At 34.7% G+C, this 72,089-nt stretch overlaps 1 protein-coding gene across 1 annotated transcript; it reads left to right on the top strand.

Moving 5' to 3' along the window:
* The first annotated feature begins 15,398 nt into the window (after positions 1–15,398).
* LOC119633534 (integrator complex subunit 12) lies at positions 15,399–67,869 on the top strand. Its single transcript, XM_038027137.1, has 5 exons — positions 15,399–15,765; positions 61,980–62,408; positions 62,476–62,676; positions 63,467–64,190; positions 64,272–67,869. Exons 1-5 carry the CDS (start codon positions 15,727–15,729, stop codon positions 64,766–64,768), a joined length of 1,890 nt encoding a protein of 629 aa, XP_037883065.1. The 5' UTR covers positions 15,399–15,726; the 3' UTR covers positions 64,769–67,869.
* Positions 67,870–72,089: the final 4,220 nt, after the last annotated feature.

Here is a 72,089-nt window from a genome sequence, read left to right as displayed (position 1 = left end):
TAAATATTTTCTTGGCTGCAAAAATGAAGCTACCAGTTATAGACTAGGCAGAAACATTGGAAGTTCTTGCTTGCAGGTTGATATTGAAAATGGGTCAAATCGGTTGAAGGAAACGGCCATAGCACCACAAAAACTGCGGACATCTCCGTTTTTCAAAAGGAATAAAAAACTAGTTTTTTGATCCTTACTCGAAAACTAAAGCAGACAAATGCACAAAAAAAGTCGACGGGCGATGCTCCAGTACTTGTACAAAAACGGAAGGAATCTGTCACGCCTACCCAATATTATATATTAAAAATTATTTATTTTTTCAATACCTTTATAACGCGCAGAAATCTGCTTTAAAAACTCCATCAAGTATATAAATTCTTCGCCAGCTTCAAATTTGTAATGTACCTAAACATATCCGTCTGCTCATATGTCTGCAGACATGCAACTGTGTAGTATTTGTAGTAAACATTCTCCCGTTACCGACAATGAAGATGTCGCCTACAAGTTTGCAAAAGAATTTGAAAGTGACGCAAACTTTGGCAAAGGCACGCCTACAAAGACTACGAATCTATGCATCAAAAACTTTTATTTTGAGACTAGAAAAAATCTGCCGCGCCCACTTCATCTTATAGAGCATGGAAATTTAATTCTTTTACTTTATTTCGTTTCCATTGTCCTGGTGATGGGTACAAAAGATTCGATCACCACCGCATATAATTTTCTTTCTTGTTCAATTTTACAAGCGACAAACTCGTTGTTTTTTGTGCTTTTAAATTTCACTTATTTCTATAAATTTAGGATATATTTTATTATAGGGCAACTTCTCGATCGGGAAATTTGTAACTAGTTTTGACAGATAGATGGATAAGTTCGACGCTAAAATAAATTTGCTCGAGATTTTACTGTGGTTTCTGCTATCTTTAATTTTCGTATCAGATGGAGTTTTCAGTTTACGGGAGAAAAAGGCTAGATCGTCGATACGACTCGAATTTTGCAGGCCATTGTTAAAACACTGTTGCAAAAGTGCAAAATAAAAATTACGCGATTAGGGCGGTGAGTGCGTTTAGTAATTGTAGACATCATTACAGGTTTACGTGATTTGTATTTAATTAGACAATCGGCGAACGATTTTCATAGCATTGAAGGCACGCTTCGTTTAGTAAGTAAAATATTCTTAAAAATAAAATTTTTAATAAAATTCCGTCAAACTTTAATGGATTTTTCGGTTTATTTAAATGCAATTAGAGGCAAACCTGGGTCAATACGACACCCATTCAATTTGTCCTAGGTTAAGTATATCAATAATCATCAACGCTATATAACTTTATATACATACAAATGTTTAGGCGGGTGTGTACATCAAATGTTGATTTACTTTTCGCCATGCTTTCACTGTACTCCAATGTTAATATTGTAATAATAATACGACACTCTAATGCTTTCGAATATTTTACATACAATTAAAAAATATTTGTATATACATATACCAAAGGTTTGCTTGTAATATTGCATAGATATACTATATATATATTTAAAAAACAGAAATGATATTAAATAACAAATAGAAATATTACAAAATATATATAAATAAAATTTATATAAAATAGAATATTTTTTATGAAACTTTTTTCTGTTCCGTTCATTTAGAGTCGCTAGCAAAAACCATGCAATCCCTCTGGTAAACTAAGCAAAAAAAAAAAAAAAAAAAAAAGAAATGAACAGCATATAGCGTTATTTATATATAACGAAATACATAGAATCGCTCTATGTATACACACAAGGTGTAGGCAAAAGTTTATATATATATGATGCAGTCTGTGCATGTATATGCATTTTTTAAGTTTCCGTAAAAACATCAAATGACCAACTAATGCATAAAATAACAAAATTTTCAAATATAATAAAAACCAGCAATTGACGGGGCTTGGTATTGGTATGGCCATGAAATGCTGTACATCGGAAAGTGCAATGGGTTTTCAAAAAACTGTACAAACACATACGCGCAAGCATTATCATGTGTGACTACAGCGAAAACAAAAAAAAACACAGCACGAATTTTAAAGGGAACGAGTGACATATACGCAAACTTTCACAAACACATCTACTCAACTGCATTTTCATGTAAATGCAACAGAAAGGAAAAAAGCGACGAGCTACACCACTAAGCACATTTAAAAATATTGGGGAGGCCAAAATCAAAAAAAATAAATATATAAATAAAAAAAAGGCAAGGTATACCAGGCCGAGAATAACTTCTCAAGTGAATACGAAATGTAATTGCTTTTCATTAAGACTCCATCGCTTCTGCTGGTGAAAATTTGCTAATACTTCTGGAAGAACGTGCATATACGCTTTTAGAGAAATATTACAAAAATGCTCAACTTGAGTTGCATTGGCTTTGACGTCTTTTACATTATGCGGTAATGTTTAGTTATAAATTATTAAAATGTCGTTTTCTTTCCGTCTATTAGTCAGCGATCACGAATATTTTCGCTTAGACTAAAAGCTTACTCTACCTTATTATTATTATCGGTTCAGTTATGATAATCATCTCACTACAGTTTTGCCACATTTTGGGCATCTTGACTCAAAATCGTCCCGGTCTTGCCTTCAAGCAGGGATTAGTACTAGCCGCATCCAGCAGGAAACCATTTTGTGGAGGTACTTTTGAAATTTGGGATGATATGTTTAAACTCTCAGGGTCACTCATGAAATTCTTTTCTACTACCAATATTATTCTCTTTACAAACACCACTGCGGTCTTCTTGCTGTCTTACATTTCGCTATTTTCTCCACTGCGGATTACTGCAAGCTCACTAGGGTCCTCCCCGTCTGCATGTCCCCTGCAATCGCTAAACCATCTTTTAAAAAACCAACTAGTTTTCCCTTCTGCCTAATGCCGGAAAGAAACTCAGTTACTATGGCGCCAATAGGCCTATGGATGTGGTCGTTCAGTGCAAACTCCATATTCAGAAGAATTCTACTCAAGCTTTAAGCAATGCTTGCATTCGTTAACTTCGCTCCCATCGATGTCAAGCTGCCACTAATCCCCTCCACGTGATCGTTAGCGCACTTAAAATATCTAACATTGTTGTTGTTTTTTCGCATAGAAAAACTTTTTCGAAATCTTTTTCATATGTTAAGCAGATTGTTAATGTGCTGGATTTGACTTCGGCGAAGCCGTTCCACTTCTCTTCTCGGAAGTTGCCATGTTCTGAGGGAAAGAAATTACGGGGGATTTTGGATGATCTTTTGGTGAAAACAATCATTAGGCCGAGCAATTCGGAATAGGCTTTCCCAATAATATTTGCGAAGCAAAAGACAGAGGTGTCCATCCCATTATACATCTCGAGATTATAATATAATAATTATATTGGTTGAGTTTAGTTTTCCCGAAAATATATCGAGAAAATTGCACACAACATGAAAACAATCTGAGAAAAATAGCTAAACTATAATGGCTTCTAATCGAATAATAAAAATCAACTGCACATAATTGATTTAAATAAATAAATAATTAGTAGCTTTGCAGTTAATTTTTTTTTAACTTTATGTTAGTTAGTAGGCAGAAATAAGAGAAGAGAATATGAAATTTTTGAATGGTATTTTGGAACGATAAACGATTTTAATTGTATAATCAATTCGATCAAAGTCGATGACGTTGAATATTCCCAAAGTTATAATGGCGAGCTCCGTGCTGATCGCCAATGAATGCCATGCCATATGTATAGCGGAGTAAGAGGCGAGTTTTTAATAATAAGTTTTCAATATGGTTTCTAAATTTCCCAGAGAAAATGTTGATTGGTCACAAATGATTTAGGAATATATGCATAACTTTTGTAGCTTAATGTTTATTATAAAAAGATAGCTGTACTCACAGCGAAATAGAGCAAAAAGTGAGAACAGCGAGAACAATCGCATTCCAAAATCCACGAAATGCACTTATATATATATATATATATTTATGTATATATACATAAGCAAATATATAAACTAAAACATGCATATATATGCATATATGCATGTGTTTATGCAGTCATGTATGACATACAATGGATGGTGCATCAAAACAGGTTGCATTAGGGTGGTCTTTGCCATGATGTTCGTGTTTTTTATAAACGGTTATGGTTTAATGTTAGAAATGCATATAAAATATACCCACATACATCTCTCATAAACCCGTACACACAAAATACAATATGTACATATCTGCATATATATATGCACATATATGTATACGGTATTGTGGGCTTTCATGTCCGTTACCATCGCCACGACCACCACCAGCGACGTCAAACTCCATATATCCTTTGCTTTGGTTGCTTTTAAATTTCCCCCCACTTTTTTTTGTAGCGCAATTTTGTTTTTAAAGTTTTCCTTTTTTTTTTGCGTGTTGTTGTTATTGCGATGGCATTTTACATTTCACCATCAAAACTAAATCAAAAAATGCATATGCATGGTGCATGGTGGTTGCATCAGTAACAACAAATAGCGTTAACTAAAACTATTAAAACTGCAGCAATAGTGAAATGCAGTTTTTTGCGATTCCAAGTTGTATAAATATGTGTTCATATATATATATATGTATATGCACATTGAGTACCCATATGCGTAGTAAGTAAATGTAACACCTACATGGGTATACATGCAGTGATGCATTCGCTAGACCCAGTGTACCCCAAAAAACGCTACATTTGATATTTAGTAACCATTTTTTTATTACATACACATTTACACAGACACACATAAAACAAATAGGCGACTATCCAACAGCTCCCAAACGGCAACTACCCAGTCTGTTTCCTTTGCTGTGGATGCTTCGTGTTTATTATAAATAATAAAATACAAATAGGCGGGTACCAGGCACCTAAAACTTGCATACATACATACATACATACATACATACACATACATATAGGCAATTGAGTACATACATAAGCACACCTAAATACATATACACACCTCTATGCACTATGCACTATTGCACACATGCACATATACATATCCATTTACCAGTCATTTTGTATCATTTTTTGCTACATATAAACTTTCTAGTTCTTTTTTTGTTGTTAGCATTTTCTGGTTGATCGAAAAATTGCATACTTATGGTATAGTTGTTATTGCACTATAGTTGCGTTTTTTCCTATGTTTAAAAAAAAAAAAAAAGACACGACACACACGCACATACACACACGCAGATATACATGCATCAGCGGAGACACACTCTTATCTATAACAAAGACCCCCAAAAATACACACATCGTTTGTTTTATAAATAAAGGCCTATGCTTACATATTTTACCCAGCGACAAAGCATAAAAAATAAGTTAATAGAATGCAATACAAATGCACAAAATTGTGGATTAGTTTAAATACAAATATATACCCGTCATCTTTTCTGTTTACATATAAACAGAGAAACACAACAAACACACATGTTGTACACAAACTTATACATCCAAACAAACGCACACAAGCATACTCATAAAAGCATACACACACACACACACACACCTTACAGTTATACCGAAGGGAAATTATATTAAAGTAAATTCTAGTTTAATGTGCATTGACGCTAATGCAGCTTTGTGTGTTTGGGTAAATCGTTGATTTAAATCGTAAAATCATTCAATTTTTATGGAGAACAATAATCATAGCTTGAAAATTTAAATAATTATAAGGAGAATATCTTTATTAAGGCTGCATTACAAAGAAATTAACCGAATTATAAACGTTGGCGCATAATTATTCTAATTGATTTGTGTAACACTACCGTCGGCACATGGCATTAAATTCATATTTTGATAATTTAGTCGATACAGTATATATTTTAATTGATATTTTATAAGATTTTTAGTGCTTGTGAGTTTAAAGTAATTTTATTATAAAGAGGGCGCCGCAGCTCTGCTGAAGGTCGCTGGTATTTTCGTGCTCGATTCCGTTTGCTAATTTGCGAAAAACAATAGCTTCATAGGCTTCAAATATGTTGAGAATACTCCAATATGCACGCCATAGTTTGAGCGTCTTACGATGCGTGATTGCATTGTGTCAAATGCATTTTTTGCCTAAATATACCTCAAGATCGATAAAGTGTTTTGCGCCACTTGTACATTCATTTTCATAAAAAAGCGTAAAATTGACTTGAATTTCGTTTTTGTACCCATCACCATCGGAAAAAAGCTTCAGTGACCCTACAAGGTATATGTCGGCTTAACCATGTCCATCGGTCCGTTTATGTGATGTTTGTTGTAAGCATTCTCCTGGTCGCAAAAATGAAGCTATCGACTTCAAATTTGGCAAATATATTGAAAGTTTTTGAACGCAGATTGGTATTCAAAATAGAAGAATTCAGATAAAGGATATGGCGGCAGTTCAAGAATGGCCCTCCTCCTACAACGCCCACAGGACTGATATTTTGGACAAGCCTATGCGATCGTTGCAACAGGTTATAGAAGCACTCGGTTCCATTTGGACAGAAATTCTCGTATCTTTGTAAAACATTCCTTGAGACATTTGTTAACAATTTTTCTTGTTGTTTAAATGATTCTAATATTACTTGTGATATATATACATCACCTACATGGTGCGAACCAAAAATTAGAAGCAGCCGTAAAACAACTATAGGCCAATAAGTTTGAGCTGCCATTCAAAACATCTTCGCAAATAAATATATATATATATATATATATATATATATATATATCTCCAGCATTGGTGAGCATTTCGCTATATAGTCAGGATGTTCCACACACTGCTCTTGATCTAACACAGTCTGTACTGTTCGGGTCGTAAACAGGTTTGAATATAATACATGTTTACCTCAGTAATAACCTTGAAAGAGGTTTTATATAATAGAGTTACTTGATTTCTCAATCACGAGGCACTTTTCATATCCACTTTCAATATTTTTTCATTTGCATCAGGTACTCCACCAAGTATATATAAGCATCAAATTCTAAATCGATTTAAGCATGTGCGTCTGTCCCTCGGCGTGTCCGTGCATCTGTTCGTCTGAATAAGATCCGTTGCAAACATTCTCTTGGCCGCAAAAGTGAAGCCATCGGTTTCAAACTAGGCAGAGATGGGCTAAATCGGTCGAAGGACACACCAACAGCACCACGTCAGCTGAGAACATCTTTGCTTTCCAAAAAAAAAAATAAATTTCGTTTTTACTCATTACTCATAGCCTATAGTAGATAATTGTACGAGAATAGCGATACATATTTTCCGGGCGACGCTGCAGGACCTATAAAAAAAAAAGAAACCATTGACTGCGCCTGCCCTGTATTGTAGTGTATCAAAATTTATTTATTTTTTCAATGTCTTTATAAGGCTTAGAAAAACTTCGTAAATCCTTTAAAGTATATAACTTCTTCGCCAGTTCCAAATTTGAAATGCATCTAAACATATCCGTCTGTTCGTCTGTCCGACTATCTAACTGTGTAGTATCTGTGAAAATATTCTCTCGTTGGCGGGTGTGAAGATATCGCCTACAAGTTTGCAAACGAATTTGCAAGCGAAGCAAAATTTTCCAAGTGCGTGCCTGCAACGGTCACACGCCTATGCGACAAAAACTTTAATTTTTTGAAAACTAGAAAAAATCTAATGCGCCACCTCCGTACTATAGATCATGAAAATTCAGTTCTTTTACTTTTTTTGATTGTTTTAGGATAACGGTGATGGGTATAAAAGATTCGGTCGGCGTCAATTATATTATTTTCTTACTTGCTTCACCTTAGCAGCGAGATAAGCATAAATATATTTGGACGACATGTTGTTAAGAATTTCTCCCCTTGTTTTGCCTTCGTTTTCGGAATATCAGAGAGCAGTTGTTGTTTCACCAAATGCACTCCAATTATTTCTTTAAGATACTTAATCAGACACAACCGGATATTTATCGAAATTCAGGAATCCGATAACTGATATTTTTATTTCTACGCAGTACAGTGTTATTGATTCGCTCAATTATAGAAGACGAAGGAGAACTAATACTTATTGGCTTCAAACTTGAACTAAGTGCCCCGTTGGAGTTTGGAAAACAAAATACACATTTATATAACCGTACAGTGCAAGTATGAAGTGTTGTGTGAGCATATGAAAAAAGTCCACACAATTGCAATACGTGTTTATAAGCTATCCTGTACTAGCTTTATATCTGGCTTTTAATCCGTCCGTTGCCCACACTGTGGTAATTGCAACTTGAGACAGAAAGTGATAACTAGCTGACATATCCTTAATTAAAATCCTGTATCTATATCTACACAGCTATAGGCCCGGTTAAAAAACACTTATATGTCCTACATGCGACCGTAAGGCTTCATATTTTGGTGCATATAATATATTATGTAATGGGACAAGTGCGTGGATACCACTTAAGATTCGCGTAAGTTTGGCAATATTGAGCTTCTCAAGACCAAGTGATGAGTGATGATAAGCCAAAGATCATTAAAAGAGAAACATTACGACATGTGTTCATTCAGTTGGAAGTTATGTGTGAACAATGAGCCAACATTTTGAAAACGTGCTGTCTCCAAATAGACTTCTGCCAAGGCTTCTGAAATAATTCTTGCTTTTTGTTGTGAAGAGGCTTTGTTCAAACAAACACTAAATAGTTCGCTTCCCTTCCTGCTGAAAATTTCGAACTTAAAAACGAGCAGCCCTTTGATCGATCAGCCATTGATAAAGTCCATGAACTTCTTTATATAGCAAAGGAAAACCGAATCATTTCATTTTGTGATACCGTTGCGGAACTAAATATTGAGCAGAAAATCATTTTGGATACGAAAACAATCTCGATATTTGGGCAATTGAGGCAATAAAAACGGTGTCTGCTGAAAGGTGCACAAACTACTGCAAGTCGACCTGACCCAACGTAAGATAATGCTTTGCGTTTATTGGTGATTACAATAGGCAAAGGAATTGATCAGTAAGACAAGCGTTAGTTTCCATGGTAACAACGCCAAGCCACACACATCTTTAAGGCCTCGCTGAACGTTGAGAGTGTTTAGTTAGCAAGTTCTAATGCAGCCAAAGCGGGACCCTACCCCGCCCGCCTATCGTTGCTTTTGCTCTCTGCAGAACTGTCTTCACGGTGTATAGGAGATCTGTATCACTTGGTTCAATTATCCACCCAGAAATCGCAAAAGTTTTATAGTGACAGCGTAATGGTTTTACCGGAGAAAAGACAGACAGTTATCGATCGGGATTATGTATTTGAATTTTAGCGAACAAATTCCATCAAGTTATGTAAACCGTTCAGATAATTGCAAAATCGGCAAGACCAGGCCTCGGCCGCCCTCTCTTTTTATCTCTACACTTCTTTCTGATCATTATCCCGTCACTTGTATAGGAGAAACTCGTCGTGTTATAGGTCATAAAAAAACAAAATACAATAACTGAGTTTGTGTATGGTGTTGTGAAGTTGTGGAGTTAAAAAAACTATTGACTTGGGTTGAAAAAATTACTAAGGAAATATTGATGACCAAGTCTATCCAATTTCGATGGATGTAACTAATTTCTGATGGATATGAGAAATTAAAAATCTGCCCCCATCTTTTAAATAATATTTTATTAACCCTTTTAATTTCGTCTTATAAGCATGCAGTTGGGAGCGTATACGACACGTAGCTAGACATTGGAACGAACCTTTAACCTCTCAAGCCGATATGTAAGCATTACAAGAATTTTGTTATCTTTGAGCTTGAGCTTGAGCTTAATATTGTATTGCTTCACATATTGCGGGCGTATAGAGTCTGTGTTAACCGTTTAGCCTTTTTAATTACTGAAATTTCCTTATCCCTCAGTCCTCATCAGTGTTTGAACCAATGAGTATTCGAATGCGTATTTCTTTTAAATTAGGATTTGTGATTTTGGTCTCATCGACAACAGTTTCTCTTATTTATAGAAACTTAAACGGCGGCCATCAACTTAACGCGTTTGCATTGATCTTTTATTGAGCGAGAATATATTATAAGCAAGCCTTCCTTGTGATAGCTGGTCTAAAAATCAATGATTTACGTAAAATGAAGGAAGTATAGATTTGAATGGAATTTGTTGTGATGATCCAATGTTCACTAACCTGTGAGTAACGAAAAATGTAAATTTAAACTATTAATTCCTTCGCTTGAAATGCTTTGGGTATTCTTTTTCTCTTATTATCTACCATTTACTAACAAAGATGTGTAATGTAACGTTGAATGTGTACTACATTTACTTAGTACTACCTTCAACAACTTTATTATTCAATGAACGCAAATTTCGCAAGCACTGTTGACTGAAGACATTAAACGCTCTCTTAACGGGCAACACTTCGCCATAGATATGTAAAACGTGTACTTTCGATAGATAGAAAGAGACGCGAGGAAACAAGAAGAAATCTTTGTTAAGTTTTTCCCAAGTCCTACCACCACCTATCATGACCTATGACGACGCGAGATGAATTTTCAATCAACTGAGCCCTAAAATTATGCAAAAACCGCGACTGACAACAGACTTTCTTAGTACGCAAAATGTTAATTTGTCCTTTTTTATCTCATCTTTCGTATGCAGTTTTAAGAGAACTAACTATTGTTTATTGCTTTCTTTGTTCCACTACACAAGGGCTACGTACTTTTCCGTTTTTATTGCTGCAGATTTAATGCAATAAGCTAAACCTTACATATACCTAAATTTCAAATAAAATCCAATGACTAGAAACATATTTTGCTATTATGGTTCACGAGAAATGAACGAGATACGTTTATGGAACATCCTCACAGTAATAGAAGAGAAATTGTCAACATACCGAAAATAAGTGATCAGTAGTTTTTTTTTTACCAGCACTGTCACAAATCGGACGGAAGATGAAAGACAAAAAGTGGTGAATGAGAAAACCACGAATTTATCATTTAAAAAATGAGCATAACATGTGTGAGGGCATTTAGCTAATTGCATTGGACCGAGTTGTTAAGACGAAAGTTGCTGTTTCTGAAAATTTTACTTTTCATTCTTATATGAGATTATTCTTCTTAATCATTTTTGTATGAAAACACGGTCTTATGCTTTGATATATAGGATTATATATAGTTTGAACGGGTTCTTATGTTTTGCTGATCTTCAAGAAGTGATGAAGCGCTAAGTATATCAAATAGATGCTATTCAAAAGAGCACAATGTAGGAGATATGAGTATTCTAATAAAATGGACTCACGACAAGAACGTGCTCGCGAAGCCCGTTTGTAACGTTTTCATCGATGCTTTGCGAAATGTACCGTCGCGCTGCAGTTTGCGGCGAAGCTCGATTTTATTCTTCGATTACTACAGACGACTTGCAGTGGATTTTTACTCTACGCTAATTAATATACTAAGTTGACCGTATCGCCGGTATAGATATTTTGAGTAAATTGCAAAAGCAAAGCTTGCCTATATTATTGAACAAAGCAATCGAATCTTTAAGTCCTGCACTGAAAATTTTCCGCACTTGAGATGTGAACCTACGGCTATTGTGTTCTGATGTCAATAAAATTTATTTTTCAATTTGGAAAATCTGCTATTGCTCGTAACAAAAGTGATTCCCAAACTTCACAAAAATTGAAACATCGAAGTAGGCTTAAATAAATTTTGGAACATAAATCTGAGGAAGAGATTGAAACTGATCGCTTCAATGATATTGACTATGTATACGTAAAAGAAATAAACTCCATGCCTTTCTGTCGTTAGCCGGAACTTTTTCAATCTTTCGCTCAGCGTGTCAACTCCTTGTCAAAGAAACAGCTCACCTTATGATATCACTTTATTTATGTTGTCATAAGAATAGACGCGTTGCTAAGGCAGACCAGAATTTCATTATTACATTATTAGGTCAAATGTAATAACCGGATGTGACAGGATATCGTAATTGACGTTGCCACTGCTCGGTCGATTTGCATTACGGAACCGACCGTTTTCTTGTTGAGAAGTCTGATCATAGTATCTTTTTGCTTATTATACAGATTCCCCCCATAAGATTCAAGGCGATAGCATCGCTTGTTGATGGGAGCATTCCGCAATGATGTTATTATCACAGCTTTCTGCAGCTAATCCCTGTAAGTTAAGGTATAAAGAATGTAGGGCTTTGTTGTCGATCTAAAAGTTCCACTACTCCTTTTTCGGTTGTTGGCGTTTTTGCGCGATCCTTCTGGTTGAAAACAGGCGATAGGAAAAATGACGTGGCAACCTTATGATACCCAGGCAAGGGACGAGCTAATTGCTATCCACCATTAACGGTAATGGTCTTCGTTCTATATGCGATAAATATTTCTCCTGTGGTGGCTACTAGAGAATTATGTGTCGAAAGGTGGAATGGAAGGAGAATATAGAGGAAACTAAATGGACTCTTACAACCCGTTTTGGTGAAGCATTTACAGAAGAAATGAAAAAAGAGATACGAATTCAATTTTTTACCTGTACTTATCGATAGTCCTAAGAAAATTAGAGTCCACTTTTCTTATTATATAATTTCTACGTTTCACTTTTAAGAAGCCTGCTGTGTTGGTCAAGTTTTTTAATTACATTGCATTATCTGTATTGAGTATTTTCATTCATCTGCAAAAGGAGAAATCCTTTTCAGTTGCTTACGGTATGAGTAGCTGAAGAGATAACAATCGCGTCCACCAAATCAATGTTCGCGGTTTCAGGACTCGGTGCAGCAGAGCACAGATGGTCGAAGGGACAGTGAACGCTCAATGGGTCAAAGGATAATTCTTACCGAATGGATATGCATCCACTAGCCTGCAGCCATTCCATATCCCTGCCCCTGTTACATGTATAGGGGACATCCTCCGAGTGATTGCTCATGTTAAAAAAAAACAAAAAATTTTCACTCCTTTTGTTGCGGCGGAATGATTTATTTTAAACGTAAAGGTTTTAAAAGGGCTTGAGAGACCAGTTTAGTTTTCGTCTTACACTGCGGTTAGCTGAAGTATGCTTTTTGCTGCATTATTTTTGCCATTCTTCATTATTGTTAAATCTAATAAATCACAAGCCAAACTGGTATTTTAGGCAAAACTTTGAGACATCGGCCGCAATGCATTAAGCGTTACATGCATCGCTTTTTTCATTTTGTCTTGTTTTTAGAATCCCTTGAAATATATTTTGGTGCAGGGTCGGGGTACCGATCTTTAAACACTTAATTAAGTCCTAAAAATTTGGTTCTTTATAGGAAACGATTTTCAATCGCTCAGGCCGTGCGGCAAAAGCAATGTTTTGTACAATGCAACGATAACAGGCAAACGCATAAATACTTATTCGCACAGTCATATACAAGAAGTGCAATTACACATATTTGTATGTGCGTGTGTATATGTGCGTGTGTGTGCATAATCACTGGAAATATACCATGAGGTTGTGTGTTATTTTTTTTTTTTTTTGTTTTTTTTTTTGATATTAACCTAACTTTAAAACACATAACTGCTTACAGATATTTAAATCCGGTTTTCAATCGTACGTAGTTGACCGTTACCCATGCCGCACGTAGTCTTGCATACATACATGAAAGCATAAAGTTTAGTCCGCTGATATATTTCTATTTTTTTGTTTTCGGTAAAAACACAGAAAATGTTTTTTATGCTTTCCAGCATTAACAACAACAATAAGCAAACTATACGCTACTCCACGTTATTTTTCTATCATTTATCACTCATTCTACAACTAATATGACGACGTTTTGCACACAAATGCACCCTTACACACCGCCAATGTTTTGTTGTCCACGGGAGTACATATTTGCTAACTTACATACACAACGGTACATGTACATAAATTAATGCAAGTAGCCGAAGTACCAGACCTTTTTTGAAAAAATTTCAATCTACCGCGTGCTTTTCAAATTTTGTATCCCTCAACCTTTTTTCTAGCTACCGTTACGTCCTTTTTTGTTCTTCCTTTTATGGTCGGTCTTATGCTGTTAATAGCGGTAGTGGTGGTGATGGTGGTGGTGGTGGTGCTGGTGGTGGTGGTGGTGCTGGTGATGGGTGTCTGCTTACACATGTGTGTGTGCGTGCGAATGTGTTTTAATTTTCTCTTTTTCGTTGCTTAAGTCCGAAACGCCGACACCGACACCGACCGGTCTTTTTGTTTGCTCTCTTCTCTCTCTCATTCCCTATTACGGTACACTCAAACCAGCTTACATATTTCCATCATTACTGCCTCCTCCACATTGCTCTGAAACCTACAATGCGTTAAACAGTTGTTTTATTCATGCGATTTTTTTCTTTTTTTTCTTCTGTTTTGTTACGCGCGCTCTCTTACCTACATATCACTGGAATGTGTGCTAACTTTTACAATAACGTTGCCTATGCTTCGTTCGGGCCTGTAGAAAGTACCAAACCACCACCATCACCATCACCAGCATACAACCATAGATTTTCCACCCCAATCAAGCATGTGTTTTTGTCATGCCGCGTTCTCTTCCTTGGCATACTCACTACGTCATTACAGCTGTTTGACGAATACGCACGTCAGTCGTGCAGTTCGGCGAATGTGATAAGAAATGACTAACATTTTGACATTTCGCCGCTTATTGCCGTTTCTCTGTTTTTGTACTCGTGTACTTTCCTCTATATGCAGCCAAATCAACAGCGAACTCTCACACTATGTTGTGTTAATTTGCGAGTGCTCTACAATATATGCTCACATGATTTTTGTGAATTCTACTCTACTCTACTTACTCCACCATTCATCATCATCATAATCATCATCAACGGTATGTTATTGTTTGTTTTTGTTTTTCTATCTAAAAAAAAAAAAAAATATAAAAACAAAAAAATGTGTGTTTTTCTTACTTCTTCGCAGTTGCTAATCATCTATCATGTTTTAGTCATTGTTATTGTTGTTGTTTTTATGCAATTTCTGCTTTCATATGCACTTTTATCGGTGCTTTTCCTTTAGTTTTTAAACTAATCGACGAAAACGTCCCACATGTTGTTTATCATACCGTTATTTGGCGCCCACTCTAAGCGCATGCTCGTCACAGAAATTCACGCACACATCGCCATCAAATATTAATAATACCAATACAAGCAGCCAGCCAGCTAGCTAGCCAGCCAGCCAGCAAGTGTCATCTCTCTCTCATGTTTATAGGATTTTTGTTATTTTTTGTTGTTTTTTTGTTGTTGTTCTTCTTCCTTTCTTTTCACTTTTTGTTGCTGCCATCACTGTTGCCACATAAAATTAAAATTCATTGGCATGTTTCTGTTTTGATCAGTTCGCTAAGAATTGTCGTGTAGATAGCTTGCCTGTGCGCTCTCTCTCCGCTCAGCATTGCCCCAACAATAGAAAATCAAATTTGAAAATTTCAAATATAACAGTATTTTCAAATACAACAAACATGAAATGAAAAAATAGATTCTAAAAAAAAAAAAAAAAAGAAAAAAAAAAAAGAAAATTAAAATATTACAAAAATACGAGAAGGAAGAATTGATAGAGAACGGATGATCCAAGGAAAAGGAAAAAAACGGATTCGATCAAAACATAAAAAATAAAAATAAAAAACATTTTCAAAACATAATCGTTGTGCATTTATGTGGCGTGTGTAATAAGGGATTATTTACAATTTATAAGATAAATAATTTGTTGTGTTACTCTCTTATTCCAAGAAATCTATATATCGTCTGACCAGTTTTCAAAAAAATTATTCAAAATTCCGAAAAATCCGAGAAAAACCCCTAAACAATCGACACGTACAGCGTCGTCAACTGGTGGCGGAGGTGGATCAACTAAAATGGCTTCAAAACGTAAGGCCTCGGTGCTGTTGCATAAGGTAAGAAATAACCATAGCAGAGTATTTTCTAAAAGTTGGAAAAATCTTAAAAATTATAAGGGGAGACTGATTTGCGGATATGATAGTAATTATTACTCAAAATTCTATATTAATTTAGTCTTAATCTGTTTAATTAATTCCTGTTTTGCTTATCGATTCATACAAATCCCAAATTGAGGATAGCCTAATATAGAGACTGATGATATATTTTATAGGTACGTTATGTCAGTACTAACTAAGAATTATAGGAAAATGAACATTGGAATATATCGCCCCAAGAGCGGGATAGTAAACTAGATTCCTTGAAATAGTTAACTGGGCTTTAACTGAGCACTGAGCCATGTTTACTGCAGTTGTGGAGAAAAATCGAACGAAGGTTTTCTTTCCACTCAATTAAAGAGCTTCGGCCAAGCACTTTATTAGATTTCTTATCGCAGACATAAATTGACAAATTTGAAAAGTTTAATTCGGCGTTAAATTCTTATCAGCATACAGGCTGTCGGAGAAACGAGATGTTTTGAACCCCACTCACTTTTTTTATTATTATTGTTTTTTTTTTTTTTTTTTTTTTTTTTTTTTAGCAACCACTAACTGCTTAATTGGTTTGAAGAAAAGACATAAACGAGACATTTCGTATCTGAAAGGAAAAAAAAAAAAAAAAATATTAAAAATTTTGAATAACACAACGTCGAGACCAGCTTGACATAGAAGTTGATGTAAGAAATACGATGACGACACTTAGTCAACGTAGGAGTGGAAAGAGTTAATAGGGTATCATATTAATTATTCAGAGTTACTGAGGACAATTTAATGTAAGCTTTTAAATATTGCAAGAGTTGCTCAGCTTTTTAAACGGGACAACGTGAGCAGAATTACCGCTAAAGTTAGTTTTCCAATAGGAAAGAACCGTATATTTAAAAACTTTTCCTCACCAACGACCGATTATGTCATGTTAGAATTTGAAACTATTACTTACCAGTTGTGTGACACTACTACTTTATGCTTAGCTTTAATAATTGACAGTATTTGGTCAGTTGGCTTTACGTTAGTTATGAAACTCTTAGCTCTTGAAGTAACCTTCAAGGGTTTGATCATAAAACAAAAACAACGCTTTAAGAATGATGAGAGCAACTTCCATCGTGAGGGGTAAAAAAGAAGACGGAAAAAGGAATCAAGTCCTGCTTTAGCGTTTCTCCCAACTATTATAAAATATCCGATTTATTTCAGGAGAGATAAGATTAACATTAAATTTTTCATCGATATTAGGTGCTTTTCGGTGTAGGAGATAGACACGTGAACTTTGCTGATAATGGTCCATTAACTGAAATTAGTTAATGAGCTTACCATGGCAAGAGAGCGTAGGTGGTAGTAACAATTGTTGAAATAGCTTTTGTCTTGAACTGATAAAAACACGAACTGCAGAGAAATACAATTACTTCACTTTCTATTTCTTCGTTTTCTTTTCTTTTTTTTTTTTGCTTCTTTGTCATTGTTTCAACCTGTTCATATTGACTCTGCATATTTATTTATAGAAATTTTCCAATAGGATCGTTAAAATTTTACATATTATGTTGTGTTATATTATTTGAAGGTATATTCAAGAATTGCTTCCTCTACGAACTATTATTATGTCCGTAGACTTACATTTGCGAAGAAATGCACGTATTTGTATACATAAGTAATGATATACGTACACGTATATATATATATATATATACATGTGTATGTATATGTTTACTATGATTGGGTGTCTGTAGATAAATGTTTAGAAAAAATTTTCCTCTACTGAAGCAAAAAATTTCCTTCTGTAACTTTGGCATTATCAAGAAAACAACAACTATTGTATAAGTAAATTGCTCTTGTTGTTGTTTCTGTTGCCGTTGCTGTTGGTATTGCTGTTGCTGTAGGAATAGAGTAAAGCCTCAGCAAAGTTAAGAAGAGAATAAGAAAGGAAAAAAAAAAAATCATATCATTGATAGAGTCTGGGGATATTGGGAACGTAAAGTTTGAGTTAAATTAGAGAATGTATGCTGCCTGTGACGTTGTGTGCACTGTGCCTTGCTGTGTCTTAAGCATTCTAAGCAAACATCTACATACATTGGTCTATATATATACATATATATATATATACATGGAAGTATAATGGATATGAAAAGACACACCAGGCACAAGTATTGCTCATAAGGAAAAATGAAAATATGGAGCACAAAAGCGTAGGGTTGGTGAATAAAGGCAAGGCTAGAGGGAAGATATATAAGTTTATATCAATTGCTTTCTACTTAACTCTGCCAACAAACTATAGATTCTCCTTCATCTGTATATTGAACAAACTGTACAACTTTCTTAAGCTTGAGACAAACAACAAAATAAGTTTAGTTATTGGTATAGGTAGGAAAAAAGGGGCAAAATTTCATTTAGTAAAATATAAATTGATGTAGTATGAAAATGTACTTAGGTATGTAAGTAAATGTGCGTGTGTATATGCGCGCGTGTGCGGTTGTTTTTGTGTGCGCTCCTCTACGAAGGGAAGAGTAATAATGCCAGAAATTGTTGTCTGCGTTCACTTTACCCACATCACTCCCATGCTTGCCTTTTTCATTATAGTCTTAACTGTTTTGCTTGACCAACTTACTTGGTGTTAATAGCAGAGTAAGGGCAGAGGTGCAGAAGAGCAGAGGGGCAGAAGGATAATGTTATGAAAACAGCAAAAAAAAAAAAAAGAAAAAAAACTTCTAAAACTCTAACATGACTGCACCTTAAAAATCTAGCAGCTAAGACTCTTTTAGACTCTAAGGGTTACAATAACGAACACCCATGCATTGACTAACAGAAAGACATATGAGGAGCATATGAAAAGGAGTGCCGTGTATGCATATTTACACAAGAGCACACGCAACTACAAAGATTTTCAGAATATGTAGTAAACCAAGAAAATACATTAAAGTCTCAAACAAAATGACCCACCCACCACTCACACAAACACCTCCATCTCCACATCCATCCAAAATAATGTGCTCGCTTATTTAGTCTTTTAGTCTGCAATATAGAAGTGAAGTGAGTTGTTGTCAAATACCCGATACCCCCATCAACATAACGTACATCTAAACGTATACTGAAACGGTTTTCTACATATCATGCATGAAACTTTAGTTGTTAAATATATACATATATGAATTGTTCGTATGTGTTGATGAGCACATGTTTACGTATATATATATATATGTAAGAAATGTTTGTACCCCTCGTATTTGGTTGTGTGATTGTTACTTTGTGTGTAGCCGCCCAAGAAGCTTTTCTTCTTTTGTTGCGTTTGATGAATTACCGTGAGCCCTTTTAGAGAAGTTGTTTTCTCGACCACCCACCCATACTTGTAAAATCGCACTCACTCCAATAGATAGCACATGTGTAAGTATAAACAGACTTCCACTTACACACATGTTTCTAATTCTACATACATTCAGTCAGCTATTCAGTCAATGCGCGAGACTACAACGTCAACTAAAACCACCCATGCGAACACAAAAACGTTGGCTTGTCAGACTCATATTAGTAGCTTTAAACCACCTCCTTTATCGTTCTCTTTAGCGAAACGTAAACTCATTCAATGTGTAATTCAGGCACAAACATATACACAATCGTATACACACACACACACACACACATTCACAAACACAAATACACCCTTTCTCGGTCTTTCCCTAATACACATTTATATAATAAGAAAGTATACGTTGTGACGACGACCGTGTCTGAGGTTTAAGTATGCGGAGGACTTTCTGATAACACACAAATGTACATAGTTACCAACATACACACACGCATGAATATCTGTGACTGACTGCACGTATGAATGTTTGTTCAAATTGTCTTGGCATGACTTCTTATTGTGCACAAAACATATCTCCTATGTACTGCATATACATACAAGTATATATATATATATATATGTATATATATATATATATATATATATATGAGGATGTATGTATGAGGGTATATTAGGAGTATATATGCCTTTTCAAGTTATATTCCTTCAAAAATTGTTGTTGTCTAATCAACATTAGTGATTCATTTTTTGTGTGTGCATATGTATGTATACTTTCGTTTATTTCGCACAAATTAAAGATTGTCCATTTTTATCTTGTGTACTTATTCTTTTGTGCTTATTTAGTATCCATATCAAAGTACTCTGAGTTATGTACACATCTTTAATTTTATTTTCAGTTTGTAGGCAGGCAATGACGCTTGCTTAACAATGTGTATGCAAAACTAAAGAGGACAAAAGTAAAGGTTAAAAGGATCAGAACACCCATCACAAATTTTGTCACGCGTTATGACGATAGCCCTAAAAAAATTCAAGAATTTAACATCGCAATACTATTTCTGTTTGCAACACGTTTGGTAGTCCATACCAAAAAAAAAATGGAAGAAGAAGAATGTAGAGCAAAAAAATCAAAATAAATGATTGCTTCTTAAATAAGTACATGTTAACAACAATTAATAGTAAAATTCAAAGCTCTTTCGCCTTTCAGCTAATCGCACTTACAAACGTAGTCATGCCCACAGTTAATTTTTATAACGTATACCTCCTTAATTTCGAATTCTCAGAGTTGTAATAGTATGTTGAACTTTGGCGCACATATCCTTGACTCGATTCCACTGACTTTAATGTGGAATTTTAATGTGGAAGTAAATCGTTCTTCAAATCGTTTCAATAACAGCAATGGAAAAGAGCGCCAAGTACTTTAAAAGAAAACATAAAGCCCTTTGGTACAAATACCTCGTACGTCAACATTCATGTTCGTTGTGAACATTCATTACACACGCGACTTGATATTTGAAGATTTTGAAATTCTCTGAAGTAATTCTCTGAGCGTAAATTTCACCTTATTTTTACAGTTTTCGATTATTATCGCTAGTCATGGAGCGAGATGATTATTCCAATAGCCCTTCTTTGCTCAATTGCATTTATCTTGCATATTTTCTGTAAGTGTTCTGAGCGCCATATCGACTGGATAGATGTCAGAGTCTAGAAGTATTCCCCCTCATACCAGATATGACAGATTATGACGCTTCGAAGATTATTTTACATTAAGATGCCATAAGATATAGCAACTTGAACGATTATCTCACATATCATTAGTTCTTCAATTTTTTCATTCGTCCTTATGTGGACATTTGAAAATATCGAAATTGTGGACTCTCGGTTGATTCTTTTTTGTTATAGGAACCTCGACACTCCTCTTCCTTCATTTTTATTTAGCTCCTAAGGACAACACCATGCCTGTAAAGTCTTTGTTATTGAAAAGCATGAAATTCAACGTCAAATTCCCGCTAGCCATACGTGCATCCAAAATTGACTTTAAATTGAGTTCTAATCCGTTCAAAGGCAGATTTTTAAAACTGCCAAAAAACGAATATTTTAAAATATTGTGTTGTGTCCTTTAAAACCATAAGCTCTGTTTAAAAATTTCCTTGGCCACAATTGGGGAACAGCCTTTCACATATTTACTTGTGGTTCAAGATTGACGTCAGGCAAAGCAAGTTTTATTTTTCCCTTCCGAACGAAGTGCTATGGCAGTTACGGCAATAGCGTTTCTAGGAGAATTAACAAAGGCCATCGTTCTCGGGCTAACGTTAGTTTAATGTATACAAATTGTCGCCGATAGTCCTTACAGTCTTTGAGAAGTGTTGACAGACAAACCGAGAAAAGGAGGAACTGGAGAACTGGTCCAAGTTATGCAATCGAAAACGCGATGACTGGACTGCCACACTTGTTCGCTTCCTAAATAAGCTGGTAAAGGCAGCTTTCTTTTCCCTACCTTCAGCTATTGTTAAAGGGTTTCCGCTGCAATAATAGTATTATTGGCTGAAATCTGCCAACCAGCACTGCTGTCAAAGCAATTCGATACTCGTGTGTCACTGGAATGTCTAGTTCAGATTTTGTTAGTTGCCACACTAACGCAGGAGCGGCGTTCCGCTCGGAGATTATATTTGGTTTTAGGTTTTGCTGACACAATTGCTTTTAAACTAAGCTTCATATACTAATTTTTTTTATTCCTTTACAAAATATATTTCAATCTTTATTTTTTAGTTCATTCTTATGTCCATTTTAGCAAAGATCACTTTCACGTGCTTTGCGCTGGGTTGTCATCATTTCCTATTATTTCTTTTGGCACGAGCGAAGACATAGCTCGGTGTAGCACACAAACGACTATGTAACGCGTTTATAGGTAATAGATGTTATTTCCTGCTTATCTTACATATCTTTTGGTTGATATCAATCAATTTCTCTCGCTTCGGCCCTCTCTCCGTATACATCCGGCCAACCTGCCACCACCCTTACTGTTTCTATATCTTTTCTTCAGCTCAGACTTTCCTTAATTATAACATTTGACGAAAGTTTTAGGAAACTGGGGGACTGTACGTATGGTCGGTTCTTCATAGAATCTGTCTGTTCGCGTTTGTTTTCCATTATAAGTATCATGAGTATTATCAGTATTTAGCGCGAACAAGTGGACGAGATGGACAAAAATGTCTTATCAGAGAAAAGCCGTATAAAAATTAAACTAAAAAAAATTAACTTTTAAGAGAAAAGAAGTAAAAGCTTCTGAATCCTTGAATAATCATTAAGGACACAAATTGGACAAAATAATGAAAGAAAATCAAGGAAAAAATGAAATGATGGCTCAAAACACTTGGCTTAAGTTTTTTACTTCTATTTTGAAAAGCACAGCTGGAGCAAAGCCATGCTGCCTTAGGGTGGTGTAGGTTGGTAAGCTTAGATATCTACACTCAGCTATAGTAAGATAATAAAGAACCTGCAAAGGATTTATATTTGCCGAAAGATACACGTTTACTGAGAATTATTTTTTTGTTCTTTTTCTTTCGTTTTTGATTTCAAATCGACAAAGAAATATTCAGCATTTGCAAAATGGGTATGAGTACGAGGGGGTGTGCTGGTGCTTACACTTGAGTTTTTCCAAGAAGACCTTGTTTCAGCTGCGAATTGTTGCTGTGTAAAGCTACCAATTGCTTATTTGTTTTTATTTTTCATTTTTCATTTTTTTTTTTTTTCATAGGTATATGTGTGCATGTATTTATTTTCATATATTTAACTTGTGTGCCAACTGTTCTGCAAGACTTTTGTTTCTAAGGTTTATAATCCTAACGAAGAAAGTTTTATTTTACTCTATTCATTTTCGTTCCTGTTTCTTGTTTCTTGTGATCTCTCTGCGTAACACAGATGGAGGGGTGGTGGTGCCGCTTGAATACATTTCGTTGGAGAGATTCGATTTTTATGGAATTTCTAACTGCTCTGCCAAGATGTCCATAAAATGAAAGTTTAAGTAAAGGAGATTGTTAAAACGGAACAGGGAATGTTGTTTGCAAAAAAAAAAAAAAAAGGCTTCAGCATAATGGCAAGCCAAGAACCCTCGTCTCTTAGGTTTACTTATTCCAAAGCAAGACAGTACATGTTTTTTTTTTTTTCTTTTTTGCTCCAAGATGGCATTGTATGATTAAGTGTATTGATGGGATAAAACGGGGCGGGGGAAAATAGAAGGAAGAGAAATAAAAGGTTTTTCGTTACGATAAGAAATAACTATTTTGTTGTAACTTGTCTTGATTTGGGATAGACAGCAGTAGCAGTAGCGACAGCAGAATAAAGAAAATGACTAGAAGTGTATGCCCCGCTGTGCTCTGCTTTCTGTTACTTTTTTGCGTTTCCTCTTCTCTACTTATTTTAGACAAGATGTGTCAGTGTAAAAATTCCATGAAGTTGAATAACTGTAAGAAAATGCTTCGAAAAGGGATATGGGGGTTTGGAGCACGAGCAAAAGTAAAAGACAGAGTCCAGTTGCCAATGCCAGCTAAGTTTTGTCGGATGCTATACTTCAAACATACATAGGCAAAAACAAACAAAAAGAAAAAAGAATACTTTTCTATTCTATCTACTCCTCTAGCATACTTTTGGGTGCTTATCATCCTTCTACCCCTATTATGTCTGCTACTATTGCTGGGGATTATTATTACAAACGTTTTTATGATGGTCTTCATTTTCATTGAAACGTCAGTTACTTCGAGAGCAACATTCATCTTACCTCATACTTGGTGCAGAGCGCACATCACCACTATAACTCCTACCCCTGCTCCACTTCGCCCAACAAACACAGCCCTATGTTATCCTCTTCGATAAATTTCTTTAATTTTTTTTTTTTTTTCCGTTTTTTTGTCTTCCTCTACCGAAAAACACGCTATAAGAATAGAGGAAAGAAATAAGGCACAAACAACATAGAATGAAAATAAGAACTGTAACAAGTTGTTGATGTTGATGAGTTTGTATAGCTTGTCTGGGATAGTCGGGCAAAATGTCGTGGAAGTAGAGATGGGTGGATGAAGCTAGCCCAACGGATACCAATCCAACTAATATTAAATTCTACCGTAATATAGCAAAGCATAACATAACGTAGAATACCAGTGATAGACACATACAAGCCAAGCACGTAATACAAGGGTGAACGTAAGAAGTAAAACGGAGAAGTCGTTACTGCAGGCTGACTGGCGGCAAGTACCAATTCATTTGTAATTTTTCGATTTCTCATATTTTGCTACAGTATATTCTGTTCCTCTTTTGTCAAATCCTGATTACCATCCGAGCTCACTCCAGACGATCCATTTAAAGTTCTTTGGTTTCTTAGACACACTGAAACAAGCAAAGTATTAAAATTTACTTATGCTCCATAGTATACTATGCCAATGCAAAAGTTGGCTTACGTTCCCCCTTTTGACATAAGAAAGCACGTTTAAATTTTAGATCGCTCTTAACTACACCACACATTTTTCCATATTAAGTTTACAAGAACTAACTCGCACATGATGACGGTGATGATGAATTTTCCTAAAAGTCAACGCCGTGCATAGAACTTCGCTGAATGAGTTTAAATAGGAACACAACAGTTTTAAAAAGTAATAAAATTGCTTGCAAAGCTTGCGGTATCCAAAATTCCCTGTAAAACAACGCACACATAAGCAATAAAGAAATAGTCAAAATCAGCTCACCCCAGAGGAGCACAGCCTTACAGCAACGTGAGCTCTTCGTATTAATTCATATGTGAGGTATCCTTTTCTTGAAAGTCATACCCTTCCCCATCGTAACTGTTCCTTTAGTCTGTTATATAACTACAAAATACGGATATTTCTTCTCTCCCTAGCTTTAAATTCGTATCGTGCAAAAATTTAACCTAAAAAAAAAATTACACACACACACACATACACACACAGACACGCAGATACATCACACATGTCTGGTTGTAACTTTACTTTGAAACGAGCAAGGAACCTTAATGTTCATTACAGCCAAATTTGTTGCTCTTGCCACTTCGTTCACCATTACTACCACATGTGTGTTCTTTGGAAGGGTAAGAAGATAACCCAAATGCTTATTCAAGCCTAAGCTTTGTTTTCGTCGTTTTCTTGCTGCTTTTCAAGTTATCTTGTCACCCGCTGCCTCCTCTCCTTCTTTTAGATTCTAACTATTTCTTACCAAGTGATTGATAATGTTTAGAAGCCCCAAAAAGAACAAAAAACAAAAAAAAAAATAAAAAAATAAAAAAAAATATAAGACAAGAAAAGAAGGTCTGACAACACTGAAATACGGTGAAAGGAATTTAACTACCAATGCCGTCATTGGCACGAAACGTTGTGTACTTAAAGCTTACAAAGGCCGGCAGAGGAGTGGGGTAGAAAGTTCTTAGTACTGAGTTTAGTATACATTTCTTAATGTTGGCTTCAAAAACTTTGATTAGTTTATGGTTGTGGCATTAGTGTTGAGGCGGTTGGTTTCGTGGGTGTTGTACTATGTCTTGCTATATGTGAGTGTTGGTATTATTTTGCTAATAAAATCTAAAACAACTCCATGTGTATATATATTTATATGTTTGTGTTGAATACATCCCGTGAGAAGATGTGCGAAGGTACCGGTGTGCATAAAACTTTTACATTCTACTACAGAAAAAAGAATGAGGATGTGTTGCAACGGTACGTATGCTTTTCTATAGACCTTCAAAACTTCAAGACGATATCTTAAGTGATGTGTATTAAAGTAAAAGATTCATACCTTTTGGTTCGTTTTCCTCTTCTAGCAAGTTGTATTTAAAAGATCTGACGAGCTTTCAAAATTTCAATATATAAATGTATATAAATATTTAAATGTAGTAATAGAATCATTAAAAGCGAATTAAATTAAAAAAAATTCATTAAAAGTATTCTTTAGACGTTAGCTTTAATTAAAGAGGAAAGCAGATAATAACAACAAAAATTTGCCAGCAGACGTTATGTAGATCTTCGTCTGAATTTTGGTTACTAATTATTTTAACGGCATGGATACATGTTCAGGTAGATACAGCCCTTATGTGGTCCAATTTTGTCTTCAAAAGCACCTTATCCTATCTTAAAATTCTTTTTTATTTTTATACCCATCACCGAGGGATGAGGAGTGTACTCATTTTGTCGAAACGTTTACAACGCCCAGAAAGAAGCATTTGAGACCCAACAAAGTGTATATATAGTGGATTAGCCTCAAATTCTGAATTGATTTAAACATGTTCGTCTGTCCATCTGACTATCTGATCGTCTGTCTGTGTAATGACTGTTGCACACATTCTCGTGGGTGCAAAAGTAAAGCTATTCACTTCAAATTGGGCTAAAAAATTGGAAGCTCTTGCGCGCAGGTTGTTATCGAAAATGGGTCTAATCGGTCGAAGGACACCACAGATGGAGAACACCTCTGCTTTTCAAGAGGAATAAAAAACTAATTTTTTGCTTATTACTCATAAACTATGGCAGGTAAATGCACATTATTCAAGTTAATATTCTATAGGCGACAAAAATAGAAAAAATTGATGATGTCTACCCAATAGTATAGTGTATCAAAACTACATTTTTTTTCCAATATATTTATAAGGTGTAGAAATAACCCCGCAAAGTATATACATTTTAGAACAGTTTTAAACTTCGAATGTACCTAAGTATGTCCGTCTGTCCACCTGCCTATCTGCACGACTGCGTAGTGTACGTGACTGGAAGTGACTGAAGCTTGTCCAAGGATACGCCTATAACACTCGTAAGTCTATGCGATGTAAACTTTTATTTTGAAAATGGAAAAAATCATCCGCGTGCACTCCACGTTATAAGGTATGAAAATTTAGTTCTTTCATTTTATTTTTTTTTAGGACAACGTTGACGGGTGTAGAAGATTCGGTCACGACCGAACATAATTTTATTACTTGTTTCGCTAAATCTGGTATTATTTCAACATTAGCACCTTATGTTTTTTGTGAATTAATAACATTTGCAATTCATTGCTCCGAATCAAAGATATCTTCATGAAGTAATTTGAAGGTGTTAAATCGCAAGACTATTGCGGCTACTTGATATCGGAATGTATCGAAATTATTGCATCATCAAATCTGTCGTGTAATCATTCGATAGCTTAAAGCGATAGGAGGCACGTTGCCTGATCTTGTTAAAAGGACATGTGATTGAGTTCAAATCATTCCAACTTAGGTCAATAAAAATTTCGGCAACAAAACTAGCGATAAATAAAACCATCACCTCAAAAAACACAGTAACGGAAATATTCGACGCATAATTTGTAGATAGGTTTCACAGGAAAGGGAACAAATTGGTTCTTCACTATACCACTGAAAGAAAAATTATCTTCATTTGACAAGCGGATTTTCCTGGAAAGTCACCATCAATTTCAAGTCGTCGTAACGTTTACGATGATCCAATATTTTTTACTCTATACAGCAAATAATTTTATAAAGATCTAGACTTAAGCTGATCTACAAGATTCGTAAAATTGAACTCACATTCAATCGCAATTGTTGAGACCGGCTTAGAGTCCACATAAAAGGCAGCGATGTTTCCCTTACTTCACGCGTTTATTTGTCTTTTATGTACATGGAATACTTGAAAAGGGAAAGCCCGCTCGATATTACCAGCCGGCTTATATAACAAGCACAATGAAACGTTTACGAAATCTTGATACACGAAATGTTACAATATCGAAACAACTATTTCGGTAAAAAAGATGCAATCGTTGATTGCATCGTTGATTGAGGCGTATGCCAGTTCCTAATAAAATTACATACCTTACTGAAGGCAACTAAAGAGGGCAAAGGAATTTTGGTATTAAAGATGTGGCCACAATGCCTAGTGCATATCATATCAACTCTATTGGGAATCTATCTTATTGAAAATTAATATCTGTTACTCAACTCACTAGCTCTTATTGGGGTGCTCGCGGGCAGTTGAAGCTATTTTCATGTCTTCTCGTCTATTAAAACCTGGGCGTAAAATCTTCAGCAGCAGTGCTAATAATAATGCGGCTGCCGTTAGTGCTATGTTCCCCTATTAGGTGTATAAATATGAAGTTCGTGTGTTTGTACTGAAAATACAGGTTCAGGTTTTGTCTAAATTGTATAAGTACTTTATTGCCCAGCGCTAGGTATACATATCTCCCATCTGTCTGACAATTTTTCTATTCATCGAGCCGTGTTCTTCACATCGTCCCATCGATACAAACAAGAAATGATCGGAAGGATTAGAGTTGGTGAGTAAGCCGGATGGACTAATACTTTTCACTTGATTGGTTCCAACATACAGGCTGGATATATCGATGTATAGGCGGCCGAAGGGATGTCATGGAAAAAAAAGTGAGCTCGTGCTGCTTTTCAAACGTCCTAAATCGATTACTTGTTGTTGGCAGCGCTGGGTAGATTATTATGGCAGATTATTATTTTCAGATATCCAAGCTGTACAGAAAAACACAACTTTACACATTTAGGTTCTTTACACGTGGTATAACGGCCATCTATGGGAAGATTCCGGTTTGATATTTACACCTACGTATATTACAATCGGTGTAATAAATTCATTTCATTTCATTCGAGACGTGCGTAAATTTGTCCCTAAGCTTTAATTTTCTCATGAAATTTTTGTAGGGATTAAAACATTCTACCAAATCTATAGTTACACCTTCTAGCTAACTACATTAAAGCGTTACATGACGAAACACCATATTTACTTACTCTTAAAGAGACATTTGGTCTTGGCTCACTATCTGTTTTGTTTTTTAAGCTAATTCAACAAAATTGGAAAAGGACATCGGCTTTAAAAAAAAATTTAAGAATTCAAGCCAAGCTAAGATAAACACTAGCAAAAAGAAAAAAAGAAAAAAAAAATTAACGGCCTGAAAGAGAATAATTTTTTATCTTTTGAAAAAAAAAAAAAAAAAAAAAAAAAAAAAAATTACAAACATACACTAAATCTATGAGAAAAGCAAACACAATGAATGAATAAGTGGACGAAACAGCAGTACTGGTGGGAGGCGATCATTGGGACGCGAAAAGTGGTAATAGCGGTGGTGGAGGAAATAGTAATAAGCGCACACACACATATACCAATATAAACGAGGCCACTATCATCTGCATCTGCATAGAATAGAGATGAATGCATGGAGACTCGCTAACGATTATCGTCGACAACATCAATGTCGTTGTGGTCGGTCACTTCAAAGACGGTTATAATGTTGTTGAGTAACTAAACGAAAGGCACATAGAAAACATAGGTACGTATAAAGAGTTGAAAACGGCTTTCAATCTACAGAGTAGTATATAATGAACGATGCGAGACGAGGGAAAATTTATATCTTTACAAACGTGTATCTGTGCATACGGTAGTCGTACATATATCTATACAATATATATATACATATATATATAACGACTAGGATAACTTTTTCCCATTACTATAAACGCGGTTGATAACAAGTATTTCGGGGGATAGTTAAGGGTATAGGAGACGAATATTCACATCTATATATGTATAGATATGTATGTATAATATATGATATATATATATACTTTTTTTTTGGTTTTCCATTTTATATTCTAGAAATGAAATTTTGTCTTATATAAAAAAAAAGAGAGAAATTTCGAAGGAAAACTGTATAAAAACAGGATTTTGTAGCTATCGCAAGGGTAACCGAATAGAGCGCTTATTATTACAATGTAGTTTTAGCTGTTTCTGTTGTTTTTGTTGCTGCTGAGACGGTGTTCTCTGACATTTGTGCTATTACAACCGCACGGGTTTTTCATTTTTTTTTTTTTTTTTTTTTTTTTTTTGTTATGACCCTCTAAGTAAACCCAGAATGAAAAACATACAGAAGTTTGGCACAATCATCAACAGTCAGCAAATGCCAGAGAGGTACATTCACATATATGTGTATGTGGAGTCCGTTGTCTGTGTTTATGTATGTATACGTATATTTATATATATACATTTATATATATATATATATATATATATATATATATGTATAAACCAAGGAATAACCCATAAGCACAATGTTCTTATTCAGGACACCATTACCATCATCATCGTCAGCACACAACGATTGCCACAAATACAGCCAACACTCTCATCTTCTTCGTCATCATCGCAGCTATCACTAGGAACCTTAGCAAGGGTAGAAGCATTAGCAACAGTACTACTATCAAATCGTTGAGCTTTGCGAAAAAACAAAAAAAATAGAAATAATATTCAACTCATACAAATTCAAACATAAACTGAAGAGACTGCCTGCCTTAGCATGTGCTTGAGTGTGGGTGTGAGATTGTTTTCAGAAAATCAAATGTGTGAGGCTTGGAAAATGTGAAGGAGTACGTAGAAGAGTAACACAACTCAAGAAAAACTTTTTGCAATTCTGCTCAACGGCAGACATAAGCGTAGAACCCCCAGAAATTAACCAGCGCTAACATTTCAAAAACAAGGGAAAATGTATAAAAATCTAAATTAAGGGGATTTGTTATTTCCAGCACCACCGCCACCGCTACCGCCACCGCCACCCCCCCCCCCCCCCCCACCACCACCACCATCAACGCCATCACTCCAGCACTCACTATATCACAACGAAAACATTTGGCAACGTCTAAGAAGTGTACCTTCATGGTAAACGAACGTACATATATATGTATATATATATATACCTATATATATATATATAAAATTTGCGAATGTGTTATCTTAGCATCAGCAATACTGCCAACCAATTTTAGTTTAAATTTCATTCTTCATCATATTAGATAACTGCACGTTTCCAAACGTATCTGTTATGTACATGAGTTGATGGGGCGACCTTTTCCTTTAAAAAATTTATGAACAAAAAAAAAAAAAAAACATATAAATACTTATTGAAAAATACGGTTGCTTAAGTAACTGATTCGTTCGCTATTCTTCACTTCATTGTGTTCATCGAAAACTGCCAAAACCAAAAAAAAAAAAATAAAAATAAAAAAATAAAAAAATAGAAAAATATTTAACAACTGTCACTAAAATTGATGAATATATTACATTTCCAATGCAATGGAATCCTTCTCTACTTTTCATTTTTATTTCTACTCTTCTTATCTATTATCGTATTATAAATCTTACATAATAACACAATATCTAAGAACATTAATTTCGTTCTACATTCAACATATAAGTAGCACTTAGCTTTGCATTGATCTCGACTGCACCGCTTGACCAATCGAATAGTTTCCAGAAATTTGGAATAGTTGAAGAGAACTTAATGATTTTTCAATTTTCATTAATTTAATTAAAATTAATTGAAGAAATTCGAAATGTTTTTTATTTTTATAAGTCGCCTACATACTTACGCTTGAAAATCGCTTTACTCTCAAATGTTTTTGAAACGTATCTTCATTTGTATATGTATTTTTTACAAATAGTTGTTGCAACCTTTTAAATAGAAACAAAAAGAATAATGAAAACCGTACTGCTCGAATCGAATTAATTCAAAGAATCATTTCCGTCATGTCTCAACTTCTCAAAATAAATTCAATTTTTTAACTTTTTATTAGATGCAAGACTTCTTTCATCATTCGAGGGTTTATCTTAAAGAAGTCGGTAGACATATACTACTCAATGTATTGCTTGATGCTGGCGACTACTTCTGCCATCTTTTAGAAAGAATAAGCATTCCGTGCGGAAAAAATAATTTGGCTTTTAAGGGCTTGTACAAAATAGATCATATTTGGGTATTGCCATCAAGAATGGAAGCATCAAGCGTTCAAATACATAATGTGCCATCCACTGAAACATGTGTTAATCGGAAGGAACAGTTTGTGCTAATAAGAGGGACGAGAGTGAGATATTCAAGTTTAGAGCGGATTTTGCTATACGCAACCACATTTCTTCATACTGAGAATTGATGATATCATGGTCTTTAGCATATTATCCCCTCTTTTTGTCGCAATTGTAACAATTATTATTGATGGCAATCCTCATCGATAGTCTTAGATCCGCCGTGGATATTCAGCTTAGTCATCGATGCTAATGGTTCGCCTATTCTCCATTTCAAATGATGAAGTCATGGTTTTATTCAGCTCCTCACGGTACTACTTCCACTGTCTCTTAAAAAATGCACGCGACTCATATTCATAGTCTTAAAACTATCGTGCGGACCTATTTAATAGTTTAGACGATTAAAATAAACTAAGACACAAGATGGCTTGCTCTTTCCTTGAATTCGATCAAGAATAAGTTTTGACATGTCTGCTGTGTTTGTAGAATTCGATTAGTGTCAACATCATTTTCAAGTGATGAATACCACTTCTCTTCGCCTTACATTTTAAAAATCCCAAATATTGACTTTGATTTAGTTTATGGCAGATGCTGGCTTCGTATGTATAAGTGTGAAAATAACTCAACTGCATCACACATATGCAGATATTAATCAAGCATTTCTATAATATTAGGTTAATTGAGAAATCTGCTGGAATGTGCTTGTAAATTATTAAAGAAATTTTAAATTATATGCATTTTAAATCTACATCATTAATATGAAAAGACGACACAACCTGAAAGTAGGCAAGTAAGTTTTGTTTTTAAAAGAACAGTATTGAAACTCAAAAGAGGGACGAAAGAACTTCACATTGAACCCGTTAGTTTAGCGAAAGGATCTAGAGCTTCGAAAATTGAGTTTGAATGATGAGAGTTCTTGTGGGCAATTGATTTTATATTATAAATGACTAGATTGCCTATAGCAGGTAATCGACTTTGAGTGAATTTGTTCGAGCAGGGACATCACGTGATCAAAGCATATCTTTTTATTTTTTTTTTTTAAAGGAACTTTTACAAGATTCCCTATGGTCAGCACATTTCATGAATCAAAAACAAATAAAAACAGTATAGTGGGACAGAACTCAGCTTTAAGTACTTTCCACCGCTTCGCTTAGTGCTTGATAAATGATGCAGCGACTTTTCAACATTGCATTTTATTTAGAAAGTGCTCCGATACGAACCATTGTTGAACAGTGCTCGCCTATAAACGAAACCATGTGTCGATTCCATGGAAATATCTCAAAAGTTGTGGCCTATAAGTTGCACACAATAATTCAAAACAGAGAGACGGGCAGATAAGTTTTGGTATAATAAAATGCCGGCATATCTCAAGTTCTTTTGGGTGTTGCGTACATTCGCGCAAATTTTTGTATACCATTTGTACCACAAGTGCTGCGGGATGTAACAATTTCTCAGCAGTTGTAAATAAATGCTTGGAACACTTTCTTGGAAAGCAACTATTTTGATGCCATAAATTGACTTGGCTCCTTGGAAGAATGTGATGAGGAGTCGCTATTTCAATTGTAGCCCTCTTTAAGTACTTTCGATCACAAAATTTTAAATTTAATCCGACAGATATACATACATCGTGGCACTTGAAAAATAACTTAGAGGCATCAAATACTTGCAAATACACAATTGATTTTAATACTTGATTGCGATTTATTCCAATTTTTACATTGTTGACCGGGTTCACCAAGAACTAAAAAAAGATAACTTTTTGCTGATAAAAAATGTTTCAATCCCCTATGTATTCCTTGGACGAAAATTATTTTGAAAATAATGTAAAAAATTCGATAAATGAAAATTACACAAGTTCTTCCTCGGGCCGTGAGAAGGTCAACGTAATAAAAGTTCCGTGCATCGTATGCTATAAAATAATGTTTGAAGAATCTAATTTTTTTTCTTCTGTACTGACCTAAATGATTTCATGAAAAGTCATAAATGGCATAAAAAGATAATTGAAGGCGTGGAAAAATTAGATTTTCTGAAAAATTGACTCAGATATTTTACCCCTTCATGGAAGAATTTTTGTGTTTAACAATAAAATTGAAATTATTTTTAAAGCAAAACAGGAAACAAGCATTTTGCAGACATTTATCAAAATTAAAGAAAAGTTTACTCGTTGAGGGTTGTGATAATAAAAAAAAAAAGAAGAATAAGAACTTAAGCGATGATATTTGCTCATATTTGATTTTTGTAACGATGACGTGTATGTTGTATGAGATGTTTTGCAGAGAAATATTCTTGTATAGCATTTTTTTTTTTTCAATTGATATTTCGCTTTGCACGCAGCCTTCTGACGGTATGATAAGCAGGCACCCACGCCAACATCCGTTGTTGTACTATATGGGTACGAAGGCAAGCACACTCGTTTTTGTTTTAGATTCTCTTGAAATTTTACGCAAAATATTCCATTACTCCAAGGCGCTAATGTGCTACGTCGTGGCCTTTTCTTTTCCACTTGTTTTTTTTGCATCCAATACCGAAAGATGCGAATATGTTCATTTTGCTAAAACGTTTGCAACATAGAAAAACTTAGACTCATAAAGTATATACATATTTGGATCTAGACATATCCGCTTCTCCGTATACGCGTAATGTTTATAAGAAAGTTTCTCCCGATTAGGATTTTGTTGCAAAATTCACAAAAACATTTTACATACCTTTTGGCAGATTGATAATGGAAATGATCCAAATTGGTCAAAGGACATGCCTGCAGTGCAAGAGAAAATGCAACTGAATAAATAAATAAATAAATAAATAAATAATAAAATAATAAAATAATTGCATAAGTTAATGAAAATTTCCAAGCACCTCCTGGCACATCCTGATCCAAAAATGGAAAAATATTGATCACGCCCATTCAATATTATAGAATATCAAAATTTCGTTTTTTTCCCCCTTTTTTAAGCTTTTTTCAGGTAAAAGTTATGGGCACAAAAGATTCGGTCACAGTCGAATATAATTTTTTTTACTTCGTTCTTTCATTCAAGTAAGTAAAAATACTCTCACCATTTATTCCAGCCATATAACCCTATTCCCATTTCAACCTATACAATATGAGTTGTCCTTAGGCAATGCTTAGCAGATGAGAAAAGTGCGCTCAACTTTTGCTTTTACCGTGAAAGTGAAACGAGCGTTTATCCTATGATAAAATTTGTAAAATGATAGAAGTCTTCGAAAACTGCAAAAGCTCTTATCACTTATCGTTACGTGTAGTGAAAAGCGATTTAAACTTCAGGGAAACCTTTTCAAATTGAAAGCTTGAAACATTCTTTGGTTCCAGATCAATTTTTTGATAATGATTCGTGCACTACTTAACAAAAACATTATAGACTTCGAATTAAAAGCAATTTGGCCTAATCTACGGAATCAGATTCAATATTCAATTTCAAGATTTGTAAAACAATTATTGTATTCTTTAATTTGTATGGTGGGTAGGTTCTTCAGATAACAATGTTTAGAAAGTCCATGTTACCATTTGAAACGCAAGCTCTCTCTTCAACATCCCTTCAATGTTCGCATTTGACAGTTAGCGAGACACATTCTTAAGTCCTGCAGAAAAAAACCTTTAATGCCTCTATTAAGCCTGTGATCCTACATACACGGTCTCCAAAATATGAGTAATCTCTTCCTGGACTTACCAAATAACATTGCCGAGATTGCCAAAGAGAATAAACGATAATGATAACTCTTTGTAGTACATCGGATGAATAGGTGGATATGGGATTTCTTATATATATTGTGATGAATTTCACTCTTCTATGATAGATCGTTGACTAAAAGACCCTTTTTTATTTACAATCAATTTGTTTTAGGGTAGAACTATTTAGATTTTACTTTGGCCGTATCCTCGACTTCTCAATTCTAATATTCTTTTTCGACTCAGATTTTCTTCTCCGACTGACTCTGCCTTCCGCGAGTACATTTTTGCAAGCATATCACTATGACCTAAGTTGATGGCTTCATTTTTAATTCGTTAACCTGCTCTTCCGCTACTCGTTTTTCTCGGCCGCTAGCTGCATACTCTAGGGAATTTGTTATTTGGAAAAATGAATTAGCCGGAATGAATCGGATTTGGGATTTCCGTAACAATATAATAATTATTTTCCAAGAAACTTTCTGCCTCTGCAGAAGCACCTTTGCAAAACACTCGAGAACGTAATATTGAAGAGTAGAATTGAAGAGTTTAGTAGTGAAGGGCGTTGTCGGGTATAAGATAACTATGAAATATGACGTTATATTGCCCATTATTCAGTGGCTTGTTTTCTTCGAGGAAAAAAGAAAGCAATTAAATGCCGAAGCATTTTGAAACAATGCAACCATTACGTTTTTAAAAATATTAAATGTGAATTTGTGTTTGCATAAACAAGAATTGGGAAAAAAGTACAAAAAATATTGACAGCCAGCGAGAGAGCAAAAAAAAAAAAAAAAACTCGTCAAACAAAACAACAAACCAACATGCAAATACGTATGTCTATGCATGATTGTGTATGTACGTAACTGCATAACAAAATTGCCTTTATTGATGCATAATAGTTAAGCCAACGGCAATGCAGGACTAACTACCACACGAAAGTGTAATCAAAGGTATGAAGTTATTGCTGTCTAAACTGACGCTGTTGCTGATGTTGCTCGCAATGCAATGCTCTCTAAATAATAATAATACTTATAAAAAAGAAAATAAATGCACGAATAACAGCTACAATAAGAATGAAACCAATGGGGTTTACGCTACAAACGCTTAACAAATACTACAAAATATTCACTATGTCTGCCATTCCCTCGTATGTTATATTAATGTTATCCCTTATCATACAATATTCATGAATATAGTTCCAACAATTGGATAAATGAAACCAAGACATGATCGGTTTATATCTTCCTTTCTCTTTCTCTTTCATTTTTTTTTTTTTTTTTTGATTGCATTAAATTTCTAATCTATATAACCCATTCCAAGTTCTCACTCAAATATTAAGCTGATACGTCTTAGTATCCAGTGCTCATCCCAGAGTTATAAGTGTAATGATACTAAAAATGCGAAAGATTTGCTCAGACCCCTATTGCGAGGAAATCTTTTAACGTGCACGTGGATGCAGCGTGTGAGGTGTTTGGAAACGGTGTGCAATCCAATAGTGGTTCGCTATAGATAGTTAAAAAAATTTGCAGTATACTTCAGGCTTATTTAAATGTCATTCATACGCCACGTTACTTGTACATACTATAAAAAAATAATAAGTGAATTGAATATTTCTGACAAATATTCTGGGCGTAGCCGATGGGTGCCTATAAGATTGATCCTGAAGCAAACTCACCTCCTCTATCCATTTATTTATTTATGCCATTTAATAAAAGTGTTTTTTGCTTTTCTTTTCTATTATATATAAATAAATATTTTTTTATTTGTATGTAAACATTTTATGACTATATCCCAGAAAACAACAGGAAAGCTATTACTAAAAAAATTCTTTTCAGAGGATTGCTAATGAGCAAAAAAATGAATGATTTGTTGAGCTTTAAATCCACACAATAAAATACGCATCAGTCAGAATGTAAGTAAGAGAGATTTAGTCAAAGTCTGTCCTGAAAAATTATTTTCCATCCATAAGACTTCTACGTTAGCGCATATTACTGATAATAAACAGTTCATTGGAGGTATAGGGAAAAATGATTAATTTAATAGGGAAAACAATTTTCTCGCTGGGCTCGTTTAGCCTTTCCACTCCAGCGCAACCCTGGCTTTCTTTGGATTGAATAACAGTACATCGTCGTTGCCACGGCCCAGGCTACTTCCATGCTTATGATCGTAAGAAATTTATTTCAAACCAAAAAAAATCTGTTCTTGAGCTATTTGTGTCAATTCCTCAAAAGAAGAGAAATAGTAAAGTCCCTCAGATCTTATAAACGGCTTTGTTCTGTTTCAATAATATGATCGATCTCGACATTGTGCAGTGTGGCAAAATTCCTTATCTAATAACATTAACCGTTCCGACTATTTTCCCATATTTCGAATAAACTGACTTTTCATACTACTGATGGCTGATAGGGTTACTTTACTCAAAAAACGAACTCGCTTGGAAGTTATCCATTAAATATCGGATTGACTTATATAGTCAACACTCGTTTGCCTAAAATTGTTTTAAATATCTTCCTTGCTGTTCAAGTCGCTCAATCTTATGTGAACTTTTTATTCTGCGACAGATGAACGGGAGGATAAACAGATATATTCATCTTTTTAGTGTTGTGAAACCGTAATGGAATTAATCTGTCGATGGAAAGGCCAATTAATTTTTTCATCGTGGAATTGAACTTGTTGACCTTTGCATACCCATCTTTCTTCGTTCACATAATTTCCGATCGTCACCGACCAATATCTGAAGCATTTTGCGCCAGTAACTTATTTTCCCCATTTGTTGTTGTTTTGAAAGCCTATCACCACTTCGTTCGTATTTGACGGCATAAATGTGTCTATCCAGCAGACAATAATTTCGCAACATTTTTGTGTTTCGTAGTTTACAATTTTGCCAGAAAAACAAAGTTGCATGATTTTTATAATTAGTTAGTTAGTTAATTTGCACGCTTTTACACGCAACTGTTGGCATATGTTATTTGTTGATCATGGGACTAAAAAAAGAGGTGAACTAAATTCTCTGCTGGTGGGTGGAGCCATACATGCTATATATCTTCAACTCATGATAGCGTTGGACAAATTTTATGGTGCTACAATTTCAATGTGAATCCTTTAGAAATATGCGATTGGAGACAAAGCATATGGTTAGTCAAAGACTCAGTTAAAATTTCCCCAAGCATCGTTCTGAAGCATCTATCAGTGAATGTACACTTTATGGAAATTTTATTATGTTTCGGTTGGGATGGCAGCGACGTATTTTTTTCAGACCTTCTTCAATGTAATAGTCGCGGAGTCGCGTAGATAAGAGTCGTCACTACTAGGTTGTTACGAAACTTGGTCGTAGCTATAGTGAGCGCTCAATGGGTGAAGGCATGAAAGTTACCGCTTAGTCTCACATCAACTACGCTGCGCTCACTTCCTATCTTTTCTTATTTCTTCAGTTCTTTTTGGCCCACGTACGTGGCACACATATAGGGGATATATAAAAAAATAAAAATTGTCGTGCACTAAAACAAAAAATTAAAACATGTGTGAACATTTAAGGTGGGCAAAAGCGACCATTAGATACTCTATAACATTTCATTCAGCTCTCATTCTCTTCATTCAAACTCTTCCTTTATTTTCATGATAAAATACAAAAAATTGCTTTCACCTAAAATCAAAATTTTCAAGGGAGCTTTTGTATGGAAAAGGGTCTGAGACCTAGAGGCCGACTTAGCTTATATTTATTTATATTGATTTTCTTGTCAAAGATTTTATTATAATTCGCCTATTTTCGTGACAAAGTGCTAAGACTGAGACTTTGTTGTCAGCTAAGCTTTCTCCAATGCCTTTACACGCGATGCGATCCGAAAAATAAACTTGCGTAGTACATACATAGTCAGTCCAACTACTATTATGAACCAATTTTTTATTATAAACGCTTACCTTTTATCAGCACCATTGGACAGAGTGGGATGCAGAGAATAGACCTACTTGATACAAACATGAGACAGTTGCTTTCTGTGTTAACCTACTATTCTGGACTAATTCTCACAGTGAATTATTAAGACTGTGTTCCTATATAGAAGCATACTTTCGCAGAAAGACCTTTGTAAGAGGAGGTTCTAAAGAACGATCCAAATCTTTCACATCCGTTTAGTATGCCGAAATGCTATTACTCGACAATTATTGCCGAACAATTTCAACCAATTCATTTCTATTTTTTCCATGTCACTGCAAGATGAATCGATTGTGGAAATAAACCGATCAATTCACTTAACATAGGATTCGTTCTTAGTACACAACAACACATTAGTTTAACAAAATTTTAAAAAACTATCTCGAAAATTGCGAATAGAAAAATACATGAGCAGGCCTCAGACAGACAGACGGACAGACGGACAGACGAACAGACATGCTTAAATTGATATAGAATTGATTGTTTACACACATTCGCAAGAACTTAATATACACTGCATCACAAGTATTGCATGATTGCAATTAGAAATCTTCTAATAACTCCCACGTTCCAATGATAACGAGATCTTCGTCTGATTCGTTGTTAATAGATTTGTGGTTTTGAGGAAAAACTCAAAAACGATTTTCCTTGAAGGAAATTAATTCATTTCTCTACGATGTAGAGGGCGAGTATGATGGCTTAATAAATAGCATTTGTCATGAAAATGTGTTGTTTCAAATCCAAGATGAATTGCTGCAAAATAACTGCACTACAGCGTGACTTTCTACATTTATTTTGTGTCTTAGTCTTAATAAAATGAATTAATCTTCTATTATTTCGAAATGTTCTTCTAGAATAACATAAGACAGTTTTTCTTTTTCCTTTTTTGCTGAAAAAAGAGGCCAATAACTTTTTGTTCTTTTGTTACATTATCCGTAATACATTGATAGTTCGTTCCGTTAATATTAAGGTTCTCTCACCAAATTTCTTAGAGTAATAGCTAGTCTTCTTAAGAGTTCTTAAAGCGGTACGTATTCGTGCAACTTTTTATAATTGTTTATTGCTTTAATTAAAAAATTTTTAAAGATGTTTTGCAATTTAATTTGATTTGTGTGAAGTCTTGACACGACTTCGTTGCCTTGATTAATGTTCGCTCTGTAAATAGATTTCTTTAAAAACACTTTCAACTCATCACTGCATCATAATCGATGAACAAACATGTGTATTTACCCACGCTTTACATTTTTACGCACTCGTGTTATTAAAACTGAACTACCGGCAAGATCCCTTACAGTTATTTATCACCTACATAGAATCTATTAGGAAAATATAAACTCGCACACTCGATTACTATTTATTTTTTTCTCCAACAATGTTTTGTTAATAATCAAACCATAACAACAAGTAAACACTTAACAATGCAGCAGCATAAGCACGTATATGTGTACACACATGACCATCGCATAGATGTATGCACGTACGTACACAAAACAATTCTAACACACTTAGTCATCGTTAGTCGTTTCTCTGTACGTTATTGTGCAGTGGTATTGGGTTATATAGTTAGCTGCAACACTAGTTTTTAGTTAGTAGTGACAGTGGTCGTAGGATCGTTAGTCAGTTAGGATTGTGATGTGTTTACACCGTAACTTCTAAGCGTAGAAAGTGTACACTGTTTGCTTATTTGTGTGTTTGTATTAGTGTCCCACACAGAACGAACCGCAAGCTATGTGTATTATGAGCATACAGACAAACACACATTATGGCCACGCATTATGTTAATAAGTGTAAAATGGGGCACACGCCAAAACAAAAGCAAAATGAGTAAAAAAAAAAAAAAAGACAAAAAAAAAAAAAAAAAAGCAAACGAACTACGAAACAACAAAACAAAAGCAAACCTTGCAGACTACTAAAAATCAGTCAGACTTATACATACATGTGAATATGAAAGGGTACCGTTAAAAAACAAAAAAAAAAAGCCATACTGATTATGATGATGATGAGTGAGTGAGTGCTCATTGGTATAGAGTGCAAATGAGTGTGCATTGCATTTGTCTATTTGTTGGTTGTTGATACGAACGATGATGCATGTAACACTCCGTGCAATGGGTATTGAATTGTTTTAAATCTAGTCAAAGCGTATAACATACGCATTGTGCCAGATGCTGATGATGATATATATATATATATATATACAAATATATATATATATACAAATATACAAACATATGAACACTTATGGACCCGCAAAAGTGTGGGCATGAATCTATACGCATACATATAAATATATGGGAGAAGCTTTCCTTTATAATGTTTGCCAAAGCGTTAGGCAGGCAGTCAGAATGATTGTGTGAATATTTAAGTTTTCAGTTGTTTAGTACGGAACTATGTTATGGCAGCACGCACTAAGCAACTAAAACAGCAACAACAACAACAACAACAACAACAACGGCAAAAACATGCTAAGTATATTTATGTACGTGTGAATGTTTATTTCCGTTGGTGTTGAGACTAAATGTATGCCACATGGACACACAAACCTATACGCGTATATATACCGCACTTTGCTAGGTCGCAGTGTCATCATCAATGTTGTTGATGATACAGATACAATTTATCCAAAGGTTTGTGTGTTCTCTTCCTTGTTTTTTTTTTTTTTCCCCGAGTTTCTTTCCATATTTATCATCATAATATAGACGACAGTCAAACGTATAGTGGACAGACAAAGTAGATAGACAAACAAACAGACAGATAGAGATTTCATCTCATTGAAATTTCATGGAAATCTACACAAATCTACATTAGTGTGCTGAAGTGTGTCATGATGATACCACAGAGAGACAACACTACCAGACGCTTAAATTTATCACTCAGTTCCATATATATTGTACACGTTTATAGGTGTATATGTATGTATTATAATTGTAATTCCTATACGCAGTAGTTTTTAAAACGAAAACAATAAACAACAACAACAATAAGAACAAGAACAACGACTACAACTATAAATACTATAACAAACGCAAAAAATCATAAAATCTCACTTGCGATCAGCGCAATTTTTCTAAAAATAATTTGAATTTTATAATGATACGAGAACAGCACTTACTCGCCACACATATAAGGTTTTTGCGGCATCTGCCAATATTATTTACTACCGAGCACTTGATACATAAACATTTAACACGCAATAGTAATTAAATATCCGAAACCGTTACTATTCTTATGTCAATTACTTGCAAAGGAAGCAATAGAAAAAATAATTCTGTCATTATTTCATTATATCATGCTTGTATAGACTAAATGTTCTGAATGCAATAAATTCAATGCAATGCATTTATACAATATCTTTATTTCCAAAGTATAGCACAGAAATCAAATAATCAGGTGTACAACATCTGAGACCTCTAAGCAAAACTCATTTCAAAAGTAAGCCCGTATTTAGAGACACGATATTACATATAATTTAGTGATTGAATGAAACATCTACGTATAAATTTCAAAAGATTATAAGTGACACATGAAGTTTCCATATTTACGAGCCTTCATTTCTTTTCGACTAAGTTAATCTTTAAAGGCAGAAGCGAATGGCTTTAATATATTAGGGAAATATTTTGTAAGCAAAACCAAAAAAGCATTAGCTTAGCTTCATTAACTGCCGGATAGCCAAGTAGATAGATAAGACTGCCGGCTAACAAATCGCGGTGTTCGCAGTGTTCAAATCTTATTGCGGTATGTTCCTACTTGCCTGCAGCTATAGTGACTGTTTAGTCGGTAAAAGCCTAATACCCATCCAATATGCTGGAGCTATCCAAGATATCCTTCTCTTTCTCACTTCTTTCTAACTATCATCGTTACGTGCCTATAGCGGATATCCACTGAGTGATTGGCCCTATTTATTAGCAAAATAAAATTATGTAAAAACAACTTCCTTTATAGAGCAAAAGAAATGGGAACAATGTATTCATAAAGTATAAATATTGTAGTCAATCGATGGTAGAAATTATGGAATTAGGATACATACTTAGAATGTAAAAAATCCTTCCCACCAATGTGATTTTTGCTGCATCTTTTGGTATTTCTAACCAAGCTCTTTCTTTCACCGTATACTTTATTGCACACGCTGATGTTATATATATATATATATATATATATCTATATACATTTATGTATATCCGTTTAAATTAGTAATTTCCTTTTTAAATTAAAACAGCTATTGATTGACATATAGGTGTATACAGATAGACGGACACACATATATGCCACCATATGAGAAAACGTAGAAACTGCGCATAAATATATAACTATATATATATATGTACGCCAATGTACATACAATTTTTTTTAATTGCTCGTATATATGTGTATATACACCCACAGGCATATAGGCTAAAACCCAATAGAAAAATGTATAATTTTTGTCGGACACAATAAAATACACACACGCACATATAGTCGCCGTACTATCCAATCGATCTTTCTACGCACGCATATACTGAATGTATACCATTGCATATATAAGCTCAACTCCACTTTAGTGAAATAAAACATAGAAGCTAAATAAACTCATAACCAGGGAGTGTGGGTAGAAGTGTAAACCTAAAAAAAAAAAAGAAAAAAAGAAAAAAAAAAAAGCTTCTGGTTAAAACAAAAAACATGAAAATATAGTGAAAAAATGAAATCAAACAAAACATATAAAATAAATTGAGCGCCACAAAGTATGCTGTCAGTTATACTCCAAGCAAGTTGTACATATATATACAAAAGAGAATGATAGAAATAGCAGTATATATGTATGTGACAGCGGTGCTGTAATCTATGTAGTGTTGAAAAATGCATTGAGAGCTGAATGCTATTGTAGCGCGTTGACATGACAAATAATCATAAAAACACATCGAATATAAAAGCTTGAAATCATTCTCTTTACGCGTACACGTATACGTACATATACACAAACATTTACTCGGCTACTACTAATATACAGGCAAACCAGCAGTCAGGCAGCATATGTATATGTATTTGTGGTGTTTGAGCAGTAAAAGCCTAGATCGGGGAAGGGATTTTTTTTAAAAAGTGGTGCACGTATACGCATATACATAGGTGTTGCCTATATTTGGGCTGCCTATTAAATTAGTTATGTGTGTTATTTTTATTTCTATTTATTTATTTTTATTTTTTTCTACGCGTGCTAAAACTGATACACAGCCCGCCATATGGAGTCATGTTTTGTGTACGTACCCACACATTGTCCATAAACATTTTGCTATTTCCACTTGATCTCTGTGGGCATTGTATATAACGGTCCAAAAAAAAAAAAACAAAATGCAAAGCAAAAAAAAAGAAAAAACAAAAAACAAACTAAAGTACATTTTTTCCAAACTGCATTTATATATGTATTTTTTTTTTTTTAGTTTAGGATGGTTTCTCTCATATATAACCTGACAACAATAACATCACATAATGTGGTGATATGAGTGCTACTGCCGCTTGTTTTATTACGTACACCCCTAACTCATTCAGCTTTTTACAATTTTATATTGTTAAAAATCATATAAAATTTACTAAAACAAAAAAAAATTGAATATATATTTATGTATGTGGACAAACATACGAGAGGCGCACACGTATACAGCGACTAAATTTAGGCGTTCGACAATTATTGCTTAGGGTGATAACATCGTGTTTGTATCGAGCGTCCGTGTTTCCTTTTTTTGCTTTTTACTCTATTATATCGTTTTCCACACTGCGCTTTAAAATTTTTTCTTTTTTTTTTTGTGTTAATAAAATCTGAAAACCTATACAACACACCTATGCCCGAATATATATATATATACATATATATATATATATGTATATGAATGCATTTAGTTTCTCTTTTTACACCTAAATAACGGATATACTAATCTACATGGCTTACTTGTTTATATATGTAAAATTGCATAAAAGATTTTTCGGTTCGACCATTATGAGATTTTCATAAGATTATCTTAATTATGCAGACATTATATATTTTAAGGAAAATGCATTCGCTGAAATTACGTCGTTTCATGTATGAACTTTTAAAAAAAATAATCATAAAAAAATTAGAATTGGATTCGTTACGTAATATATGCACACATTCTTAACAAGCGAATGTTCCAAAATTTACTGAAATATCCGCATACTTGCCTTACTTGCATAGTCTAGTACTGTGGTTAGGAAGGTCTCTGAGGTTCTTATTTGGCGTTCAGCGTTCAGCTGAATTTCGAATCATATTTGTTTACGGTTTTTCAGTAGATTCTAGACGATTGTACAAACAATACTAAATATTATATTTTTGAACTTCGCTGCTCTTATCTATCAATACTTGGCGACCGAAAATGTTCATTGAGCGCGATTTCGAACTTGACACGACGATTCAAGCCACTATAATTTTCACGCCGTAACTACGAAGAAGGAGAAAGTTGTCACTTTTCTTGTGGCTTGTTGGTCCTTGTTGATGCTTTAGTTAAGCTTTAAATCCGATCATATACGATCTTACAAACATTATTACTTCTCTACATGTAGTGGCGATTTCATAGCTCGTACAGAAATTATCAACTGTGATATCCGCCTGAGTAGCCGAAGGCGAGGAATCTCGACTAGCAAGTCAATGGTCGTGGGTTCGAATCTCAAGTGCGGTAGAGTGTTTAATAAAAGCCGATAGTCTTAGATGCTAGTGCTTTTAACAGTTTAGTCTTGGAATAATAATATCAACTGTGATACTGTGTTTGCTGCTCTGAAATGATGAGCACATATCCTTATCTCTGTTCCAAATTTTTGGTCAATTGGGGCCTTTCTGCCCAAGACATGAAACTCCTTTCTGAGGGTGAGCTTGTGAGGTTTATGGCGGTAAGATTCATTAGCAAAACGAAGAAAAAGGAGAACTTTATAATTTTATTTTTAGTGCTAACCGTTAAAGTAAAAAAAAATTTTGGAAATGCGATATGAAATAATCAAGAATTTCAAATTTCAAAGGAATTGAAAAGGCTCCTCGTGTTTGAATGACGGTTTATAGTGTTTTTCTTTTCTTAATACATTTACATACATTAGACGATCTTTACAAGAGTTTCCTCAGTTCGTGAAAACCCTAGCGAGACCCCTCTCCTCACTGAAGAGTCTTGTGTCATTATATTTCGAAAATGCAGACGTTTTCAAACCTTTTAGTTATCAAGATTATTTAGCTCAAGATAACCATTTTTTTTAATGAAAAATTACATCTGCTTTAAAACCTCAATTTATCCAATAATAACGGGCGTAATCAGGACCTAGGATAAAGGAAAACAACGTCTCTCCAAAACTCGACATAACATACATACTTTCTTTCAAAAATGATACAATTGTGCGAAGCTCTTCTACCTATGAAGCGTTTTGCCAACACGTTTCAGTTTCTCCGATAACCTCTTCATCCGATATAAACCTATCTCTCCAAAGCACTTTTTTTTTAAATTTGCTAACAGGACTAGTGATGGCCACTTCTACGCGAAACGGTGAGTGCGGCGGCTGTTCGAACTTTAATTCGTGTAATTTTTCCATTGCAGCCGTAGACCTTTTATGCGGTGCATTGTCGTGATGAAAACCGCCATTTGAAGCAATTTCGCCCTTCATTCGACACAAAAGGGCCGTGTAACGTTCGCTAACTGTCGTTTTACGTCTTCAAGGTGAGTGATGCGTAAAACACCATGTGCATCTCCAGTTGCTTTTCTGCTTGCTTTGCAAGGCTTTAATTAACTGCTTTCCAGTCAACGGGTTGTTGATTCGATGCCGAATCAGTGTAACGAATACATTCACTTCTGGTATATTCAGAATGACAGTTCGCTGTTCGATAAACGAAAAGTATTTTCGGAGTTTTTTTTTTTTTTTTGATATTTTTCTTTGTAGCCCTTTTACTATATTTACTACCAAGTTTTACAATTTTCATTAATATGAGAAGTTTGAAAGAGTGAGAAGTGAGGGGAAGGCAGTATCTCAAGATATTTCAGCAACAGAGTGGATTTAGTGTATTAGTAAAAATAGAATATTACTAGAGAATTGAAAAAATTCTGGTATAACTTGTATATATTCATGTGCATTGAAAGAAAGCAAGAAAAAATAATATAAATCAAATCAGAGAAATATAAACTATACAACATAAAGCTTGATTAGCTCGGAAGATTCAAAGGAATGATAGAACTGGACTTGACATGAAATGATTTTAACTTTAAAATTAGGAACGGAAGTGTATGTGAATTTCGACAGCCTTAAGCGGAATACAGAGCTGATTTCTTTAAATCTGCCTAGGAAAGGAAGCTGAGAAACGCAGACGATAGCTTTGATTACTAAAATATGCCTTTCGATTACCAAAACAAATTTGTTTAATTTTGATGTATTGGGACATTGAGTAAATTTTGTCTTTGGTGGTTTTTTAAACTGTCACCTCTCTATCTGAATATACTTTCTTCTCATGTAATATAAATTAACTCGGAATGTGTTCAGAACACACTTTTCAGGAACTTTGAATAGATCAAATTCTGTGCAAAAACCTTTATTTCACCCCTCATTTCGAAGTGTTATGACAGCGTGACATGTAGTAAGCAAAGGATGGGTCACAACGCCCAAAACAGAATGCAGATTAGACGAATTATAAAATCAAAGACGAATATTCGTGGCCGTTACATTTAGATAGTTCAGCTGGGTCTGGTGTATCACGCTTTGTTTCAACCAAATGCCTTGTAAGAAGACGAAGAAGTGCTTAGCAATAGATTGAACAAATACCGCAACATCATGGAGAGTTGAAGTTTCAACGCTATAGGGAACGCGAAGCAAGCACGAAGGTGATCCTAAGACGAGCCTTTGGTCTCCACCACTCAACACTAATAAACTAGCAGCAAAAATGGTTGCGAATACAGAGTGGCGCGTTGCTTCACTGTAACTAGTTTTCAGGTAGAATTTTTATTGGTGTAAAAGCAGCATAACACCAAATACAAAAACAGGAGCGTTTCTTAGTATTGTTGCTATTGAAAATGAACGAATTTGTGCTTAACGCGAAGCATTTGCTTTTCTTACCTAATAAAACGAACGTCACCGAACGAACAAGACTTGTAAACCGTGCTCTCGAGGATTCAAAAGCGTTTATTTCAAATCGAACGTTTAGAACGTTCAGAAACAAGTCAGTTGCATCCAGCAACCAATCAACTTGGGCTTACAAGGGGTAAGAATGAGTCCATGAGTTAAACGAAAGGTAAATGGAGAACTGATAAATGCTGCTCCAAACATATCTAAACCAAGTTTTGTGGAAAAAGATGTCGTAACATCTTTAAACCCATTACAGAGTGAGTTGTTCGTCTACTCAGAAACTGTTAGCAGCACTGAACATGTTTTATCGCCGCCCCCCTCCGTCTGTTTCAATAGAAATTCTTCTTTCTCCTCTATCACCTATTTCAAGAAATGACCTAAAGTCTATTCTTTTAACGCTATCTAGAAAATAGGTACTTTTGTGAATGGCCTCAAGAGACCAGAGGAATTTTCGGCATGAATTTCATATTCTATCATAAAAATGAGAATAATCTGTGCTTGAGCCTTTAAATAAAATAATTTTTTTCTTGTTGTAAAAAGCTTGGCCGAAATCCTCGATCAGCGTTTACTACTGCATACTACATAGTGTTCAATATAGTCGTGTTGGTATACAATGACATAGTCGATTGTTCATTTCAGCTTTCTGAGTATTCTTTTCGTTGTCATTTGAATTGAATTGAAAGATTAGCGGATACGAAATGTCTATTCAAGCGTCGCCAAAACATATAAATCTTCGTATTGAGGTAAGGAAGTTTGTCAGTCATTACTGCTCTTTGCAATTGTTTGCAGACACCAATCTTAAATCCTTTCAAACTGCTGACGTTGTATATATGTGTGAGGTAAATACATTTAGCCTTTACTGGGGTATTGACAAAATCCAAAATCCCAAGACTAACTCTCATCGAGCCCGAAGGTTCTTTTCAAAAAAATCTGACCAAAAATATATTTCACTACCAATTCCTCGCACCTCTGTAAGACATATTCACAAGTTTACACACTTGTCCATTCTACAATTGTTTCTTTAGGTTTTTCTTGTCCCTCGTTTAACCCGGCAATTTTTTGTCATAGGTTATACTCTACATAGGCTGGCTGCGATGGTATCCACGTGGTGAACGTGTAGTTTTGCAATTATTGCTGACATCAACCGTATTGATGTAAACCGGAAGGCGAGAAGATGCAGAGAGCTGCGTTTTTGTACCGCGCGAGCTGTGTAACTGCCGTTTGCCTTCTTTTGGAAAATTTTTGTCGTTTATATTTTCTTTTTTAAATTTATTACGGCTTGCTATCAGCAACATTTCAGTGTTGTCAGTGTTCTTCCATTTTCATATAGTATATACATCTTCAGTTCTACGAACACTTCAAGTTTCTTCAAGCTTTTTCAAACAAGTTACCTTCATCTTTTCTATACCATCTTCGCCGCTATTTCTAATCTTTTCTTAGTATATTTTTACGGGGCGACAATGTTTTGAATTTGCGGCCTGCATTAGAAACTCGTTCAAATTCTGGGCCATTATCATTAATTTGTTCATGATATTTTGTGGTTTTCGCTGTTTGCTTCATTTGCGTCTTTCATCAAGTTATAAGCGATTTTAATAGTTGTTGTTGTTATCTATATTCTAATATATATTTAAATATCACTTAACTCCTATTCCTAATATAATTAAACATCTCCGTAAGTTAGAAACTATCAAATGATTACCGCATTCCCGACTTAGGTACTCGCGGCCGTTATCAGTTTGCAAGTATTACGCCTTTCAGCAGCATTCACGAATTTCCGAAAGGGCGAGAATATCCAAGACCCTTGTGTAAGCACAAAAACGTCTGTCCATTGACAAGAGAGACAAAATATTTCCGGCAAGAAATGGGACAATCGCTTCATAAGAGCACAGAGGTCACTGCTTTGTTTACGTTTTTCGTCGTATTTTTCGAGTTGAGTTTTTGGCTGTTTCCGGTTATAAACTTCTCTAAGATCTACAGGCGCATTTTTGCCAAAATTCACTTTTGAACCGTTGGACATTTTCGAAATTCCCTCCCTCTGTTCTAAGCTAATGGATTTTGTTTTGTCAGAACATAAGCGTACTGGGGGGCCAATAACGAGGGCGTCAGGTATGATTACTATTAGTAAGGAACAGGGAGATTTCTACATCCATCTATTGCAGTTCTTTTATGCTTGGTTTCCGAATTTCGAGACAAACAATTCAATTTGCCGCACATACTCGTATAACTAACCGAATGGATAGGAATCGTGATCTCTAAGTCAGCGTTCGGGGTTCAAATCTTAGCACGCTGGAGTGTATATGACCGTAGCTAATATGAATACTCAGTCGCAAAAGACATAATGCTAACCGATTTGAGCATGCATTCACTAGACTGGGGACCTCCGTATCTCTTTCTCTTTCCTCGTTTCTTTTCAACTGCCATCGTTTTACGCTCCTAGAAGAGGAAAGGAGAGAGACTTCTAGCAATTTAAGTTATCTTCTTGTCAGAATTGAGATTTGCGGATTTTCTAATGTCCCTTGTTTGACCAAAACCCTGTTTCTGCTTGCTATGCAGTTTCACGTAGCTTTCGTAACGGATGGGATATGCAATAGCGGCGTTGCAATGAAATCGTTGCCAATCTATTGTTCTTTTAGCTTAGATGCTGAATGGAGAAAGTCATTTCGCTACGCCTTTACGTGGCTCTTGAATGAAATTACTTTTCCAGCAGGACCTTTATATTGAAAACTATCTTGAATCTTGAATCTTCTACATGTCGTTTCAAGTTTCACATTCAGCTATGAGTTCAAGTATAGAAGAAAGAATAATGGAAAGGATTATGCACAAGCTTAGTGTTCTACTTACCGCCATTTCGCGTTTGAATTGTTACTCTACGACCTTTTTCTTTTTTTTATTACTTGCCGACTAATCGTTTTTTACACGGGTGGTTTTCATCTGAAGCTGCTATGTATCACACAATTTGGATGACAACGGTCTTCGTTGTATTCCATCACCCTATAAACTACCGAGACAATCATTCGCCTCTGTTCCCGATTCAAATAAAGGGACCAATGAAATAACGTTTCGGCATATATCATGAAAACGTTTTTAAGCATTAATGTGGAAAGGCGAGTATTTAAAAGAAAAGGATTAAAACAAAGGCAAGAGAAGAAGTGCAGAAGTGTACAACATTTCTATTAATAATAAATATTTTTTGATAGAGACAATATGTATGTGGAAGTTGCGTCAAACCGATATGTTATGTATTTCTTCTTATTATTTTTTTCATCTTCACGATTCACCTTCAAGTTGTCTAACGTGGAAAGTCTGTGATTACACAAATTTTTAATGCAATTACTGTATGTATGTTGAGAGAGGTGCACCGGCCAAATGACCGAAAGAATTAACAAACAGAAGTAAAAAGAAGGCTGGGTTTTCTTTTTGTCATTAAATGCGAACTGAATGTCTATGAAATTTCATAAAAAGAATTTCTCTCTCTCTTTATGCGTGTGTGTGTATGCGTGCGGGTATAATGATTTCTGGTTTTTCCTCAAACCATATGAGAATAGCTATAAAATTATATATAACAACGCCACAGAAGGAAATCCATAAAGTTTTCATTTGTAAAAGTTAAAAAATAAAATGCAAATGTATTGAAGCCGTTTGGTTACTGTATGCAACACTTACGCACTATCGCGGAAAATCCGTACGAATATGTATGTATATGCGTAGATCGGGACGAGAGAAAAAAAAGACAACAAAAAACATGGCATTGGTTGCAAAAATATTTTAAAGGCGGAGCTTTTTGATCTTTTTTTAAGCGAAACGCAAATAATGTACATACATGCACACTTACACGTGCATCTATATGTAGTAGTTAACATAAAAAAGCGAAGTTGCAATTGGAAACAGCGGCAATTGCAACAAACATTAACTGTAGCATGGACGGGAATTGGCGCCAGGCGTATGTTTACATTTTTTACGTTACGGAGACAACAGAGCAACAGTATGACGACATTGTTTTGTAAAGCCCATGACAACAAGAGCAACAACACCAAAAATGGGACATCATCATCGTCACCAGCGACGTCGTCATGATAAACACCAACACCAACACCAACACCAACACCACCAACAACATAACGCACACACGGATCAAAGCATCATATGTTTACGCACGTTTTTACTACCAACCAAGCCACCTCAACTCAAACGCGAATTCATGAAGTTCACTAGACATTGCTTTTTTTTTATATCGTTTTCATATCACTTGTGTGTATGTGTGTATGTGTGTGTGTGTGTGTATGTGTGTGTGTGTGTGTGGACATGTGTACATGTGTACATGTACGTGAATATGTATGTAACATAAACGGTTTGAAGAACACAACAGATGACCGTGTTGTAGTTGCATTTTATTTGTTATTGTAAATTTAAGGCTCAGCTAGATTGCAGCCGCTGCTGCTAGTTCACGCAATATTGGTCTCAGTTTGGAATAAAAAAATTGCGTGGATAAAGAAACAAGAAAATCTACTTACCCATTACATGAAAGCAGTAGCAATAGCAACAACAACATCAGAAACACTTAAAATATACGCACATATATATATATATATATATATATACATGTGCGTACGAAAGTATACACAATTAATTTTACTGCTGCCGATACAAACCAAAAGCATTCAACTCTTCTCAATCCAGGAGCTATACGTTGCATAAAACTAGACTCACGTTAATTCCATTGAATACACGCACCCAAACTAATACTTGCACACGCTTCATATGCAATTTTTTCAATATAAAATACATAAATTCCTTCCTTTCTTTTTTTGTGTATAATGAGCAAGCATCGCAATAATACCCCGGTTTTTGTTCTCCTCTTCTTTCGGGAACCGAATCAAACCGCCGCCTCTCATCTCGTATCAACCATTCTGTTATGTTTATAATTTATCTCTCTGTGTTTACTGATTTAAAATGCGTTAGCTTTATATATTTTTATTAATACTTTTTTTTTTTTTGTTCGCTTTCCTCAAAATCGAGTAGTTTGCGTTTTTGTTGTATTTTTGCCAAATAGCCGCAAAACATTTTTTCGCAATCGCACAATCGCTTGCACCCATTCAATATCAGTAGTGTCAGTATTACGATATACGTATGTGTGGGAATCCTATGCGTGAGTCTATGCATACGTGATGTTTATTTGCATATGTGTCCATGCTTGGTTATATATGTGCCGCGATATATGCACGCATCACTTTGTTGGTATTGTAATTGAAACTTCAAACATCAAAAGCACAAAAGAAAGAAAGCAACGCAAACAAACGAATGAATGAATGAATCACTGCAACAAAAATGCATTTTTCAAATTCTAGACTATGTAGAGATTTATGCTTCTCTTTTCTTTTTTTTTTTTTTTTTTTTTTTTGGAGGCTGGCTGAGAGCGTAATACAGACAACAAACAATAACAAAATGTCTGTCTGTCGCATAGAGTAAGATATGCTCGTAAGTACTTAGCAATATACAATTTTCTTAATCGCATTTTTTTTTGTTTTTTTTTTCATTTTGTTCACTTAAAAGTCTTTATTTTATAAATCCAATCAAATGAATTATTATTAACTGTGTTTTTTAAATATTCTTTTTATTAATTAAATATTTAATTATTAATAGTGTCTTTTATGTGCTAAACATCGCAATAGAACATTTAATGACCGCTTTATTATTAATTTAATTAAAGGTCATTTTATAAAACGCAGACATAAATAATTGCCCCAAACTAAACGGCAGAATATTGATATAATTTTGTAATTTCCTTACATATATATATTCTCGGGAATTACAATACATGCCATCAATCAGGCAATAAGACCATTTGAATTTTACATCTTCTTTTCCACAACTTGCTACCCGAACTCCTAGAAAGAAAGTTTGCAAATTCTTTTTGGTATGAGGTAAAGGAAAAAACTTCGTGGCATTCTTTCACGAAAAGTTAAAACCATTTTTCTTACATTTCAAATAAATTTTCTTAAAGAAAACATGTGTCATTTCGATCCATAACGTTTCGCCATTTTCTAGTAAGTCCAGTATTCCATTTCTGTCGAATTTCCATGAATTCTAGGCGAACAAAGTCCTTTTCCTTTCCTCTCAATTAAAGATGTGGTCTGACAATGACGTGATGGAAGACGATCCCTTTCCTATTGTTCCAATCTTTGTCTCGGCGCTTTAATTGAATTCGGCAATAGAGAAAGGAGTTCGGCTAGCTTGGAATGTCGCACGAAAGAAATGATGCATAATATGTTGATTATATCGCGTCAATCCGTGCTTAAGTTATGTTGCTCCTTTGACAATAGATTTCGCCTTGAAACCGTCTTTCGTGAGTACGGGTGTTCAAATATAAAACAAAATTAAAAATGCTTTCAAGAAACTAAAGCAGCGGTGAGAGCAAGGAAAGAAATAACTTATGCAATAGAGAGGATAATCTGATTCAGAGAAGACTTTTGGGATATGGTGTCTGAAAGAAAGCTTCAGGAGAACTAAATGCTACCTCGACGAAGGAAGACAGACAGGCAAGAGCATGTACTGGGGTTAAGATTCATTATAAAGATTTCGAAGATATTAAGCACACACATTACAACAAGAGAATTAATATAAGCTCACCAGTCAACATAGAATAAAGCAGACAATGTTTGTTAGAAAAAATAACTCAATAATTCTAAAGTTGCGGATGAGGAGGTCTGAAAACTATCTTCTTACTTTTATTTTTCTGTATAGTCTTGCCGAAAGTCTGCACCTTTCTTCCCGCGATGCAAATGGTGCTTCGTCTGCAAAATGCTTATCAACGAAAGTGGTGGGCTCCTAGTTAGATATAGTGGCTAAGCAGGGTGTTCAAGCAGTTTTAGTCGCCACCTTTACATCTTTGCAATCGCTGACATGTAAGCTGACACATTGTCATTGTGAAATGAACGAAAGCGTTTTCTTTCAAATATGACTGTTGTTTGCAATTTCTCCCTTCAACTTGGTAGCTAAAAATATTTCGAATATGTGCAGGTTTTTACGTTTCAATACAATCGGCTCAGATAATTTTGTAGCTATCACTTTCCCAGCGAGAGAAAGGGTCCTTGCCGTCTTTGGCGACAGCTCTTCCTTTGCAGTTCATCTTGTGTGTTTGAGGCGTATTCAAGTTTCATCTACAGTGATTAATCGAGTCCGAAACTGTTATTTGTGGCATCTAAACTATGCTACCATGCTAATATGCGTTCATCTCTTTCATGTCTGAATCTTGGTTCAATATGTGAGAAACACTTAAGTTGAACATGTTCGTAGCGTCCGCTATCTCTTTTATTTCCATTCGACGGTCATCCAGTAATATTTTGTGCACTTGAGCCATGGTTTCGCCTGTGGTTACAGCCTTTGACCGTCCAAAACCTTTTCGTTCCAAACTGACACAGTCTCGTTCCCGTATACATAGCGTTCAACTCGCTTTCAATTAGGCGTATTGTCTTTCAAACACTAATACTTGTGTCCATTTTTATAAAGACAGTCACGTCTTTTCATTGAAGCAATTGTCAAACTAAACCTGCGCGTCCAAAATGTTTGAGCGCACGAACTTATTCCATTACTTCTGCGGACCAGCGTATTATATACGCAAATGAAAAAGTATTTTTAACTCTTCGAGTCGGAATATTGTTCAACGAATTACGATTGCAAGCAATCATCAAACCAAAACAAAAGATGAAGTTTATAGATTTGCTGAAACTATAGCTAAGAGTTATACTGGGAAAGTATCAGTGAAGGATTTCAAGCAAATTCAGAGAAAATAGTCCCAATAATGAGTGCATTCGCGAGTAGTACGGAGAGTTGATTATGATGCTGTAGAGCAATGCAAGACATAAGATTGTGATATGAAACAAATGAAATGTGACAGCTGTGCAGACCGCCTTCTCAGCAAAACATCTCTAAAGCTATTTCAAACACTATGTCTATATATATTGGTATGATGAGTGAAACTATTCCAAGTGGATTCTATATTTTTTCGCACATCACATCACATCATAAGAAACGCATTTAATGCGGAAGAGCATCTGGAGCAGCATTTTCGATTTACAAAAACCCGATTTGCTAAAAAATCCCATAAAATATCGCGTTCGGGTAGATGCGGTCAAGACCTGGTTCTAAAAGTTATTTTTACTTTAGCAAAATGTTGCAACCAACAATCGATAACATGGCCTTGCATACCACAATAAAAAAAAGGAAGATGATCCTTACATCCCTGAATTTAGAGAGCAGTGTGGGTGAAGAAACTATTTCAACAGCGAGCTCTAGCCCAAATCGCACAATTATGTTTGAAGTTTACCAAAGGAAGAAAGAAATTTCAAGTTTTTCATGCTGAACCTTATACATTACCTCGTTGTTATCATCAAAGGAACATAAGAAGAAAAAGGAAATTTTATAAGATTATGGGATATTTTGAGAAATCCGAAAAAATAAAATAAGAAGAAAAATAACGGCTGTTATTAGCAGAGATGGCAAGTCTTTGTAAATCCAACCCTGAGATAAACTGAGAAAACTGTTAACAAAGTAGAAAACGTTGATGCGAACGAATCTAAGCTAAACAACTCTTGGCCGCGAAAATGGCATCATCCGTATAATGTATTCGTTTTCCAAGGATCTTCAACAACCGGTGATGAACTTTTCTTAACACACCAAATGATGGTGACGTGAATATCGATCGGTGTTCGCAACCGAATGCAAAAAATCTCATCCGGCTTAAAACGGACTCCATCCTATACGACTCGCAAATTTCATATGTGAGAGCATTGAACTGAAGACAATTGACCATGTCATAGGGGCAACTGAATTGCGGCTTTGAACGATGAACTGAATTTCTCAAAGCATAGAACAGCATGGAAAATCGCCCACACAACATACGTGCAAATTTGCATCGTTACATCCAATCTAGTTTACAACTGACGGGCCAGACATCTAATTTTTTTTTACTTTTGAAGAGATGCTTTTAATTAATAATAATGCGTTGTGGTGTAGGCGTATGCTTTGATTGACTTATTCCATCAACATCAATTTGCGTCCAAGAAGGGACATTGATATTGGTCAAGAATGGACGGACATACATTGTAGGCAGCGTTTTGACAATACGGATACAACACTATCTTTTGGTGGTGGATATTATAAGTGGAAACATTATAGTCGGTCAATACCGATCATTAAAGATCCTAGACAACATCGTCTAAGGCAATTTTTCATTTACTTTCGTAATAAAATACCACCTAAAGGTGTACTTTCCGCGGGATCCTTTATAAGGGAAACGAGCCAAAAGGTGAAATGATCTGACTTACGTTTATCAAGATTTATTTTCTTGTCAAAGATCTTATCTCTTGGTCAAAAACACTCTTATGTGAAATGGTTTCCAAAATATAAATACCGCAGTACTTAACGCAGCAAATGTGTATGGAAACCCGAAACAGCTTTAACTCCAATCCAGCTTAGACATTAGATATGCAATATATTTACTTTATTTATTGCCTATATATATAGCTTGTAAATCGATTTAAAAGCTGTCGGATAACTTACATGATGTGCTCGACTGCTCGAGTAGCTCGATTGCTGGATTTCTATTCTTTTTCAGAGGAGAGAAGAGTCTATCAAATCAAGAAATTGCAGAAAATCAGTAGAATTCATTAACAAGTTTCTGTAATAGATTTGAGAAGTTGAAAAAGGGTAAAGGCTTGAAAAAGCTTAGATTACAATCCGTTTGTAACTTAAATGTACAAATTTTATATTATAAATAAGAATTTTTCAACTCTACTAATGGAGCAGCAAATTTTGCAATAAATTTTTATAACGACATAAATATATATTGCCACGAATGTGCACGACACTTTTTTTATTATTGATTTCGACCAAAGCTGAGGGGAAGTTAGGAAAGAGTTTACCCCTAACTCAATTTTCGTGTTTTATGATAAGAAAAAAAAAAAGGCTTACTCCACGATAATCCTATGCACCTTACGCGGACAACATACCCCATACCAAAAAACAATTTATAAAAAGAATGTAGCGCACTAAATATGCGCAAAAAAACGTGTGCGTGAACGCTGCCTTTTCTAAAGCTGACTGATGTTAAATAACATGTAACTAATTGTCAAATGTTAATTAGTTATGTCCTGTGTATTATCTATGCTATCTGACTATTGTCTGTAACTCAACTACTCATAGTTTATCCGCATTTTGTTGGGATTGACTTTGCGTTCTTATAAATATCACGGTCCCCGTCTAGATAGGCTTCAAAGTCTCTTTAGATATATTTCTCATTTTTTCTATATGTAGATCTGTACGTCGACATTTAGATATTAGGGTTGTTGCATAGCCTTGAAAGTGTCATAGGTAACAGTCGCGACAATCAAGTTGGGTTTCCACACACTCGGTAAGAGCAGAACACTTATCGCCCACTAAGCCATAGCAAATTTTGCCCCCCCCCCCTCCCGCCGTTTTATTTTTCTTACCGTTACCGTAGTATATCTATAGGATAGGATACCCTTTGCTGACATTTATAAAGAAAAAAGTAGAAAAAGTCGAAAGGTTTGTCAATGTATCGTTTGCAAGTTTTCCTCTTTAGATTTATTTTTTTAGATACATTTTTTTTTTGTCTTTTTTTTTTACCAGAAAAACATAAAAAAATTTTCTCTTATCGACCAAGAAATTTTTGCAAATTTTTATTAAATTCTCTTTTTTTAATTTCGCCAGTACTTGTCTTGCGTTTTGTTAACAAGATGTGAAAAATTCCCTCAGATTATAGATTGTTGGGAAGATGCCTGCGAGAAACTCCTCTCATCACTTATAGAATATTTTATCGAACTGAGAAGAACTGAATGGGAAGCGCATCATTCTAAATTTCATTATATTGCCGATTATGTAACTAATAAAGGGCATGTTTTTTTAATTAAATGATGCTTTTTCTTTAACATAGCTCTCAAAGTGCCTGCAGCGAGTTTCTAAAAAAAAAAATTATTATTTTTTTTTTTTTGAGTAAAACAATATATTAAAAAATAATATTTATTTCTAATTAACTGAATGTAATATTAACGATTGCATTTTAAAATTAAGAAAATAATATTTTCGAATGCATCAAAACAAAAAAAAAAAACCAAAAAAACAAAAAAACTTAATAAAATTAAGAAATTGATGTTTTTAGGCAATGAAATGAAGTTGAGAAATGCTGCTTCTTTCTTGTTTGCCTTTTACACAGTGCTTTAAATATAAACACATCGACAACTAAACACTTCTATAATTGCTAGAACATACGCAGCGTATAAATGACTCTTTTTTTTTAAAGCAACAAAAGCAATAGTATATTAAATGATCAAAGCAAGAGCTAAACGCATGTGTGCGAGACCCCTATACTCATCCGTTGCATGTGAAAGAATTTCAGTTTAAACTCTTCTTCTAAAAAGGTTTTTTGCTTGCAATCGCAAAACCACAAATTCAGACGCAATTTTGCTTACATCTATGCATACATTTTCACATTCTTACTAGTGTTTATTTAAATAGAAAAACTGATACACACATACATTCGCAAATAACTAACTAAGGAAAGTTTTTTTTTTTATTCTTACTGTATATATTGCAATATGTGTAGAAGACATTTAGGCGTTTTAATTTACATCCACGCAAATGCGTAATAACATACATACGTGCATATATCGAAGAAGGCATGCTTACATACATACATACATATATTTAAGGAGGAGACGCTTGACTCATGAAAAAATGCAGACAAGAAAACTCATACTTTGTTTGGAATTTAGAAATAAGTTGCGAAACAGTGAGTTGGTGGGTCGGACGTAACAAAGCAGACAAGAAACAGAACAAGTGGTACGAATTTTCTATTTACGCAACAGTTGCAGAACTAACGAATATTTTCTGTGCACTTTATATATAAATACACGCACACATGTAGCGAAAAACTTATATATATTCCTAAGTTCATTTGAGGCAAGAGTTTTGAACCGTACCAGTGTTTTAGATTTTAGAATATAAGACATACTCTCTCCACAACGTGTAGTCATCAATTACGATTATATACGTGAAACATGAGTAAATATAATTTTGTTGCTTATATACAAAATTTGTGAATCGTAGTACTTATAAAGTTTGAAGGCAAAGCATATATACATAAGCCTTAAGAGAACACCTTTCCCCCGGGTTTTTTAAAGGTATATTTAAAACCACAAAAACAAATAAAAACGCTATAGTGATGCACTACCACCATTAAATATCCTACATCATCCTATAGTTACCCAAACTTTGACTTTTCATAATAAGCATTACAGGGGAAAGGGGTCGAAAAAATGCTCCGATCTGAACCATTTTCAGTAAAGTCCGTCCTTTGCCCAAAATATGCCCATATATCGAATTTCATCGAAGTATCTCAATAATTGCAGCCTATGAGTTGAACACAAGAAAGTTTCCTTGACAGGCGGACAGATAAGCTTAGATCGATGCAGAAACTGACTCTGAATCCATCGCTATAATAAACTATGAGTCGACTGGATGTTGCATTCATCCCCACAAGCTTAACATATCTTTATAGCACAAGTGATGTAGGACTTACGAAAAAAAAAACAAATAAAAATTTCACGAAAATAAAATTTAATGTTGAATCGCTTTGAAGATGATATGTAAGCATAAATTCGGGTATTTGGAGTGTAAATCGCTTTCCGTCCCCTTTCTATCCTTAATCAATTAAGCAAAAACGAATTTCAAAAGGCAAGTTTTCCAAGATATATATAATGTGTTGCGTTTCGTTTTATAAGCAAGAACCCTTAGTTAGGGTTAGATAGGGTTTTCTCAAAACATTAAGAATTCTACTGGTTGTATGATTGTATGTATATTCGATGTAAAGCATAAACTTTCTTCTTCGTTACTTTAATTCCTTTTTTTTTGATTTTGCAATGATATCAATCACATTTGTGTGTATGTTTTTTGAAATTTGATAAAAGTTTTGCGGTTCTTTGAGACGCGTTTGGTAATTTTTTTGTTTATTTGTTTTTTTGTTTATTTGTTTTTCCGTTCGTTTTTTCTTTGCATTTTGTTTATTGTTTTGTCTTACATGCAGCGGTTACAAATTCAAAGACATTTGCAAAGTAAGTGGTCAATCGGTTGCTAATACTTTTGTGAACGAACATCTTTGTAAGTTAAGTAAAGTAAAAAGTCTGGATAATAAATTTGAGGCTAGCTATCTTTTTGTCTATTTTTCACTCCGTTGAGATTCAATGGAAATTTATTTTCAAATGAAAAGTTACTACTTCAATATAAGAAGTACTATTAAAATAAACGATTCGATACTTGGATATGTTTTAAGGCATTTTTTTGGTTTTTTTTTTTTATTTGCAGGAAACAATCTCAACAGCTGCAACCACCACAGATAGTAATTCCACTGCCGACACAAACACCGAAACCGATCCGTATGCCGGTCTTATGAAAGATGCAGATAAGCTGAAATTAATGCTATTAGCTTGGAATTATCAAAATTCTAATGCTGTACGCAATGGCACGGAGGGTCCTGATTTGGGTGTAGTTGGCGGCTTGTGGGCCCAGTATCAAAACGCGTTAGCTCAAAATGCTGCAGCTGCTAGCAGTAAGATCGATACATCACTTTCGCCGGTGCCGCGTACTGATAACCCATCGCCGATGGAAGCCCAAGACGAAACAAACTCGTCAGGACAGAAAGAAGAAGATGAAGGTTCTGAAGATGATTCCGATGATAAATTAGATGAAAAATTATCACAAACTCATGATCCTGAACGATTGAAAGCTTTTAATGTTAGTCACACACGTGGAAATGATAGAGGAACCGACTTAATTTTTTAATAATCTTTTTTCATTGCAGATGTTTGTTCGTTTATTTGTGGATGAAAATTTGGATCGTATTGTACCGATCTCCAAGCAGCCAAAAGAGAAAATTCAAGCTATTATTGATTCGTGCGCTCGTCAATTTCCCGAATTTAGCGATCGTTCGCGTAAACGTATACGAACATATTTGAAATCTTGCCGCCGTAACAAAAAGACTCGAGATGGTTGGGAGAATACGGTAAGTAAAGGAGTAAAGTAAGAATTGTCTAAAGGGGGAAAAAATAAACCATTATAGCTATGTTTATTGGGTGTACAAATAAATTCTCTGTCTTTTTTGATAAGATACAATTTTAATGAAAAAACTACAAAGCTTAAAAATCGAAACATTCACCCTCACTATCTGCCGTCTTACTTCTTAGCGAGTAGCATGCAAAACCCCTCTCAGTAAAAACTTTGTGGTTTTGAGTCGAAATAGTCGTCGACCCATTTCCGCCTATTTTCGACTTTTGTGAGCTGGTGATCTGATAAACATAACTTCGTCGATCCGAACAAGTGGTAACCAGAAAGATACACATCTCGGCAATAATCCCGCAATTTCAAGACATGGCTAACCCAAGCATTGATTGCTTTCGCTGAAGAGGAATAAACGTATACACGCATTCATTGTCTTCAAGACTTAAATTTTTCGCTCGAAATTTCGCAAACCACTTTCTAACCGTTTCATTGCTTACCACATTTTCATTACAAACCAACTTAATCACTCTCGTACTCGTTTGAACTCCATTGTTTTTAATTCGTAACAGAATAAAATGCAGTGTCATAAATGACTTCGACTGTGTACGCATCTAAAATTTCGGAATGAATGAACGCGACCGGTAGATTTATATGGAAACTATTTTAAACACAGAGAACTTATTCGTACGTCTATTATATTGAAAACGTCGAACATGAATGGCAAATGCGCAGAAAAAGAAAATATTCGAGTCAACTCAGGAAAACACATAATTAAAATTATCTTTTCTTTACAGACCCGCCCAACACCCGCCCATCTCACCTCTGTACAAGCCGAGCAAATACTTGCGATTGCTTGTGAGAACGAGTCATTAAATGCTAAACGTATGCGCATCGGCTTAGAGCCAATAACACATGCCATACCTGCTCCCGGTTCAGCTGTGGCAGCTGCCGCCGCCGCTGCAGCAGCAGCCGCAGCAGCGGTTGCGGCCAATACGAGTTCCGCTGGTTCTATTGGAGGAGCTAGCACGTCATCGACGGTGACTTCATCGTCAGTTGTGGATGGTGCTGGCTCCAGCGGTAGCACAGCTACTTTACCTTTTCCTGGTGGTACTGGTTTCACCCGCTCCACCCCAAATTCAGAGTCTGCCGAACCGCTGACATTGACACCAGCGGCAGCGGTGGCTGCCGCAGCAGCTGCTGCGGTAGTTGCATCGTCCAGCGCTGGCAGTGGTGGCCTAAATTCGGCCCGTAGTTCTCCATTGGCTTTAAGTTCAAACGCTAGTGCGTCGGGCTTAGATATAAAACCTTTGAGCGGAAATTTAGCTAACGGGAACACAGGGGCCAATGGCAATGCTAGCGGCTTAACTGGAATGCCGGCTTCAAGTCCTTTATATAGACCTACAGATTTTACCTCACCATCAGCGGCATCACCATTTGTAGCAGCCGCAGCAGCTGCTGTAGCTGGTCGTACGCAAAACTATCCCAGTTATTTTCCAGGTGTGGGAGCATTAGGAGGCGGTAAGCAATGCAACAACATGTTAATAACGTTATATATATATGTAATTAGTGAAAATACTTTCTATTTTCGTTTCTTTTTAGTAACGGCTACAGACCTGTCTATGAAACCTTGCTCCTCATCTGCCAATACCTCTGCCTCCATTACCACCGTCACCAATCAAACTAACACGAATAATTTAGCTAATTTGGCAACACTCAATCAATTAAATGTCAATACTAATCTCAATAACGGCAGCGTTACCAATTCGAATGTCTTGGCTACGGCCACACAGCAATTACAACAACTGCAGCAACAAGCTCAACAACAACAGGTACAGCAACAACAACAGCAACAACAACAGCAACAACAACAGCAACAGCAGCAACAACAACAACAACAACAACAACAGGGTCTCGGTTCCTTAAGTAATAATAATTTAGATAACACAACGCCAAGACCGCCTTCACTTTTGCCCCACAAACTTAGTCCTAATGAAATAAATGCCGCTCGTCAGGTAATATCCGCTTATCGGGAAAGCGCAGCCTTTTTATTGCGCACTGCCGATCAGGTGGAACAATTACTGGTACAACAACAGTAAGTGTGGGTTTTGGCTCGCTGGATGGAGGAGGTATGGCATTTAAGGCACAATGAAAAAAACTAAGAACGTAACATACTTGTGTAAGCGTTTTATCATTTCGATTAACTAACTATTTGCTTTTTATTTGTTTGTTTTTTTTTTTTATTTTCGTATATTTCTTTGTTCCTTTTTTTTATGAATGTTATTGAGAGTTTCTTTTTCTCAGTGAACATAAAACTATATACTAAAAAAAAAAAAATAAAATAATACTCCGTTAATAGATTTAACAGAGTGTGGTTCCTATTACATTAAATCTATACAGGCATAAATTTAAAAAAAAAAAAAACAAATTAATTGAACAACAGAACAGCAGAAGAACAATTAACAATAAACCACAAAAACATATGCTTATACATACACTACCTACTTGCAGTAAACCAACAGGACCCACGGAAAATATTAAAAAGTAATAAATTAGCTAATACTCTACATGTCTTTCCACACATAAAAAAAAAAAAAAAAAACAAAAACAAAATAGTCAATATACAAAATGAAAGCTTTTTAGCGTTTTTGCCGTCAATCCTTACTTCTGTTGAAAAAAAAAAAAAAAAGAAGAAAAACAAATAAATAAATAAATGAAATAAACCGAAAAACCCAGCAGCAAAAATAAATAAATAATGTCTTCAAACAATTACAGAGCATTACTTATATTCATAGCAAAAGTTCAATTTGTATATATTTATCAAACGATTCTCATTACCACCACCACCACCGCCACCACTATATATATATAGACGGGTCCATCTTAATAATTTCCAATTTTGTATATTTCTTTTTAAGCAACTTGCTTGGAGAACAAGTGAAAACAGTTTATTGCCATTAAACAAACACACTGCACCACATCGCTTCATACAGGTATTTATATAAGGCGTTGCGTGGAAATTGATCCCTTTCGAATGATCTCCATTAGCATTCGTCTTTGAGTCAAAGCATATTAATGTACGAAATTTTCTCGAACTATCTGAAAAATGCAACCTTTTACGTTGAACACAAGAATACAGACTTCCACAGGTAGACTTCAGCTTATCGATACAAAAAAAGTGTGAATCTATTTCAAGTACTTCTGGGTATTGGATACGCGTCCTTATTAACTTAATGTGCCCTTGTACCACAGGTGGTGTGGAGTATAAAAACCAAAGCGCGAGCCTCATCTCAGCATGCATCCGAAATAAGGCCAACGAGTTTCCAAATTCAGGACTTGTCCCTTATACGACCTGAACTGTCAACCTGATAAACGACTCTAGTCTTTCCTTATAAGGCAAGATTTCGCGACAACCTCTTCGAAACTTGTGAGACGTACGCATAACATAATTTTTAAAATGAAAGATGAAATACAAAACTACGCAAATAGATTTGACTTTACGGCAACAGAATTGCATCAAATGCAATTTAACAGTGACGAGAAATACTAAGGTAGATAGTTTCGCTGCGATCAAATCATTCATTTCATTAAACTAATGTTCGGTACTTTCCGCTTCAACAGTTTAGCGATACACATAAGCCAGTCTTTATCTATAGGCCATATACAACTTCGACAATGACTCCATTAGTACGACTGCAATACTGATCTGTAGCCAAAAGTTTTACATCCTTTGTATGTATTGAAATGATGTTATGATCGCTTTTAAATCAAGAATGAATTCTGCATTTTTATGCACTTGCCCCAATAAGAAATTAACTGGAAACCATTGTCCATCACCGCACAATTATTCGTATGAGCGGCCGAATAAGCAAGAATTGCGATTACCAATGTAGTGTTCGCGGGCACACATTTCATTGTGGTAGAGAGTTCACTTTGGTGGTAGCTAAAGTGAGTGATCAGTCCAAAAAGGCGTAACACTCATCGATTGGGTACACATCCACTAAACTGCGGCCACCATCTCCCTACTTCTTCCTTTCATCTTCTTTCCTCACTTACTTCTGACTCTTATCGCGTTATGCGAATAGGGGTATCCCCTGAGTTGTTGGTCATATAGAAAAAAAAAAAAATTCAGTTTATGATCATAATGGAATAGTAATAACAATGAGATAAATGTATCCTCCAAGCCGTCTTTTCTTCGCTTAAAGACCTATAAACGTGAATTTTTAATTAATTTATATTTGCAGCTCTAAAAAAAGTATAGGTTCCACCCTTGGCCGAAATACGTTAGTGTACCAAAATTCTTCAAATTATCTGAAAAACTGTAACCTGTATATTGAACATAAGAAAGCAAGAGGGACAGACAAGCTTAGAAGGACTCAGAAAATGAGTTATGATAAAACCTCTTTCTGTTTGTTGCATGCATAAACACAAACTTTATATCCCAAGTGGTGTAGGGCATAAAAGAGTTCACTTCACATTTGGAGGCAATTAATGTTGAAATCTCATATCAACGTCGCTTCGTGATGTAAAGTGAAACTGTGACGTAGTAAACATTGCATATTAACTCCGTATTAACAGATATGTCAGTAAAGATAGCTACTGATAGTACCTAGAAATAGATATTCAATTTTTAGATCGTTTTCCGGCCATCTGGCGAAAGTAAAGAAGGAAATGTGAGATTGAATTTGCGGCTCTTGACGGAGCCTTGAGATTGACGTAAAGGTATTTGGATGTAACTAAAACAAATGCACCGTTATATGCTTTTTGGGACATTCCGAGCTTATTTCCTTGTCTGACAAACCCTAAAGTTAGTGCACTTCATGAGAATTTCACTCTATAATTTAAAAAATTTCACCGAAATTTCGAAAAAAATTTTAAATATTTTTTGTAATACAAATAAACCGAAAAAACTCTGAACACAAATTTTGGTATTTATCATCGTTAAAACCGAACTAATTTGATGGTGAGTTTTGGAAAACTGAAAACAAAGAAAAAAAAAAACCCATAGTAACTTTATTCTCAATACTCAAAAAATATATAACAAACAAAACAATAGTCTTTATATAATCCAACGAATAAAAACGACAAATTTATTCTACAAAATTATACACAAATATTCATACGTTTCATTGAGTTTTTTATTTTTTTACTTTTTACAAAGTTAAAATAACATTTTTCGTCATATTTATTTTTCTTAAGAAAAAAAATTTTAAAAACTTATTTAAGTATTAAAAGAAGTTGTTGTAAATTTAAAGAATGGAACCTACAAAAAAAAAAAAAAAAAAAGCAGAAACCAGTAAAGTATTTCAAACTACAATAAAGCGTGATACAAAAAGTTTTGAAAAATTAAGAAAAAAAAAAGGATAAAACAAATAAAAAGAGTTAAAAACATTATATTCGTCTTAAGGCGAATCTTGAATACCCACTACATCGAGAAGTTATGCGATAAGGGGTTCTACGTAGGTACCTGGCGCATAGGCAGGCCTAATCCTACGCGCCCGTGGTCACACATCGAGGAGGTATATAAAATATAGACATACGCACACAAAATTCTCTGCCAATAATTAACTATCTTCTTTTTAATTTCTCTTAATAACGATAAAATAAAAATGAAAACAAAAATCAATTGAAAAAAAAAACACGTAATCGGTATTTTTACATCGCGTTGTATCCAAACGGTCTTATATTTATCGCAAACTTTTTACCGTTCTTTGCAAATATCGCATTAGGCATGGGCGCCTGTACATGTTCACCTCATTTTCATTACAATATTTATTTATTGCATGACATAAAAATACATCCCGGAGATATCGCACGCACGTAGGAAATAGCCAGACTGTTTGATAACTTGAAGAAATCTTGATAAATTCATCGTTAAAGTCATTGCAGTTTGCCTGTTTATCTGCATGGACCAAGCCCTTCGATGTTTTGAGTCATTATTTCCGATACTTTGCAAACACTTACTCATAAAGGATTTTCAACGCTTTATTTTAATTTATCAGAAGTCAACAATGTCATTCATATATAGAGTTCAATTGAATTGGCAGTGCTTGTCCTGCATAACTAACATGTACATCATAATAAAGATATAATAGAGACTCTAAATTGATTGTAAGCTAACTTTATTCATTTCAAGTGAATGCGTAGACTTCCGGTGAAATTGTCGGATGTGTGTTTGCCAATGAAGGAATTGCAGTCGTTTTCCATTCGACCATTTTCATGTTTTTCTGAGTTTGAACAAAAGAAGACAAAGTCCGATCTGTTGATCTGCATAATTTTAATTTTCTACTTTAGTTTTTTGAAAAGGTAGGGACAAGAATATCAACGCTAATAAACAATGGATGACATAATATATGTATAGTGTAGCATGTAATATATAATATATATTGTATCATACAAAATATAAAATATATAGCATGTAATATATAATATACGATTCCAAATGTATAATATATAACATGTAATATATGATATAATATATATACAGTATGTAATATATAATACGTGATCGATAATCCACCTTTATAAATGTAACGACAATTGTCCCTATCGTCCGAGGTAGATATAATCATATTGCAGTATAGTCTTACTTTCCTGTTGTATGGGTATAAGCGAATTTATTGATCAAGTAAACTTGTTGTCAAACTTTTTTGCATTTTTTTTTTTTTTATATATATAATTTATTTATTATTATTATTACAGTTTGTTTTTTTATTTTTTGGATTTTTCTTTTAAAAACAATCTTTTTTTAAAACTATAAAATGAAAAATGGATAGAATTTACTTAATTTATAATATATTTGCAAAAATAATTATATAAATAATTACATTAGCAATCAAAATAATATTAAAAATATGCTACTCTCTCTTACCCGTACAGACACAAAGAATTTTAATAAATTCTTAAAGTTAATTATAAAAGAAAGAGTATTAAATAGTTTCAAAAATAGTTAAAAAAAAGAAAAGTGAAATAAAACAGAAATTTTAAAGTGAAATGTCTTTTTAAAATTACATTAGAAAGAAACAAATATTTAAATAGGTATTAAAAATGAATTAATAAGCGAAATAAAAATACTTTTGTCAAATATTAATTGAAATTTATTGTTTTAATAAAATTAAATAAAAAAAGCAAAAACAAAATAAAGGTAAACATAAGAAGAAAATCGATGTGAATTTAAAAAAATAAATAAAAATAAAAAATAAAAACAAATCCATTTAATAAATAATTTATGAACAATTTAATGTAAAAACCATTGCAATGCGTTTGTATTCACTTTTATGTTTCTTGCACGTTCTAGGCTTCTTTCAATGTTCTAATCCACACTTTGTTAAATGCCTAATGAACACTTAAGACAATAACTCTATTCGGATCGTGCATCATGAAAAGTATTTTTTTCATCCTATACTACTTGCGATGGATTCAGAAAGACTTTCTGAAAAATTAAGAAGAATCGCTTGTCAAATCGATATTAGCTCGTCTATCCGTGTGCTCAAGTTGGTTTCCTATATTCAATCCAAAGGTCCGTCAATTATCTGACATTCCACTATACCCTGTCTTAATTCTCTTTTAGCGTCGAGTACGTTAAAGAAGTCATCCTCCATTATTTAACAAATTTTAAATCTCTAGGAAAAAGTTGGGAAAAGGAAAATAATTAATAAATAATTATAAATAGCGAGTTATTAAGCGCTGCTTACTCGAAAACCGAACTGTCATGTTGATCACACCATATTAAAATTTCGGGCTACACTTCTTAACGATTCTACCAGCAAACCCCTATTGGCAAATTTTATTTTCAAGAAACAAAAAAAGCCTTGACGTGAGCTTATAAAAAGATATGCATAACGAAGGTAGGGAATAAGCCAAGTAAGCAAAGGCGCTCGGCGAATTATTGTCACAAACGATACCGTCCTATGGCAGACAGTTGTTATCTAAATCAATCAAATCAAGACTAGGCGACTTCGATCTTCACATGACGACTGTGGAAGTTAGATATAGCCTCATCACTTTGCTTTGCTTTACAAGCTGGATTTTCTTAGAATTTACTTACATTGATATGAAGTTGGTTATAGATTCGTTGATATCACATAAATCTATGTTTCTCAAGTGATGGTGAGAAAAACAGAAGCAACCTATTTTCATAGGGAGGAAGAGAGGCAATCATCCACATGAACAGCGCAATATTCGCGATTATAAAATTTCTTAATTTCTTTTATTTTACAAGTTAGCCTAAAATTAGACTGCCATAATTTTTAAACAAAGTCCTCGCTAATGTCTCTGTTGAAACGCAAAGCATAGGGTCGCTTATAATAAATAAATGGTTAAAAGCCCAACTTGACAACTTAAATGTTAACGCTAATCAGCTATGTTAAACGCGCAACTTAACAGACCAGAAGGGTTCAACTCTGTAAAATAACATTATCTAACGGACCAAATTAGCAAAAGCCGTCGGCAAAACACAAATTTTAAAATCGGAAAATCGTTCTTGCCAGTTTGTTTGTTTTACTCGCAAGCGTTGCTAGGTTCGGTACACTCTTATGGTGACTGGTTTTTGAAAATAGTTCGGATCGGATTACTTCCCGTATATGGCCTTATTGATATATTGATATTGATATACTGATATATCAATCACTCAACAATTTTGATCAATTTGTTCAGCTGTTCATGTAAATAAGAAATAAAAATTCTGCGGCATGGTTTTAGGATTAATTCGCTTGAAAAGCAAACATGGTTAATGTCAAGGCTAAACAAATTTAAAATTCACAATTTCTAGCAGCTAGTAGTTCACCTTCATTGGGCAGATAATGAAATATATAAATTTGATTGTGAAGTCGCCATCTATAGCTCAAATATCTTTTCTTATCGGGGTTTCAGCCTTTGCTTTGTAACGTTAACCAGCAACAAACAACAAGAACTTATTTCGAACTTAATACTGGAAAAGAATACTTATTTCGAACAAGCAACTGAGTAATGGTTTAGGGCTTGTTTTGTATTTCGTCTTGTTGTGCCATCTATTGCCATTAAGAAAATTCTTCTGCTGCTTTCGTTATCGTTCGCTACGAGCTCTAACAACTTGTTTTTTGTTTAATCGGAGATATGTAAACAGCATGCGTATGTTTGCAAAGGTTACATAAACACAATCATACGCACATACACGTTTAATTAGTTGTGCTTGTGTAAATTCTTCACATTTCTTCAGCTAATTTCATTAATATGTACATATGCAATGAACTTGAACTTGAGGTACTAAAATAAATTAAATTTCACATATTCCAGTGTACTAAATATAATTTTTTGTAATCAAATTTATCAGTTGAATGTCAACCTTTTCTAACACTAGCCTTACCACGTGGACCAATTTAAAGTTTTTTTCAACTTCGAAGCTTTAAAAAGATGGTTATAAGGCATATGTTTTCGTGAAGT

Source organism: Glossina fuscipes, unplaced genomic scaffold, assembly GCF_014805625.2.
Source record: "Glossina fuscipes isolate IAEA_lab_2018 unplaced genomic scaffold, Yale_Gfus_2 2, whole genome shotgun sequence".
NCBI lineage: Eukaryota > Metazoa > Arthropoda > Insecta > Diptera > Glossinidae > Glossina > Glossina fuscipes.
This window is presented reverse-complemented; position numbering and strand designations above follow the sequence as displayed.

Coding starts and splice junctions, on each gene's coding strand:
- LOC119633534 (XM_038027137.1), top strand. CDS start 15,727: ATGGCTTCAAAACGTAAGGCCTCGGTGCTGTTGCATAAG. Junction 62,677..63,466: donor GAGATGGTTGGGAGAATACG/GTAAGTAAAGGA, acceptor TTTTCTTTACAG/ACCCGCCCAACACCCGCCCA. Junction 64,191..64,271: donor TGTGGGAGCATTAGGAGGCG/GTAAGCAATGCA, acceptor GTTTCTTTTTAG/TAACGGCTACAGACCTGTCT.